Source organism: Microcaecilia unicolor, chromosome 3, assembly GCF_901765095.1.
Source record: "Microcaecilia unicolor chromosome 3, aMicUni1.1, whole genome shotgun sequence".
In the NCBI taxonomy this organism is placed as follows: Eukaryota; Metazoa; Chordata; class Amphibia; order Gymnophiona; family Siphonopidae; genus Microcaecilia; species Microcaecilia unicolor.
The window spans coordinates 223,930,249-224,002,337 of record NC_044033.1 but is presented as its reverse complement, the minus strand read 5'-3'; the positions used below and the strand labels follow the sequence as shown (position 1 = coordinate 224,002,337).

General features: G+C 45.1%; 1 protein-coding gene across 1 annotated transcript; it reads right to left on the bottom strand.

Moving 5' to 3' along the window:
• Nucleotides 1-32,131: 32,131 nt before the first annotated feature.
• LOC115464411 (vomeronasal type-2 receptor 26-like) lies at nt 32,132-67,500 on the bottom strand. The gene is made up of 4 exons (XM_030194792.1): nt 67,459-67,500; nt 59,844-60,071; nt 55,913-56,039; nt 32,132-33,030 (listed from the first exon to the last, which is right to left on the bottom strand). The coding sequence occupies exons 1-4, from the start codon at nt 67,498-67,500 to the stop codon at nt 32,132-32,134; spliced, it is 1,296 nt and encodes a 431-aa protein (XP_030050652.1).
• Between the last annotated feature and the right edge of the window lie 4,589 nt (nt 67,501-72,089).

Sequence of the window (72,089 nt, the reverse complement as noted above, 5' to 3'; positions counted from 1 at the left end):
CCTCATTCTTCTTGATCTTTCCACTGCTTTTGACACTGTCGATCACAGCATACTTCTCGATACCCTGTCCTCACTTGGATTCCAGGGCTCTGTCCTTTCCTGGTTCTCTTCCTACCTCTCCCTCCGCACCTTTAGTGTTCACTCTGGTGGATCCTCTTCTACTTCTATCCCTCTGCCTGTCGTTGTACCTCAGGGTTCTGTTCTTGGTCCCCTCCTCTTTTCTATCTACACTTCTTCCCTTGGTTCATTAATCTCATCCCATGGCTTTTCCTACCATCTCTATGCTGATGACTCCCAAATCTACCTTTCTACCCCTGATATCTCACCTTGCATCCAAACCAAAGTTTCAGCGTGCTTGTCTGACATTGCTGTCTGGATGTCTCAACGCCACCTGAAATTAAATATGACCAAAACCGAGCTTCTCATTTTCCCCCCAAACCCACCTCCCCGCTCCCCCCGTTTTCTATTTCTGTTGATGGCTCTCTCATTCTCCCTGTCTCCTCAGCTTGAAACCTTGGGGTCATCTTTGACTCTTCTCTCTCCTTTTCTGCTCATATCCAGCAGATCGCCAAGACCTGTCGTTTCTTTCTTTACAACATCCGTAAAATCCACCCCTTTTCTTTCCGAGCACTCTTAGTCACCTCTCCCCTTTCCAGTCGGTTCAAAACTCTGCTGCCTGTCTCATCTTCCGCCAGGGTCGCTTTACTCATACTACCCCTCTCCTCAAGACCCTTCACTGGCTCCCTATCCGTTTTTGCATCCTGTTCAAACTTCTTCTACTAACCTATAAATGTACTCACTCTGCTGCTCCCCAGTATCTCTCCACACTCGTCCTTCCCTACACCCCTTCCCGTGCACTCCGTTCCCTGGATAAATCCTTCTTATCTGTTCCCTTCTCCACTACTGCCAACTCCAGACTTCGCGCCTTCTGTCTCGCTGCACCCTACGCCTGGAATAAACTTCCTGAGCACTTACGTCTTGCCCCATCCTTGGCCACCTTTAAATCTAGACTGAAAGCCCACCTCTTTAACATTGCTTTTGACTCGTAACCACTTGTAACGACTCGCCTCCACCTACCCTCCTCTCTTCCTTCCCGTTCACATTAATTGATTTGATTTGCTTACTTTATTTATTTTTTGTCTATTAGATTGTAAGCTCTTTGAGCAGGGACTGTCTTTCTTCTATGTTTGTGCATCGCTGCGTACGCCTTGTAGCGCTATAGAAATGCTAAATAATAGTAGTAGTAGTGATGATCACTATTACATAGGTGGGCACCGACCTGGATATTGAAAACACTTCCTCCATTCGTGAGCACTAGATCCAGCATCGACCCTTCCCTCATGGGTTCCGTCAAAGTTGTTAAATTGTGAGAGGATTGTGAAAAATTACGAGACCGGGCATCTAAATGGCAGATGATGTTTAAAGTGCAAAGTGATGCATGTGGGAAATTATAGCTACTTAATGCAAGGTTCCATGTTAGGAGTCACCGCCTAGAAAAGGGATCTAGGCGTCGTTGTCGATGATGTTGAAAATCGCTTCTCAGTGTGCAGTGGCAGCTAAGAAAGCAAATAGAATGTTAGGTATTATTAGAAAAGGAATGGAAATAAAAATGAGTACATTATAATGCCTTTGTATCGCTCTATCGTGCAACCGCACCTCAAATATTGTGTTTAATTCTGGTCGCCGCATCTCAAAATAGATATAGTGGAATTAGAAAAGGTACAGAGAAGGGCGACAAAAATGATAAAGGGGATGGGAAGATTTCCCTAAGAGGAAAGTCTGAAGCGGCTAGGGCTCTTAAGCTTGGAGAAAAGAGGCTGAGGGGAGATATGATAAAGGTCTATAAAATGATGAGTGGAATGGAACGGGTAGATGTGAATCGCTTGTTTATGTTTTCCAAGAATACTAGGACTAGGGGGCATGTGCTGAAGCTACAAAGTAGTAAATTTAAAACGAATTGGAGAAAATGTTTCTTCATTCAACATGTACTTAAACTCTGGTATTTGTTACCAGCGATTGTAGTAAAATCAGTTAGTGGGGTTTAAAAAAGGTTTGGTTGGCTTCCTAAAAGAAAAGTCCATAAAGCATTATTAAAATGGACTTGGGGAAAATCTACTGCTTATTTTTAGGGTAAGCAGCATAAAGTTTATTGTACTTTTTTGGGATTTTGCCAGGTACTTGTAACCTGGATTGGCCATTGTTAGAATAAAGTGGTTATCTATTACTTATCATTACAGTGCCAGGTCACAGTATCATAGTAACATAGTAAATGGCGGCAGATAAAGACCGGTATGGTCCATCCAGTGTGCCCAAGAAGATAAACTCATTTTTACATAGTATGTGATACTTTATATGTTAACCTGAGTTTGATTTGTCCTTGCCATTCTCAGGGCACAGACTGTAGAAGTTTGCCCAGTACTGCTCTTGTACTAAGTTCTGAAGCCAACATCGAAGCCCCTTAAAATATACACTCCAGCATAGGAGCCAACTTTTGGGGGTGCTGAGCCCAATGGAAATAACCCATTTCTGGACACATAAAAGGAATTTTCTCAATATTGGGGGTGCTTAATCACCCACAGCACCCACAAAATCGGCTCCTATGCACTCCAGTCCATCCCTATCTATTCAGTCACAATCAAGGCATAGAATGTAGAAGTCTGCCCAGCTCCTATTTTGTTTCTCAATTATCGGCGTCACCACCCAATCTCCGCTAAGATTCCGCGGAACCATTCCTTCTAAACAGGATTCCTTTGTGTTTATCGTACGCATGTTTGAATTCCATTACCGATTTCATCTGCACCACCTCCAGCGGGGGGGCATTCCACATATCCATCACCCTCTCAGTGAAAAAATACTTCCTGACATTAGTCCTGATTCTGTCCCCCTTCAACCTCAATTCATGTCCTCTAGTTCTACCGCCTTCCCGTCTCCAGAAAAGGTTCATTTGCGGATTAATACCTTTCAAATATTTGAACGTCTATTACGTCACTCTTGTTTCTCCTTTCCTCCAAGATACACATGTTCAGGTCAGCAAGTCTCTCCTCGTACGGTTTGAAACGCAAATCCCATACCATTTTTGTAGCTTTTCTTTGTTGATTAGTAAATTAAGCACTGTTCTGCAAATCTCCCTATGTTTGTGTATGATCACACCTTTGTACTCTTATGTAGGATATGGGTATTTAATAAGCTATACACATGTTAATCAAAATATCTTTATAAGGAGTATATATTAAGATAAAATTTGTGTATGCATACATGTATATAGTGCCTGGGATAATATTGGATATAAAAATAGCTAGTATTTCCTTTGGAAAAGTTAAATTGAGCTATATTGTATGTACATACATTTTTTAAGGAGGCGGAACACGTGGAGGGGCATAATCGAACGCAAATGCCTATCTCCATGGGCCCGTGAACGGGCCCGTGAAGGGGCGGGCCGAACCGTATTTTCGAAAAAATGGACGTTTTTGAGCTGGGCGTTTGTTTTTTTTAGCGATAATGGAAACTAAAAACGCCCAGCTCAAAAACGTCCTAATCCGAGCCATTTGGTTGTGGGAGGGGCCAGGATTCATAGTACACTGGTCCCCCTGATATGCCAGGACACCAACTGGGCACCCTAGGTCAGTGCGGTGGACTTCAGAAAAAGCTCCCACATGCATAGTTCCCTTACCATGGGTGCTGAGCTCCCAACCCTCCTCCCCCAAAACCCACTACCCACAAATGTACAACACTACCATAGCTCCTAGGGGTGAAGGGGCACCTACATGTGGGTACAGTGGGTTTTGGAGGCCTCCCATTTACCAGCACAAGTGTTACAGGTGGGGGGGGATGGACCTGGGGCCACCTGGCTGAAGTGCACTGCGGTACCCACTAAAAGTGCTCCAGGGACCTGCATACACGCAGGCCTCTAGGACTTGTTGCTGCTGTATAACATTGGCACACCAGTTGACACCTGAAGACTAATCTCTCCGAAAACGTCCTTTATTGGAATAACTGCGTTACCTCACAGTTAATTGCAGATCAGAGGTTGTGCCCCACTGGCAACGAGTCTCCCTGGTACTGAGATTAGCAGTAGGTCAGAGCTGGCAGAATGCTGTACAATGCCCTCTTTCAGCCACATTCAAGGGAAGAACTAAGTTCTCTAATGTGGCTAACACAGGAAAGGGAACTAAAACTGGCTTACAAAAATGGCCACTACCGCATGGACTACAACAGGAAACACAACAGGGCACACTCTGACCCAGTAGGCAGGGGGAAAAGCACCATGGGAGAAGAGCCTACCAACTACCAACATCGTGAGAATTTGCCACAAGCTAGTGGAATTGCGGAGCCCAATATCCTACACCCACCACAATGCATTGCTGATGTGATTCTGCAGTGCGCATAACAGAAAAGGTATCAAACTCACCCGAGAGCCACATCAGAACCAGGGAAAGGCTGTCAGAGGGTAGAGCACATTCTGCTGTCATGGAGGTGGGTAAGGCATTTGAGGCTGGCATAGAGGCTGGAAAAAAGTTTTTAAATTGGGGTTTTTTTGGTGGGAGGGGGTTAGTGACCACTGGGGGAGTAATGATAGTGATTGGAGTTTATCATTTCTGGTAAAGCAATGCTGCAATTGCAACTATTTAAAACTCTGATTAGAGGATAATAAGTATTTGCTTTGCAACAGTGAAAAGGAATGTAATACACCATTACATATTAGATAATCCATATAGTAAATTCCATTTTTATACCAATCACACTAGAAATTTGATTTCTTGTTTATTGATCTTAACATAAAGATTGTCCCAAATCATAGATTGTAATGAGGCATCACAATGGATGTGCATAAGTTTGTCCAGTTCAGGGGCCTTTTTACTAAAGTGCACTGAAAAATGGGCTGCGCTGGTGTAGATGCATGTATTGGATGCGAGCAGGTCCATTTTTCAGCACACCTGCAAAAAAGGCCTTTTTGTGCCGAAAATAGATATGTGGCAAAATAAAAATCAGCACGTGTCCATTTAGGACCTTTGAAGTGCATTGTACGTGATTAGGCGCCTACACATCTTAGTAAAAGAACCCCTTAATAAGACACTTATGAGAAGATGTAATGAGAGAATGTGTGTGCAGGTGTTTCTGTAAATTTAAATGGATATGTTGTGAGTGTAAATATAGAGACCATAATTCTTGCTCAGGAGCTCAAGTGGAGGAGTAGCCTAGTGGTTAGGGCAGTGGACTTTGGTCCTGGGGAACTGAGTTCGGTTTCCACTGCAGCTCCTTGTGACTCTGGGCAAGTCACTTAACCCTCCGTTGCTCCTGGTAGAAGTAAGTATCTGAATATACCATATAAACCACTTTGAATGTAGTTGCAAAAACCACAGAAAGGCAGTATATGAAGTCCCATTTCCCTTTCCCTTTTACTAGGGTATGTAGGTGACTACGTGTGTCCAACACGCGTCAAATTGGAACTACTACCCGGCTACTGTGTGCCCCAAGCGGTAATTCCCTTTTTGATGCACGACCAAAAGACGCGTTAGAAATTTTCTACCATGTGGTTGTTACATGGTGGTAAGTGCCAGTGTATGCGCGATGATGATTGCCACCCAGTTAACGCCAGTTAAAACCAGTGTGCATCCATTTTCGGACTGAGACCTTACCACTAAGTCAATTGGTGGCGGTCAGGTCTCAGGCCAAAAATGGAGGCACACTGGTTTTACTTTTGCTGCATATCCATTTTCGGCAACAGAAAAGGTCTTGTTTGTAGGCGCGCTAAAAAATGGACCTCTGTGTGTCCAAAACAGGTACCTACACCAGTGCAAGCCATTTTTCGGCACACCTTAGAAAAGGGCCCCTCAATTTTGAACCAGATAGGTACATAATTTGGTTGTGATTTGATCCATTAGCAGCCTTGGTGAGTAATAAAAGCTTTGTGATATGTCCAAAAATCTGGAACTACAACACCAGCAAGTTTTTTAGGGTTTTTAAACCTATTTTGGGGGGGGGGTGGGGGGTTGAGGCCTTCAAAAATTGTGATAACAATTTATCTGTTCATATACAGTGGTAGGAAAAAGAACTGGAAACATACTTAAGATAAAGTTAACTTTTGGCATAATAACCATTTTTATGGATTCCAGTCTTTCCAGCGCTGCGTATGCCTTGTAGCGCTATAGAAATGATAAGTAGTAGTAGTTTCCTACCATGAAAGGTGCAACGGGTTCTATAAGAGAAGCATGTCTTTAATTATCAAAATAATTTTCTTGGAATTGGTCATAATAGAGTCAAGATCTGGTCAACGTTACTGTCCTAGATATCTAAAACCTGTTGACAACCATATAAAATCAAAGGTAGAGCTGATGTCTGAAGTATGCATGTAAATGTAGGGGAATAACTTCTGTTTGGGTCATTTACTAAAATCAGTTCTAAACTATGCAGTACAACATTTAGTATGATTCATCTCCCTTCTGTGTCTTTTAGTTATTGCTTTAGACTTATTATCAACATTTTGTTAAATGTAATAGCAACTCCTCCTTTTTTGCCATTGGATGGGGACTGATAACAGTTACCCAACCAATTACCATTACCTGTAATGCGGGATTATTACTTTTCACCAATCATGCTGTTTGCTCTTTTGCTGACAAGGGAAGGGACCAACTAGATCAAAGGTAAAACAGTTTTATTAGAAGAGCAGGGTGTGGAATTCCAAGGAGGTTTAATAAACGGGAGTGAAAGTGAGCCTATTTAGTCCACTGTAAGCAAGGAAGACAATTAGAATAGTCTGTTTCCCCTTCCCATCGCAGCCATCATCCTCGTTCACTCAAAACAAAGCAAGCCAAATGTTATGAGCTTCTGCATCCACATAGTCGTTTTATTTTGTTGTTGATCTATCTGTAACAAGTCTAAAGCTGTTTCAGTTGGATAGGCAGTGCCTTAAAAGGTGGAGGACAAATGTTTTTGTTTTTTTGTTTACTTAATGGGCTACTTTGTAATTTAATTGAAAGCTTCACATATGTAGATATAAATATCATGAAATAACAATTGAATATCACTAAAACAGCTTAAAAATTATTATAGCTGGTAGAAACATCAATTTTAAACTCTGTATTTTATACTCATTTTTCTACACAAAAAACTAAATAAATATACTGTATACAATACAGATGAACAAATTTCAATGAGGATATCCTGTTTCCTGCTGGGTTCATCTTAAATGTTGTTGTAATCTGCCTTGGGAAGCCTGGTGTTATAAAGATGATGGAATATATTGAAATTAAATGAAAGTAGAATTAAACTCTCCTTTCATTTGGGCACATGGAACCACATCTTCATCTGGTTTGTAGAAGTTTACCTTTTAGATACACAAACGGATTATTCTGTTGTTTGTGGTGGTAAATGTGAGCCCTTCAAAACCCACCCGAAATCCACTGTACCCACATCTAGGTGCCCCCCCCATTCACCCATAAGAGCCATGGTAGTGGTGTACAGTTGTGGGGATTGGGTTTTGGGGGGCTTAATACACAAGGTAAGGGTGCTATGCATCTGGGAGCAATTTCTGAAGTCCACCGCAGTGCCCCCTAGGGTGCCCGGTTGGTGCCTTGGCATGTCAGGGGGACCAGTGCACTACGAATGCTGGCTCCTCCCACGGCCAAATGGCTTGGATTTGGTCGTTTCTGAGATGGGCGTCCTTGGTTTCCATTATGGCTGAAAATCAGGGATGACCATCTCTAAGGTCGACCTAAATTTCGTAATTTGGGGGTCCCCGACCGTATTATTGAAACCAAAGATGGACGCCCATTTTGTTCCGATAATATGGGTTTCCCCGCCCCTTCGTCGGGACGTTCTGCGAGGACGTCCTCAGGAAAACTTGGGCGTCCCTTTTGATTATGCCCCTCTTTGACTTGCACGCCACTGATCGAGTTAGTCTCTTCCCTTGTCAGCATAAGAGCAGACAGCGTGATTGGTGCAAAGTAGTAATCCTGCCTCACAGGGCCTTCAGTGGATACACTAAGGCCCAGATGCACAAAACCTAACGAGCCCACAACTTGCGTTTTAAACTGGTTCCAGCCAGTTTAACACGCAAATATTTCACCTCGGGCATGCACTAAGGGCATTTTCCCTGCCACGGTAGCAGGCAACGAAAACGGAATGCAAATGATTGAAAAGCTATTATAATGAGCTGCACTACTGTTGCAGCCCATTATAATGAGATGCACTACCGTTTTTCCGATTCCCTTACCGTAGGAACCCTAACGAGATGCCTGACCTCTTTTTAGGGCTCCTGTGAGGGAATCGGAAAGGAAAAGGGCCTCCAAAAAAGGTAAAAAAGAAAAAAAAAAAGCAGGGAGCGCATGTGAGGGGCGTCCTTTAAGGACGTACTCTCCCTGCGCTTCTGAGAGACGTCTTTTTTTCGCATTTTTTTTTTAGCTCTGCTGGTGCTGGTGTTTTATCCCCCTTTCTATTTTGTCTTCGCCGCCCCTCCACAGCAAAACTTTTATGTTTTCCTGGTTGCAGGAGAATCGGGACGTCCCTTTAGATTAGGCTCCTCTTCCTGGTCTCTTCAGCCAATCAGAGCGCGTTTCGCTGACAACAGCCAGCTAAGCCCGCTTTGATTGGCTGAAGAGACCAGGAAGAGGAGCCTAATCTAAAGGGACGTCCCGATTCTCCGACTCAGGCACCGAAGGACTAGAGAATGCAAGTGAGCTACAACGAGTAGCTCATTTGCATTCCCTATCGTTGATGCATTCCCGTTCCCTACTGGTTCGCTATGGAATCGGTAGGGAACGGGAATTACCAATGTCTTTAATGCATCTGGGCCTAAATGTCCAAAAATTTAGAGGGGTCCTGTCAGATGTGCTCAGGATTCAGGAGGCTAGGACTGCCACCTGTCTGGATTTTTTGAGGACTCTTGAGTAGAGAGATGTGGTAGCCGTGTTAGTCCACTTCCAAAGGTAATCAACAGAAATAGAATAAAATAAAACATAGAAAAGAAAATAAGATGATACTTTTTTTTATTTGACTAACAATACATTTTTTGATTAGCTTTCGAAGGTAGCCCTTCTTCATCAGATCAGAAATAAGTAAATGTCAATAGATGACAGTATGTAAAAGTGAAACATCAAAGCATAACTATAATGTTATCATACCCACAGCTAGGCTGTGTACTTTTTGCTGCTACTTCTGGAGAGGTGAAATAATGGTGGGGGATTTAGCCGGGGGGGGGGGGGGGGGGGGGGCGCAGGGGGAGCAGTTGCTCCATACAGAAAATCAAACAGAGCAACTTCAGTAAATGCTAAAAATATAGTGCAGTAAACTGATACTCAAAGAAACAGTTCTAGCAAATCAATTATTCCATATCATCAAGCTGATCAATCCATAGACTGGTGGGTTGTGTCCATCTACCAGCAGGTGGAGATAGAGAGCAAACTTTTGCCTCCCTATATGTGGTCATGTGCTGCCGGAAACTCCTCAGTATGTTCTCTATCTCAGCAGGTGGTGGTCACACACAGCAGCAGCTCTGGCTAGGCCTCCAAGCCTAATCCTTAGGTTTTGTTGAGGCCTGGGGTTGAGGGCTCTTTTGAGCAAGTGCAAACCTGGTGGTGCCAGGTCCCTCCTTTTCTCCCCCCTCCCGCTGGCTCCGTTAAAAAAAAAAAAAAAAAAAAATTTTAAACGTCTTTAAAGGCGTTTATTTCGACGTTTATTTAAACGTTCATTGCAGCTACTCACTGGGACACCAGTTCGTTACAGCTCGGAGCGGCAAGCAGGTAATTTTACCTTTTTATAGCGGGCAGGGGGTTCCCCGATTCTTCTCCTCGTGGCATATGGCGTCGGAGGGCGAGGGCGCAAAGGGTCGCTCCCCGGATCGCTGGAGCGCTTCTAGAGGGGATGCGGGGGTATTAAAGCCTGATTCGCCCTTGTTGGGTGACAGTTTCGTTACCGATGAATGTCCCGGTCCTTCCTCCGGCGTGGCGGTTTTTCCCGCCATAAACGCCCATCTCCCGCTCCTCGCCTCCGCCATCTTGGCCGGCCACGCGGCTCGGACGGCTTCTTCGTGGGCCGCCCTTGAGGTTGGAGACATTAATGCCATGAACGCCCTTAATTTGGGCGACGGCACAAGAGCGGCTAAAGTTAAGCGCCGTTCTTCCCGCGCGGATCCTTTGCGGAGTGTCGCGCCGGACGCCATTTTGGATGCGCAGCATGTCTCTCCCCCGCTCTTGCGAGCGCCGGTTGAGGGTGCGTCTAGGGCTGTGGCCCAGGCTGCGGAAGTGCACAGTCTGGGAGGTTTCTCCCCCGAGTTTGTTTTGCTGCTGCATCAGGCCTTCCTCATGCAAACGCTGCCCCTGCTCCCTCGTCTGGTAAAGAGGTTGAGGTTCCCAGAGGTAAATGCCCTCGGGTTGATTCCCAGGCCTTGGAGGACTTTATCTCCTCCGATGTAGATGAGGGCAGCGTGTCTGAGGTCTCCCAACGGTCCTTTGCGGATTCCTTGGAGGAGACGGATCCCCGCTCGGATGGAGCGGATGACCCCTCTGCAGCGCGGCTTTTTAGCCCAGAGGATTTGCCCAACCTGTTGATACAGGCCATGGACACTTTGAAGATTTCCTCTCCGGAGGACGTCTCTCCCTCAGCCCCTGTTGGCTCTGCCATTATGCTGGGGACGAAGCGCCTGCCTAGAACCTTCCACGTGCATGATGCCATGCACACCTTAATTTCGGCTCAATGGGATGTCCCGGAAGCGAGCCTTAAAGTGGCTAGGGCTATGTCCCGCCTCTATCCTTTGCCTGAAAGTGAACGTGAGGCCTATCTGTGGCCTACCGTGGATTCTTTAATCACTGCGGTGACTAAGAAAACGGCTTTGCCGGTGGAAGGTGGCACGGCCCTAAAGGACGCCCAAGACAGAAGATTGGAGGCGGCCTTAAGGTCGTCCTGTGAGGCGACTGCCTTAAGTTTGCAGGACTCGGTTTGCGGTTCCTATGTGGCCAGGGCGTGCCTGACTATGGTGCAGCGGGCTTCCCCCTCGGATCTTTCCTTGAGGGCTGATTGGCCGGCCCTGGAATCGGGCTTAGCCTATTTGGCAGACTTGCTGTATGATGTCTTGAGAGCCTCAGCTAAAGGCATGGCTCAGACAGTCTCTGCGCGGCGGTGGCTTTGGCTTAAACATTGGTCTGCTGACCACGCCTCTAAATCCCGCCTGGCTAGATTGCCTTTTAAAGGCAAGCTGCTCTTTGGGGTCGAGCTGGACAAAATCGTGACCGATCTCGGCACGTCTAAGGGCAAGAAGTTACCAGAGGTCAGGGCTCGGGCTAGTACTCGTTCCAGTACCTCCAGAGGACGGTTTCAGGTAGCCCGTCGGTACCGCCCGGGCAGGTCGGGCTCCTCTGCCCCCTCTTCCTTCAAGAGGAATTTCTCCCCCAAGCAGCATTCCTTTCGCAGAGACCGCCGTCCCGGAGGTGCTCCCTTCGGTCCTCCCCCAGGGTATCGTACCCAATGACGGGGCCTTGGTCCACGCCCCAGTGCAGATTGGAGGACGGCTGTCCTCGTTTCTGGGCGAGTGGACCACAATAACTTCAGACGCTTGGGTGCTGGAAGTCATCAGAGACGGCTACAAGCTAGAGTTCTGCCGACCCTTAAGAGACGGGTTTGTACTCTCTCCCTGCAAGTCTCCGGTCAAAGCTGTGGCAGTGCAGCAGACCTTGGACAACCTGATCCGCCGGGGTGCGGTCGTTCCGGTGCCAGAAAATCAGATTGGCAAGGGACGTTACTCCATTTACTTTGTGGTACCAAAGAAAGGAGGTTTTGTACGGCCTATCCTCGACCTCAAAGGGGTCAATCGGGCCTTGAAAGTGCGGCACTTTCGCATGGAGACTCTCCGCTCTGTTATAGCGGCAGTGAAGGCAGGAGAGTTCTTGGCTTCCTTGGACATCAAGGAAGCGTACCTGCATATTCCCATCTGGCCTCATCCTGCGTTTTGCAGTCCTGGGACGACACTTCCAGTTCAGAGCCCTCCCTTTTGGGTTGGCTACTGCTCCGCGGACCTTTTCCAAAGTAATGGTGGTCATAGCGGCCTTCCTGCGAAAGGCAGGAGTACAAGTCCATCCTTATCTGGACGACTGTTTGATCCGAGCCCCCTCTTATGCAGAGTGCGGCAAAGCTGTGGACCAGGTAGTTGCTCTTTTGAGCTCCCTGGGATGGATCATCAACTGGAAGAAGAGCCAGCTGCGCCCGACTCAGTCCCTGGAGTATCTGGGAGTTCGATTCGACACCCAAGTGGGCAGAGTGTTCCTGCCAGACAATCAGGCTCAAGTGGACTAGTTCCTAGTAGCCTCTCCTCTTCGGGCTTGGGACTATGTGCAGCTGTTGGGCTCTATGCCGGCCACGATGGAAGTAGTGCCCTGGGCCAGGGCTCATATGAGACCACTATACTCTCTCTGCTGCAGCGCTGGACTCCGTTGTCGGAGGATTATGCTGTGCGCCTTCCCTTGGACCCAGCAGTGCGCAAGGCGCTGAGCTGGTGGCTGCAGACAGTCAAGTTGTCTGCAGGAATGCCTCTGGTGACCCCAGAGTGGATTGTCGTCACGACGGACGCCTCTTTGTCGGGCTGGGGAGCCCACTGTTTGGGAAGGACAGCACAGGGGCTCTGGTCTCCTGCAGAGGCAAGTGGTCTATCAACCTCCTGGAACTCAGAGCCATTCGGTTGGCGCTTTTGGAGTTCATCCCGGTACTGGCCTTGAAGCCAGTACGGGTCCTGTCGGACAATGCCACGGCTGTGGCCTATGTCTACCGCCAGGGAGGTACCAAGAGCGCCCCTCTAGCCAAGGAGGCCATGAATCTATGCCAGTGGGCGGAAGCGAACCTGGAGCAGCTTTCAGCGGCCCACATTGCCGGGGTCACGAATGTCAAGGCGGTCTTTCTCAGTCGCCATACCTTGGAGCCCGGAGAGTGGCAACTATCTGCTCAGGCGTTCTTGGACATCACGAAGCGCTGGGGCCAGCCGAGCCTAGATCTGATGGCGTCATCGGCCAATTACCAAGTGCCGCGCTTTTTCAGCAGAGGACGGGACCCTCGATCCCTGGGAGTAGATGCTCTTCTCCAACAGTGGCCGACACAAGAGCTCCTCTATGTGTTCCCGCCCTGGCCCATGTTGGGCAGGGTGCTAGACCGGGTGGCAAAGCATCCCGGCAGGGTAATCCTGGTGGGTACGGATTGGCCCAGACGTCCCTGGTATGCGGACTTGATCAGGCTCTCAGTCGACAATCCTCTGCGGCTGTCAGTGGAGCAGGGCCTGTTACATCAGGGTCCCGTGGTGATGGAGGATCCCTCCCCCTTTGGTCTTATGGCCTGGCTATTGAGCGGCAGCGTCTGAGGAAGAAGGGCTTCTCAGACAAGGTCATCGCCACTATGCTAAGAGCGAGGAAGCGCTCTACTTCTACTGCTTACGCCAGGGTTTGGCGTATCTTTGCAGCGTGGTGTGAAGCAGGCTCACTTACTCCCTTCACTGCTCCAATTTCTTCAGTGTTGGCGTTCCTGCAAGAAGGTCTGGAGAAAGGCCTGTCGCTCAGTTCCCTTAAAGTCCAGGTAGCGGCTCTGGCTTGCTTCAGGGGCCGCCTGAAGGGTGCTTCCCTGGCTTCGCAGCCAGATGTGGTGCGCTTTCTCAAGGGAGTTAATCACCTGCGCCCTCTGCACTCAGTGGTGCCTGCGTGGAATCTCAACCTGGTGCTAAGAGCATTGCAGAAGCCGCCTTTTGAACCCTTGTCAAGGGTATCTCTGAAAGACCTGACGTGGAAAGCAGTCTTTTTGGTGGCTCTCACTTCAGCCAGAAGAGTTTCCGAGCTCCAGGCGCTCTCATGTCGAGAGCCTTTTCTGCAGTTCACTGAGGCAGGAGTGACTATTCGCACAGTGCCTCCCTTTCTGCCCAAGATTGTTTCTCGCTTCCATGTGAATCAGCAGCTCTGTCTCCCTTCCTTTCGTAGGGAGGACTACCCAGAGGAGTACTCTGCTCTTAAATATCTGGATGTGAGGCGAGTCATCATCAGATACTTGGAAGTGACCAATGATTTCCGGAAATCGGATCATCTGCTTGTCCTGTTTGCAGGTCCTTGTAAGGGTCTGCAGGCTGCTAAGCCTACAGTGGCAAGATGGGTCAAGGAAGCCATTGCAGCGGCTTATGTGGCCGCAAGGAAGGTGCCGCCTATCCAGCTGAAGGCTCACTCCACGAGAGTTCAGGCGGCCTCGATGGCAGAGGCCGGATCCGTCTCCTTGGAAGAGATATGCAAGGCGGCAACTTGGGCTTCGGCTCATACATTCTCCAAGCATTACCGTTTGACGGTGGCTGCACGGGCGGAGGCCCGGTTTGGAGCTTCAGTGTTGAGGTCAGGGATTTCAATGTCCCGCCCTGGGTGAGTACTGCTTCGGTACATCCCACCAGTCTATGGATTGATCAGCTTGATGATATGGAAGGTAAAATTATGTATAATCATACCTGATAATTTTCTTTCCATTAATCATAGCTGATCAATCCATAGCCCCTCCCAGATATCTGTACTGTTTTTATTCTGGTTGCATTTCAGGTTCAAGTTTAGTCTTCAGTTACTTCAGAAAGACTTCGTGTTCAAGTTTTTTCACTTGGATTCTTCAAGAGTTGAGACGAGTTTGTGTTACAGTGAGCTGCTGCATTCCTCTCCCCCCCCGTTTTACGGGGCTGGATTGAGACATAAATTCTGCCGGCACTCCCTCCCGCTTCGTGCGGCTGTAGGGCAGCTTTGTACCCCTCCCGCTTCGGCGGTGTTAGGGTCAGTCAGCTCCTCCCGCGGTTGCGGTTGCAGGATAAGCCAGATCCCCCCGCATCGGCGGGTGTGGTGTCCCTCCCCCGCTCCGCGGGGATGAGCTGGACGGATTCCCCTCCCCCACTTGTGTGGGGATGAGCTGGGTTAATTCCCCTCCCCCGTTTCGGCGGTGGTGAGCTGGGCAGAGTGTCCCTTCGTGGGTGTAATTCTCTAAGTGCTGAGTCCTGCGGATGGAGCTTTGATATCGACATACTGAGGAGTTTCCGGCAGCACATGACCACATATAGGGAGGCAAAAGTTTGCTCTCTATCTCCACCTGCTGGTAGATGGACACAACCCACCAGTCTATGGATTGATCAGCTATGATTAATGGAAAGAAAATTATCAGGTATGATTATACATAATTTTACCTTCACAAGTGTGATAAGGTACTTCTCTGGAGAAAAAGCCCTCAGAAACCATTAGTAAACTTGCCAATGGTTTTAAGCACTATTACATTGTAAAAACTTTTAAGCGTAAAGAGTGCTAGATTTCTATCATTGGGCAAAAAACTCCAAAGGGAATTACTACTATGTTATATCTTTTATAATGTTTACAATTACTTCTTTGTCAAAGTTGTCAAAATAATCCTCTCAGCAGCACAGCTTTTAGGAATGAAAGGTAACACTTAACTTGTAGCAGATTTCCCTGGGCTTGAATTTTTATACAGCACTATCTTTTAACCGTTCGACGGGGGCCACCATTTCACCACGGTAACAGGCTTCCTCAGGAACTAAGTGCTGATTATAGTGAAATGCTGAGGGTCTAAAAGACACAAATGTTAAGCTGGACAATCTGAAGTAATAAATTCACACAACACACATCAGCCCAAAGGTACACTTACTTGCAGGGAGGACGTTTTGATTATTACAAAATGGCGTCTCAGTGTCATACTTAGGGCACCTGATTTATATATATTCATCAATTAAGTGCATTGCTCATGCTGGCCATTATATTAAAGTGTGTTAATTTGTCAATAAAAGACATAGCAATCTATAGAGCTGTTCAAGCCACTGTGCTTCCCTTCTTTGTAACAGTAATTTCCAGTTACCGCCTCTATTCAGTTTGTCAATTTTATCTATTGCAAAACACTCAAGATCTTCAAATTTATGATTGTTCTTTATGCAATGTTCTACATTAGGTTCTTTGCATGCCATTCTCCTTAAATTAGATCTATGTTCTAAATTCCTTATTTTTAATGGTCTGGTTGTCATTCCTATGTACATTTTTTTGCATGGACAGCTGATCTGATATACAACGTGGTCAGACAGACAATTGGTGAAATGAAACAAATCATATTTTTTATTGGTATGTGGGTTGAAAAATTCCTTAGTTTGTCTGGTGATTTTACAAATTCGACACGTTCCACATTTATGATGACCGCGGATCCAACACTAAAAAAACAATTTCAATTGTAATTTCCTTATGAATTTTTTAAAATCAATTGTGAATTGAAACTCGTTAAATTGAACAGAGGGTACAAACGAAAGACCCTTTGATAGTGTTGATTCCTCTATAATGGTCAAAATCCTACCAGAAAGATTGATCACCACTGATTGTCTTTCTGGGATCGTGTCCATTATCTGTTCCTCTGTCCCAACCGCCCACTTCTGTTTCCTCTCCCTTGTCTGGAAAATCTCGCTCTTAAAAAAGACTGGTTTCTCGCAGTGCTTGTTGAGTCATAGCTGCTGATGGAAGATGAGGAGTCATAAAATCTCAGTTGTTTATTACTGGTGTCCTTCCTGCAGTTTCCTCCTTGCTCCCCCAGCCCTGGAGTTTTGAACAGGCAGGGCTGGCACATTTTTTTTTTTAATTTCCGCTTTCTCCCCTCCCTTCCCATACCACCCCACCGTTCCACGACAAGCCTCCCTCCCCAAGCCCAACTTGTTTCTGTTCTCCTTATTCCCCCTCCCCCGACAGTCTAGCCTACTTTGTTTAGCAGCCCCTGCAGCAATAACAAGCTGCCTGATTGAGCCAGGCATCAGATTCTTCCCTCTGCTTGTGTCAGGAGTCCCACCCTTGAACAAACAGGAAGTGTCTTATCTAGAGGAGCAGGATGCAGTAGAGGGAAGGATCTGACACAGGCTCTGGCAACCTGCTATCGCAGGGGAAAGCCAGAGAGAGATAGGGAGAGAAAAAGGGGACATGGAAGAGAGCAGGGGAAAGGCAGGGCCATGGAAAAGAGCAGGGGAGAGCCAGAGAGAAGATGCTGGATGGAAGAGGGGTACAGAGAGAGAGAGAGAGAGATTAGTGGAAAGATGGGGGGAGAAAGAGGGGACATGGGCAGGAGAGAGAAGCTGCTGGGGAGAAACTGGGGGAGACCCTAGCTGTCAGACGGAGAAATGCTGAATGAAAGGAGGGAGAAAGAGGGAAAAGCTGGAAGGAGGGGGCAGAAAGAGGGAAGACAATGGACCTATGGGTAGGGAGGGAAAGAGGAAAGACACTGGAAGGATGGGGATAGTAACATAGTAGATGACGGCAGAAAAAGACCTGCATGGTCCATCTAGTCTGCCCAACAAGATAAACTCATATGTGTATACCTTACCTTGATTTGTACCTGCCTTTTTCAGGGCACAGACCATTCAAGTCTGCCCAGCATAGGGTTACCATTTTGTGTCCTCTGAAAAAGAGGACACATGTCACGCCCCCTACCCCGCCCCCTTCAGGTCCGGGCCCCGCCCCCTTCAGGTCCGGGTTCCGCCCCTATTTCCCCCCCCCCCATCACATACCCCCCCCTCACTTACTGTCTAGCCCTGGTGGTCTAGTAGCGTCTTCTCTTCGGGGCAGGAAAGAGCCCCCTCTTTCCTGCCCGGAGCGCTGCCTGCCCTTGCCTGCTGCATCCTCCTCGGTATGGCTGGGGATTCAAAATGGCCACCGAGAGTTGAAGCGGCCTCGCGAGAGTTCAACTCTCGGCGGCCATTTTGAATCCCCAGCCAGACCGAGAAGGATGATAGACAGGGGAGGCAGCGCTCCGGGCAGGAAGGAGGGGGCTCTTTCCTGCCCCGAAGACGTCACTAGACCACCAGGGAACATGGTAAGGGAGGGGAGGGGACGGGAGACCACGCGCCGATCGCCCGCCCACACGCCCACCGCACGCACGCGCCTGCCCGCACCCGCGCCCACGTTTGTCCAGAAATCCGGACAAACGTGGGCGGGGGCAAAATCCGCCGGACGCCCCGGACATGCCCTCAAAAAGAGGACATGTCCGGGGAAATCCGGACGTATGGTAACCCTAGCCCAGCAGTATTTCCCGCCTCCCAACCACCAGTTCCGCCTCCCACCTCCGGCTCTGGCACAGACTGTATAAGTCTGCCCTCCACTATCCTCGCCTCCCAACTACCAACCTCTCTTCCCCCACCTGCTCCGCCACCCAATTTCAGCTAAGCTTCTGAGGATCCATTCCTACTGCACAGGATTCCTTTATGCACATCCCACGCATGTTTGAATTCCGTTACCGTTTTCATCTCCACCACCTCCCGCGGGAAGGCATTCCAAGCATCCACCACCCTCTCCGTGAAAAAATACTTCCTGACATCTTTTTTGAGTCTGTCCCCCTTCAATCTCATTTCATGTCCTCTCGTTCTACCACCTTCCCATCTCCGGAAATGATTTTTTTGCGGATTAATACCTTTCAAGTATTTGAACGTCTGTATCATATCACTCCTGTTCCTCCTTTCCTCCAGGGTATACATGTTCAGGTCAGCAAGTCTCTGCTCATACATCTTGGAACGCAAATCCCATACCATTCTCGTAGCTTTTCTTTGCACCGCTTCCATTTTTTTAACATCCTTCGCAAGGTACAGCCTCCAAAACTGAACACAATACTCCAGGTGGGGCCTCACCAACGACTTGTACAGGGGCATCAACACTTCCTTTCTTCTGCTGATCACACCTCTCTCTATACAGCCTAGCAACCTTCTCGCTACGGCCACCGCCTTGTCATACTGTTTCGTCGCCTTCAAATCCTCGGATACTATCACCCCAAGATCCCTCTCCCCCTCAGTACCTATCAGACTCTCCCCGCCTAACACATAAGTCTCTCGTGGGTTTCTACTCCCTAAATGCATCACTTTGCATTTCTTCGCATTGAATTTTAATTGCCAAACCTTAGACCATTCTTCTAGCTTCCTCAGATCCCTTTTCATGCTTTCCACTCCCTCCCAGGTTTCCACTCTGTTGCAAATCTTAGTATCATCCGCAAATAGGCAAACTTTACCTTCTAACCCTTCGGCAATGTCACTCACAAATATATTGAACAGAATCGGCCCCAGCACCGATCCCTGAGGCACTCCACTACTCACCTCCTAGCGAACTCCATTCACCACCACCCTCTGTCGTCTGTCCGTCAACCAGTTCCTAATCCAGTTCACCACTTCGGGACCTATCTTCAGCCCATCTAGTTTATTTAAGAGCCTCCTGTGGGGAACCGTGTCAAAAGCTTTGCTAAAATCTAAGTAGATTACGTCTATAGCACGTTGATGATTCAGTTCTTCAGTTACCCAATCAAAGAATTCAATGAGATTCGTTTGGCACGATTTCCCTCTGGTAAAACCATGTTGTCTCGGATCTTGCAACTTATTGGCTTCTAGGAAATTCACTATCCTTTCCTTCAGCATGGCTTCCATTACTTTTCCAATAACCGAAGTGAGGCTTACCGGCCTGTAGTTTCCAGCTTCTTCCCTATCACCACTTTTGTGAAGAGGGACCACCTCCGCCGTTCTCCAGTCCCTCGAAACCTCTCCCGTCTCCAAGGATTTATTAAACAAATCTTTAAGAGGACCCGCCAGAACCTCTCTGAGCTCCCTCAATATTTTGGGGTGGATCCCGTCCGGTCCCATGGCTTTGTCCACCTTTAGCTTTCCAAGCTGTTGATACACACTCTCTTCCATGAACGGCGCTCTATCCATTCCATTCTCAGGTGTACTTTTGCCAGTCCCTCATGGTCCTTCTCCAGGATTTTCTTCAGTGAAAACCGAACAAAAGTATCTATTTAGCAAATTGACTTTTTCTTCATCATTATCTACATAGCGGTTCACTGTATCTTTTAGTCTCACAATTCCCTTTTTTAGTCCTTCTTCTTTCACTAATATATCTGAAGAAATTTTTGTCGCCCCTCCTTACATTTCTAGCCATTTGTTCTTCCGCTTGCGCCTTCGCCAGACGTACCTCTCTCTTGGCTTCTTTCAGTTTCATCCGGTATTCCTCCCCGTGTTCCTGTTCTTGAGATTTTCTATATTTCTGGAACGCTAACTCTTTAGCCTTTATTTTCTCAGCCACTTGCTTGGAGAACCATATCGGTTTCCTTTTTCTCTTGCTTTTATTTACTCTCCTTACATAAAGGTCTGTGGCCCTATTTATTACTTCTTTCAGCCTGGACCACTGCCCTTAGAGAGGACATGCTGAATGGAAAAGGGTCAAGAGAGAGAACTGTTTAGAAGAAAGGAGATATAGAGGGAGACAATGGATGGAAGGAGAGGGAGACAATAGACAGAAGGATTGGGAGAGGGTAATGGGTAGAAGGATGGAGAGAGAAAGAGGGATGACACTGGATGGAAGGGTAGGAGAGAAAGAGGGAAGGTGCTGGACATGGATGGATGGAGGGGAGGGAAGAGAGGAGAAATCTGGACATGGATGGAGTGAAGGGCAGGGAACAGAGGAGAAATGTTGGACAAGGATGGAGGGTAGGAAAAACAAAGGAAGTACATGCACATGGATGGAGGGGAGGGGAGAAATGCTGGATATGGATGGAGGGGAAATTGCTGAATTTAAGGGCTGGATCGGAACACTTTGAAGGCAGATGCTGAAACTGGAGAAAGGATAGGGACAGGGCTACAGATGGTAGACAGGATGCATAAAGACACACAAGGACGCAAAAGGACACAGGAGGATGGTGGACATGGTGAGAGAAAAAATATCAAATGGAAAGAAGACACTGGGACCAAAGTGAATAGAAAAACTAAATGATCAAACAACAAAGGATTTATTAACTGGAATATTTCAGCTTTTGGAAATGTGCATCTGTGATATTTTGCATGTAAGTTTCAATTTTTCTAGTATTGCTGCATGCTGAGTCTGACTTCTTGAGGTAACTTTCCAGTTTTGCCTTCATATCTGTTGTGTCGTGTGTTTCTCATGTGTAATCAAGGTGCAGTATTCTACTAGTGTGTAGTATTTACAGCCCTTTTTGGGTTTTTTTTGTTTCACTAGGTTTTAGAGCCCGGTGTAATTACAGTGCTGCCTTTCCACGCATAAGGTTGTAGCTCGTCCTGTCCTTGGAATTAGTGCTGTTATGGTTTGCTAAGGTTATGAGTATGTTTTTGCACAAGTTTGTGTATAGTGTTTTGCAGAAAGGGTTTTAGAGCCTAAATCACGACACACTACCTCTTGAAGGATCTACATATAGTCGTTAATAAAAGGAGTTCATTGTGAACACTATCCACCCTAAAAGGGTGTTTTGTGGCTCTACATGAGCATTGTGATATTATGATCCCTTGTTTCATATTGTTGACGGTCTGCATTTTCCATATGGGTGGTATATTGGTGTATTAGGGTCTGCCTAGTGTTATGGTACAGTAAGGTTCTGAGTGTGTTTTTGCACAAATTTGTGCATAGTGTTTTACAGTTGAGCGATTGTGGTTAGTATATGCTTTGAGCAACCACTTTATTCTTTGACATATGATACATATCTAATATCTAAATTTAATAAAAGGTATTAATTGTGACTTTTATTTTTATTTATTTATTTTTTCTGTGTGTTATCAGACAATTATGGATTTAAGCTCCACCCTCTAACCACGCCCCCTTTAGCCTCGCCAAAGAATTGGGCCACCGACCGCCTATGCTGGTGTTATAAAGATGGAAAACAGGACAAGCAGAGGAAGATGGTGTTGAAGGAGGAGAGAATGTGAGTAAGAGAAGGGTAGAAATGCTGAACCCACAGATGCAGCTACACAAACCCTGGTGGCTTGCTTCTTCCCGGATTGTGTATGCAGTAAACCACACTTAGCAGGCTTTCACGTCTGGTGTGCAGTTTGCTGCCTATACAAACTGGAAGGCTCACAGCATTAGGGATTTATGTAGCTGTGTCTCCTGGCACAATAAGGAGGAAAGAGGGGACAGGGAATTGCTGGACCATAGGGGTGGAGGAGAGAGAGGGGTTGGGTGACATTGAGATGCTAGGCTAGAAGCAGAGCATGTTTACTTTTAATATATAAGAACTGATGTGGTGCAGCAGCTCAGAAAGAATGTTAGGTAGTAGATCCACTCAGGGCCTCCGCTCTAGGTGCCCAGCGCTCCCACCAGGTGCTGTGGAGGACTTGCAGCCCTTCTGCATTTCCTCACAGCTGTATCCGGGGTGACTCCAGTTCCACCCCGATCTTCCCAGGGCCTTCGCTCCAAGTGCACAGAGTTTCCAGGTGCTTTTGGCTAGGATCAGGCGACCCTCAGGGGGAGGAATGCTGGCTTCGGCCTAACCCCTGGTAAGCCTTTCCTCAGCTGAGAGGTGTCCAGCTCTACCACCGGCTGCCTTTCAGGTGCTGTGGAGGACTTGCAGCTCATCTGCATATCCTTACAGCCTTCTCCGGGGTAACACCCAGGTCCACTCCGATCCACTCAGGGCCTCCGCTCTAGGTGCCCAGCGCGCCCACCAGGTGCTGTGGAGGACTTGCAGCCCTTCTGCATTTCCTCACAGCTGTATCCGTATGCATATCAGTTCAGTTGGAAGTAGCAGATAAATGGAACTAGATTTTTGGAACTACTAGTGTGTATGATATATTTACATACACTTTTGATAGTTTGTACCCCTGACGCAGCCTGAGGGCGAAACGTGGCCACGTCGGGTATTGTTCCAATAAATGCATTTGATTCCACTGCTTTGTTGTTTTTTATCTACTGTTTTGTAAGCTGTTGTGTGCCTTTTTTTTTTTTTGTCAAATTAACAAATAGAAATAAAACAAATATAGAAAATAAAATAATACCATTTTATTGGACTAATACATTTAGCTTCCTGAGGCCAAAACCTTCTTCCTCAGGTCAATACAGTATAGTGCTGTTACAGTATCCTATCCTGACCTGAGGAAGGGGGTTTTGTTCTCCGAAAGTTAGTCAACATTTATTAAAATTAGTCCAATAAAAAGATTACCTTACTTACATGTTCTATTATAAACACTTATTAACACAGCTACAATACTACTTTATCCTAAAGCAAAAAAAATAAAAAATATATATTTTATTTACAGTTTGTTGTCTCTGGTTTCTGCTTTCCTCATCTTCTTTTCACTGTCTTCCTTCCATCCAGCATCTGTCTTCGTTCTTTCTCTGCCATCCAGTGTCTGCCCTCTCTGCTGTCCCCTCCATCCAATGTCTGCTCTCTCTCCCTGCCCCTTCCATTCCCTGTCTGCCCTCACACTCTCCCCGTTCCATTCACTGTCTGCCCTCCCTCTTCCCCCCCATCCATCCATCCAGGGTCTGCCCTCGCTCGCCCCCTCCATCCATCCAGGTTCTGCCCTCCCTCTCCCCCTCCATCCATCCATCCATCCATCCATCCATCCATCATCTGTCCCCTCTCTCTCTGCCCCTTTTTTCAGCCCCCAGTTCCAGCTCTCTAATCCCACCTGCCCTTAGTTCTAGCCCCAGCCCACATCCCTTCACTTGCCCCCCCTTTTCAGCCCCCCTATCCCACCAGTCCGCAGTTTCAGCCCCAGCCCTTTTCTCTCACCAGTCCCGAGCTTCAGCCCCAGCCACTTCTCCCTGTCCCCTTTTCCCCCAGTTTCAGCCCCTGCCCCTTTTCAGCTCCCAGTTCCAGTACTAGCCCCCTTATCCCACCTACCCTCCTTTTCAGCCCCCAGTTCCAGCCCCGTCATCAACATGCCTTGCATTAGAGACCCCTTTTCAGCCCCAGACCCATTTTCCCACCAGCCCCAGGCATGGCTCCCATTTTCTCTCATGGCCCCTTCCCCACCCCTTCTCCCCTCTTCTCCCATCTGAGACCCCCCTCCCCACCCCAGTCCCCTTCTCCCCTCTGAGACCCCCTCCCCACCCCAGTCCCCTTCATCCATCTGAGACCCCCATCCCCATGTCCTCTTCTCCCAACTGAGACCCACACCCCCCTTCTCCCCTGTTCTCCCATCTGAGACCCCCCTCCCCACCCCAGTCTCCCTCTCCCATCTAAGCCCCCCTTACCCGATCCACCTACCACCTTCGTTGAGAGACGACAGCCCTCGTCTCCTGTGTCCATCCTGTGCCTTTAAAGAAAAATCTGAAAAGCGGCATGGCAGGCAGCACTTTCTGCACTGCTTGTAAAAGAAAGCAGCAAATCTCCTCTTCGACGTCGCATCAGGTCTTCCCTCACTGGCTCCCGCCCTCGCGAAAATAGGAAGGCGGGAGCCAGTGAGGGAAGACCCAATGCAACGTCAAACAGGAGATTTGCTGCTTTCTTTTACAAGCAGTGCAGAAAGCGCTGCCTGCCATACCGCTTTTCAGATTTTTCTTTAAAGGCACAGGATGGACACAGGAGACGAGGGCAGACGGGAAGCGCCAACGGAGCACCCCCCCACCCGCTGACACCCGGGGCGGACCGCCCCCACCGCCCCCCCCTTGGTATGCTACTGGTCTGTCCCAGTGTGGCAATACTTAAGTACTTATGTAAGGGTTTAAGAAGAGAGAGGGAGAGGAGATATTGGCATGGTGGAACAATGTGGGAAGAGGCCATGGCATTCTGAAGGAGAGATCAGTGAGAGGAGGACAGTAAGTACAGAGGGTAGAATTGTATAAAGGGGAGTGGATGAAAGAAAAGGGAATGCGAGGCCAGGGAAGGAGTGAGACAGGAGAGGTAGGGGTGAGAGGAGAAGATGGAAAGTTGATAGGTACTGATAAGTGAAATATAGGTATAGGACTGAAGAGTGAGAAGAAGAAATCTGAGGAGGAGAGAGAAAACAGAGAAAGAGGAAATGTATCAAAGACAGATATAGTGAGGGAATAGAAGAGAAGGGAAAAGTGGAGAAAGGACAAATGGACTGCATCCACTGGAAAGACAGCAGAAGACAGACAGGAAAACAAAAGAAACTGGGACCAACATGCTTGAAAAAATAAAATACCCAGGCAACAAAGTGCCCTGTTTACTAAAGTGCGTTAGTGTTTTTAGCATGCCTACACTTAGCGCGTGCGCTAACCATGTAGGCACCTATAAGGATATTGTAGGCATGTACATGGTTAATGCGCTTAAATGGTTAACGAGCGTTAAAAATGTTAACGTGCCTATAACGCTGCTTAGTAAACAGGGCCCAAAGGTAGAAAAAAGTGTTTTATTTTGAATTTATTTATCACAGCTTTTTAGCTTTAAGGACTGAGATGTGCCTGCTTTGTAAAATGTACATTTTTTCTGTTTTATTTTGCAAAGTAGAGGGGACAATACATTTCTATATCTCTTTTACTAATATTGCTGGTTATAGTCTGGATTTCTTGAGGGGGGGGGGGGTCCCCATTTCAGTTTTTGTCTGCATGTTTCTTATTGTCCTCTATTTTGTATCAAGTGAGGGTCTGTCCATATTCTACATGTGCAGCTAAGGTGAAGGATTCTCCTAGTGTGTGGTGTCTGTGTAAGAATCTGTAACAGTCCAACTTGTTCCATTTTCACAGTAGCTGGTGCTCTTGGGCCAGTGTATTATTTATAGTACTAGCTTTTCATAGGTGGATTAGGACTTATATATTGTGGTAAATTTTCTGGCTCTAGTTGAAAGTAGTCTCTGGGGCAAGGGCTGCCTATGGTGGCTCTTGTCACCAGAAATAAAAATGCTCAGGACTAATGGACTCCACATCGTATAGAGTCACCATATAAACAAAAGCCCATCTGATTTAAACAGAGTTTCTACAGGTAGAAAGAGTGTTCCTGAGGTGATGGTCAAAATTTTAATAATTTTACTTACAGTTAAGAAGACAGCTTGCCCTGGCCGGTCCTGGGACCTCTAATACCTCCCACCTCCTGATGTAACTTCCAGTTTCCTTGCAGATGGGATGCAGCAGAGGCAGCCTGTATTAATCATTGCCGGCCACAGTCTCTTCACCTGAGCAACAATACCGGCACTGCCGCCTGTCCGACACCGACCAGTGCTTAATTTACAAAGGTTTGTTCCCCTGACATCAAAACCTAGCTACACCTCTGGGGATGGGGTCCTGGTAGGGGGGCCCACAAATATATCTTTGGCTAGGGAGCCAAACCAAGAAACATGCAGAGTTTGTGAGACTATCAGGCTCATTTTCGAAAGAGATGGACATCCAAAAAGTGACTTAAATTGGCTTTTGGACGTCCATCTCACAGAAACATTGAAATTGATATAACAGTGCTTTTTTTGTGCCGGCACGCACCGGTACAGCATATCGGCACCTTTTTTGTGAGGTCCAGTGTTGTGCTGGAGCCGGCTCGCAAGAGCCAGTTGTTCTTCAGGGCGAGCCGGCTCTCCTCCCTCCCTCCCCCGAGCTACAGGGTCCGAGTCGTACCTGAAAAAGGAAGCCACCCAGGTTGTCCAGTGGATTCTTCAGGGCAGGCAGGCAAGATCCCAAGTCTTGCCTACCCGCTGCCGGCGCTGACCCTCCCCCGCTGCCGGATCACTCTTTAAAAATGGCCGCCAAGTTCCAGCGGTGGCCTCACTACACTTCTGCTGAAGTCATGGAGGCCGCCCTTGTAAGTCTCGATGGCCATTTTGAAGAACGATGCAGTAGCGCCATGGGAGAGTAAGCGCTGGCAGCAGGCAGGAAAGACTGGGGATCTTTCCTGCCTGCCCCGAAGAATCCACTGGACAACCTGGGTAGCTGGAGGAGGGGGGGCAGGGGAGCGATGAGAATCGCTGGGTAGGGGGGGCTGGAGGGGGCAGGGCAGCGAGGAGAATCGCTGGATAGGGGAGGCTGGAGGGGGGCAGGGGAGAGAGGAGAATCGCTGGAGGGGGCAGGGAAGAAAGGAGAGTCACTGGACATGGGTGGCTGGAGAGGGTGGCAGGGGAGAGAAGAGAGTCGGTGGACATGGGTGGATGGAGGGGAGGGCAGGGCAGGGGGAGAGGAGGGTTGCTGGACATGGGTGGATGGAAACATAGGAGCCAACTTTTCAAAATTATTGGGGGTGCTAAGCCCAATGGAAATAATCCCTCCCTGGACACATACAAGGAATTTTTCCAATATTGGGGGTGCTCAAGCACCCACAGCACCCACAGAGTCGGCTCCAATGGATGGAAGGGAGGGCAGGGGGAGAGGAGGGCTGCTGGACATGGGTGGATGGAGGGGAGGGCAGGGGGAGAGGAGGGTTGCTGACATGGGTGGATGGAGGGGAGGGCAGGGGGGAGAGGAGAAGTTGCTGGACATGGGTGTATGGAGGAGAGGGAAGGGAGAGAGAAGAAATGCTTTACATGGGTGGAGGGAGGGTAGGCAGGGGAGGAGGGCTGCTGGACATGAGTGGATGGAGGAGAGGGAAGCGAGAAAGAAGAAATGCTGGAGATGGGTGGATGGAGAGGAGGGCAGGGGGAAGAGGAGGGGTTGCTGGACATGGGTGGATGGAGGGGGGCAGGGGGAGGAGGGCTGCTGGACATGGATGGAGGGAAGAGTGGGGAAGGAGATGAGATGAGGGAAAAGGAAGAGAGGAGAAAAACTGCACATGAATGAAGAAAGTAGGCAGAAGCTGGATTCACTGGACAGTCAAGTCTGCGGAGGACCCAGTTTTTACTTATGGATGTATGGCAAGAAATGAAGAAGAAGGGAGGAAAGTAAAGAAAGCCCTGGAAATGGAGTTAAGAGGACAGATAGCAGCAGAATCAGATACTGGGCAGCATGATCAGAAAAACAAAGTCACCAGACAATAAAGGTAGAAAAAGTCATTTTATTTTCATTTTTAGTGTCTGGAATATGTCCAATTTGAGAATTTACATCTGCTGTCTTATTTTGCACTGGGTATACTGGAGCTGTAACAGCTTACAGAAATTATTTATAATGAAAAAAAATCACGTTATTTTTTTTCTCCTATACTAGTGTAATATTTTCAACGATGTCTGTTTATATGCGCCATGGCTGGTAAAAGGGGTGTGGCTAATGTGGGTGTGGTTATAATAGGGGTTGGGGTCATATGTGGTGACCCCACCCACAATGAGTACCGGCACATTTTTTTCTACACAAAAAGCACTGGGTATAATCGAAACCCGATTTAGGACATCTTTTTCCAAAGTCCTTCAGAAGGACATCCAAATCTCAAGGGGGCGCATCAGGGGCATGTTCGAGGTGGGACTTATGCGTTCCTAAGACCTTCTCCCCACTTCAGAATTTGGACGTCTTTGTAAAACATCCAAATTCACACTTAGACGTTTCTTTTGAAAATGCCCCTTCACATGTCCTTTTCCCCCCTCCCTCCAAATTATCAATTGTCTCTTGCCACCAGTTCCTGCTGCTGCTGTACTACTTCTTTAGACGCATATAGCCCAGTGCCCCCACCATTTTTACCTGCTGTGAGATATAATGGGGGAATAATATTTTTAATTTTTGTGAGGAATGGGAACAGTGCTACTCTTTATTCACCCTCACTTTAATCTCTGACCATAACCCCTTTCATTATCAGAGCTGCCAAGAGAAAGTAAGTTTTAAAAGGGAAATTTTCAATTCATGTTATTCCATGCTTCCACAACCTCCTCCCCTTTTCTCATCCTTCTAATGAAATACCATATTTACCCCAGTGACTGCAAGTTTGGAACAAAAGAACAGATGCCAGCAGCTACCCAAAACCGACCCAGCTCAATTTGCAATATTATACATTCCCACCCAGTGATTCTTCGATTGTTCAATTGTGGGGCGTGGTTAATACATTCAAACCATAAGCACAAAAATCTGAAAATGATCCTTTCTTTGTTCTTGGTTTTCTCTTCCTAGTCTCACCTTTCTGCCACTTCATCCCTCTTCTCACCACTTAGTACCATTGACTGAAAGCTTGTTAACTGGTTCTGTTTCAATTGTTAAGGGCATTTTCATGGATGTTGCAGGCAGCTGTACTTCAGTTTGGCCCACATCAACAATGACCTTGCATTTTCTACTGTCACTCCCTATTTGAGTATGGCCTGAAGGAATGGGTAATAAGGAAAATAATTATTTTATTTTGTTTTATTAAACTGTTCGTGAGCCCTTGTGCCCAGTCTGAGGCATAGGAAGGAGCTTGGCCAAGGTCCAAAGTGGACCAAACAGGTGCTAAGCAAACCCCAGCCACAAAGCCCCGCACACTCAAGACAAACTAGCACCACCAGAAAAGGGAGATAGACCACTCAGGCGGGCCTCACAGCTGAATGGGGACCCACTTGTGCAGAGTCCAAGCGTGCAGGACTCACACCCGAACTGGAACCGAGTCACATACTGGGGAAGGGAAAATAAACAAGTCTCTTTCTGCAGTCCTGCTCCCTTCCCTTCAGCTTTGAATACAAACCACAAGTATTTGTTAAGTAATTCCACCCTATCTTTATCAGCTTCTAATATTTTCTCTCTTTCACCTTTGAGTCTCACAATGCCACTTTTGTACTTCCTCCTATCATTAACATATCTTTATAAATGTCTTGTTCCCCATTTTACTGTATTAGCTTTTTTTCCTTCAATTGTTTTGCTGACTACTTTACCAGCTTCTCTTAGCTTTTTCACATATTGTCATCTGTCTTCTTCTTTTCCGGTCTCTTGTAGTCAGCATAGGAGCCAACTTTTCAAAATTATTGGGGGTGCTAAGCCCAATGGAAATAACTCCTCCCTGGACACATACAAGGAATTCTCTCAATATTGGGGGTGCTCAAGCACCCACAGCACCCACAGAGTCGGCTCCTATGGTAGTCAGTGGTGTGCTGGTAAATTTTTATCAACAGGCTCTTTCCCTGGTCCACCTCTGCGCCGCCCCCTTCCCCAAATTGCAGAGCTGGCTATACATGGGGAGAGAGCTTGGGGGGGGGGGGGGGGACAATGCATTACTCTTTCCGGGAAAAACATTTTTTAAATGCTCCCAGGTTCCAATCTAATTCATGTTTAATCTATATTAATAATGCTCACCTCCAATTCTGAAGCTCACAGTGTGGCAGGGAAACACTGAAGCCCTGTACTGTTGTTGCCTGTCAGCATCACTCACTCTCACTGTCACTCATACACACGCCCTCAGCCACGCCCCAACCACGCCCCCCAACCACGCCCCTTCCAGACATAATTCTCTACCTGAACGTTCCATTGAGGCCACAAGCTCCTGCCATTTCCGTGAAGGGTTTGTAACTTCATGGTGGTGAAGCCTCTGTCTGTCTGTCACGCCCTCGCGTACAACGTTGTTACGTCGGGGGCGGACCCATTGCGCCAAAAGCTTGACGTCGCGACCAGAGCCAGAGGAACAACAGGAAGGCAGGTGGAGCCATTTCTTGTTACATCGGGGGCGGACCCATTTCACGAAAACCGTGACATCGCGACCACAGCCAGAGGAACAACAGGAAGGCAGGTGGAGCCATTTCGCTGAACGTGCGACGTCGCGGACGCAATCCCCTGCCTCACAATGACCTCCCAGTGCGCCAGCGATACACAAATGGCGCCCACCACGACCTTCGAAAACGCGATGAAACGAAACCTGCTCATCCTGTTTCCCGAGGTATGTTAGGTGCGTCGTCGGGACACGAGGGGGGAACAGCGGTATTCACGACCTGCATCGGGGTGGAAAGGGGGTACAGTCGGTGTGGACACTCGAAACCTTTCCCTCAAATCCCCTTGCTAGCGCCCGTTTCATTTCGCCCAGAAACGGGCCTCTTTTACTAGTGTGGGATAAAGTACCATAAATAAGTAAATAAATAGATAGGAACTCTGAACGCTGAGCACCTGATTCCCATAAAATGATGTCTGTTCTAGAAGCCCTTTACCAGGAGAAAAAAAAATCTCTGCACCAGTAACAGGGTTAGGTGTCCCTTTATCCAGTCCCTCCAAATGACACACTGATTGCGATTTATAACAAATTTCTACTCTACCTGTGAAAAGTTATTCCCTTATTATACTTCCTCTGTGTACATCCCTATGCACAAGCCAGCGACAGTTTAAAAAAATGTTTCTTTTTTTTTTACAGTATCCTCCTCACCTACCTATTACAGACCTTCTCCCCGCTTCCCCGAGCTGAAGGGTCCCTCCCACTCCCAGCGCATACTTGAAGGCAGCATCCCTGGTGGTCTAGTGGAGTCTTCAAGGCAGGAAGGATACCCTGTCTTTTCTGTCCACTGCCGGTGTTGACCCTCCTGCAGCCGCATCTTTTTTAAAATGGTCACTGAGACTTAAAGGCAGCCTCGCAAGACTTCAGTGAAAGTCTCATGAGGCTGCCCCTGGAAGTCTCGGCAGCCATTTTTAAAGAGTGATGCGGCTGCAGGAGAGTCACTGCCATCAATGGGCAAGGAAGGATACCCTGTCTTTTCTGTCCACTGCCGGTGTTGACCCTCCTGCAGCCGCATCTTTTTTAAAATGGTCACTGAGACTTAAAGGCAGCCTCGCAAGACTTCAGTGAAAGTCTCATGAGGCTGCCCCTGGAAGTCTCGGCAGCCATTTTTAAAGAGTGATGCGGCTGCAGGAGAGTCACTGCCATCAATGGGCGGGAAAGACTGGGGATCTTTCCTGCCCTGAAGAATCCAGGTATACGCTGGGAGTCTGTGACCCTTCAGCTCGGGGGGGGGGGGGGGGGGGGTTAGGAGAAGCAAGCTGGCTCGCAATCCCAGAACTACCGACTTGCAAGATGCCAAAAAATTTAACAACCGGCTCTTGTGAGCTGGTGAGAGTCGGATCCAGCACACCACGGCTTGTACTTTATTATGGCTAATCTCTTTTTTTCTTTCCTTTTCACCTACTACTATCATTGATACCTTCATAAGAGATTTACTCTCTTGATTTAAATGGAAAATGGGAACTGAGAATAAGAATTTCCTTTCTTTGTTTGAAGACATTTTCCCCTTGATATCTTGCCGTGGACAGCATTTTTAAAGTGCTAACCGTAGTGGGGAAGGCTGCTGGGGCTTATGCGGGTTCCGGCCAATATTAATCCAGAGCCTGCATAAAACAGTTGCGCAGACTCTGACTGGATATTGACCAGGACCCACATAACTTTTAATGTGCTTTTAATACCACCATCCCCCTCCTGGCACCCATCTTCCTCCCCACCCTCCCTTCCTCCAGCCCAAGAAATGTATAAGCCAAATCACCCGGAAAGACACCAGAACCTAATTCTTAATCCCCCACCCCCAAATTAAATTAATGATCCAAATCAAAGATAATTCCACAAATTTGAATTAGCATAGCTTTAACTTGCACAGAATTAAAAAAAACAAATATTCAGTTTAGTTGTTTTTTGTTACAGATTTCCTGCTATTCATATCAGGCCTTAATAGGATAATGCGACATTTGGACATAAAGATACATCCCAGCAGTCCAGCACTGGAAGCTTGTATGGCAAATATCTCCACTGCTACCATGTATTTTCCTCTTGTGCTCAGATATGTTGGGATAAAAGTTATCCAAACACTGCAGAACACCAGCATGCTGAAAGTAATGTACTTGGCCTCATTGAAACTATCCGGTAGATTTCTTGATAAGAATGCAGTGATGAAGCTGATAGAAGCCAGAAATCCTAGGAAACCCAGAACACAGTAAAATGCAATCGTTGACCCTTCATTACATTCAATTAGTATTGCCCCAATCTCTGATTGCATATTATGATATGGGAATGGGGGAGCAGTAAACAACCAGATGAGACAGAGAGTAAATTGAAAAAGAGAGCAGGAAAGTATTATAGTATATGAGATCCTGGAACCCATCCATTTCCGGAGCTTACTTCCAGGCTTGGTTGCATGAAAGGCCATAACCACAGTGATAGTTTTTGCCAAAATAGATGAGAGAGAGATTGAGAAAGTCATCCCGAAGGTAGTATAACGGAGAATGCAGGTCACGGGCTCAGGACAGCCAATGAACATCAAAGAGCATAGAAAGCAGATCATAAGGGAGATGAGGAGGATATAGCTGATGTCCCGGTTGTTGGCTCTCACAATAGGTGTGTCTCTGTAATGAATGAAGATTCCCAGAATGATTGCACTGATAAGAGAGAAGAAAATGCTGCTGGTAGTCAAAGCCATCCCAAGAGCCTCTTCATAGGACAGGAACATTATCAGTTTTGGTATACAAGTATCTCTCTTATGATTGGGCCAGTAGTCCTCTCGACATTTCACACAGTTGTCCATATCTGAGGAAGGATGAACATTGTCTCAATATCTCATAAACAGCATTGATTTTGGGATAGTGCATGATCCTTTCATTAATTCTCTATACCTCAGACTTCAGCAGGTAATGTTGCTCTATAATATCCTGAAGTTTAGAATGGTGAAGTAGTTTTGATGCACATCAACCAGCTACAAATCAGAATCAGTATGAACAGTATACAGACACTTTGCGAAGAATAATTTCAACTCATCTCACTAAATGAAAAAAAAAGCACATGGCTTCTATTGTTTCCTATATACCTCATCCCTTTTCTTTCTTTTGTTTTTCATCTATTTGCTAGAAAGTGAGCAACATTAACACTGTAATATCAATGTTCAAAATGATTTACCAACCACAAATGGCTTCTGGCTTAATTCATTTTTGCAGGGCTATCTTCTGATATTCAGTGTTAGTGACTTGTTAGTGGGCCCCAAAAGGGGGGCTCGGCCATGGGAGGGTCATGGGAGGTTTGGGAGCGTTCCTTTTATATATGTGCATTGTTATTCAATAAAGGGGATCCATGCCTAGTTTCGGACACTGAGATTTATAACAAAGTTTTGTTGGTGTAAATGGTCATGCCTAAATGTAGCTGCAGTTCCTGGTACGGAGCCTGTTATACAAAACTTTAAGCGTTGGACCTGATTCTATATATGGTGTGTTATACCTAGCTTTGTCTGATGGACCCACCTAAATGTATTCTCTAAGCCACAACTAAATTCAGGCACAGTTGTTAGAATATGCTTATGCTGGTTAGATGCGCCTAGAATTTGGCGCAGCCATTTGCACCAGTGAAAAGCTAATGTAAATGCCTTTGCCTTTGTCTACACGTTTAGGCCTGAATTCTATAATATGCATGCATTTGATTAATGGCACTGACACACCCACGCTCCTCCCATGACCACAACCCCATTTTGGGTGCGCAAGTTGGAATTTACGTTTGCCTTTTTATAGAATATGCATAAAAAGAAGCACAGGTATTTACTGCCATTTTGAAGGAATTTACTCAAGGCATTGTGCTGTAAGAATACATCAAACATGAGCAATAGACGATTACAGCAGTATTCAAATGCCAATACAAAGTATGGCATAGTATACTACTTAGAATGTCAAGAAAATGTGTAATAGAACATTTTAATTGACAGTGTAGGGTATAAGCAAAGATGCAACATATAGATAGGTAAGAGAGTAAGAGGAGTTAGAAAGTAAGGTGACTAATTTAAAGAAAGGTGCACATCAGGTCCGACAGATGGTTCAATATGATCACAGCTAGAGTAGGAGTAGATAAACATTTCCTTTGTAGTATGTGAAGCCCCTTGTGTGTGTGTGAGACTAACAAGTTAGTTATGTAGCTAATGAAGTTTTTATAAAAATGATGTGGTGTAATCATGTCACTTGCAACCTTCTTTTTTTTTTTGAGATTAAAAGATTCTATAAGTTTATTTACATTTATTGTAAAAAGAAGAACATTGAACAAAATAAAAGGCTGTCTATATCAGGAGAGCCATGACTGGTTTGAGGGCTGATGCAGAAAGTTAGAGCTCTGTGCTAAAACTTAGCACAGGGCTTCCTAATGCCTGTGTAAAAAAGAGTTTGCACCCAGTGCAGTAATCAAATGGTATGCAAATGAATGTGCGCAGATAAATACAAGCTAACATGGCAGAGCACGCCCAATCTATGTTCATATGTGGCTGTGCTAGAACCAGCTAATTCCTTAGTTTATGCATCAGATGAATCCAAGAACCGGCGGGCCGCGCCCACCCACCAGCAGGCGGAGACAGAGACCACAAAGCCGAAGGCAGCGACACCAGATGGCCAGCCTCCCCCCCCACCCCAGCACACCTCCATCTCCAGCAGGTGGTGGTCTTCATTGCAGGCATCTGTTCCTCAGCGATTGAGTTCTTTCTGTAGGATGGGTTGCAGAAGGGCCTGACCTTGCATTTGGAGGTGGTGCATTTCTTTCAGAGTGCTTTGCTCCTCCACTGCTATGACCTTTTTCACCCTGAAACCTTGTTCGTATTCTCCTAGTCTAGCTTGGGGCTCCATGTCTACTGAGCATTGCTTCAGATTCCTTTTGTTCCTTTGTAGAATGCTTCACTTAGGAACTTACAAGCAGTGTTCTTGGTCGCCAATTCTTCGGCACGCAGAGTGTCTGAAGTTTTAGCGCAGCCATGCCAAGCTGTGTTTTCTGCAATTTGGTGAGTCTGGAGTGACCCTACTTTTGGTTCCTTCTTTTCTTTCCGGCTGTGGTTTAGCTTGTCTTTTTCAGCCTCTCTTTCTTCCCTCCTTTCGGGAGGGGGATTTTCACGTGGAGTACACGGCTCTTCGTCTTCTGGATGTTCAGAGGGTTCTCCGGTATTCGCAGATGTTGCATGTTTTTCAGCGTTCAGATCTTCTCTTTCTCTTTGTTGATGGTTCTTGCCCTGGGACGGCAGCCTCTGGTCTGATCTGATTTTTTTCTCGTTGGATTGCAGGTACTTTGTGGATTTTTTGGAAAGGTTGCGTCCTGCTGGTGGCATTGCAGGCTCGTTTCACGAGATTACTATCGACCTCTTGGGCGGAACGGGTGTGCTTTCACTATTCAGATGCTGCCTTTGCAGCGGTGATTCTGTCTTGGGGAGCGGCGACTTCCCACCCTACTTAGGGATTGCTTTGGTACATCCCACCAGTTCTTGGATTAATTTGCTGCATACGCTAAGGAAGGTAAAATTATGATAATTTTCTTTCCTTTAGTAGCAGCAGATGAATCCAGGATCCCGTCCTTTGTCAGCCGTGCTTGTTTTGCCTATCTGTTCTTGTCCTGGTCTTTAGTTTCCAAAAAAAAAGAAAAAGGAGAAGAAGAAAGAGAACAGAAACCACTGAAGAGGACTCCATCGCAGTCGTGGTTTCTGTTAAGTCAGACTGACAAGTTTCTGTTTTGTATGCTTGGTGAGGAAGGCTTCCTGGTTTCTTGTGATGAGACATGCACTGAGGCGAAGGAGGAGCTGGCCATCCGGCACCACCGCCCCCAGCCCCGCAATCCCCACCCCCACCCGCCGGCAGACGGACACAGCCCACCAGCCCCCGGACCCATCCGCTGCTACCAAAGGAAAGAAAATTATCAGCAGGTAAGGCATAATTTTACCATTTTGTGCATTAAAAATTGTATCGGCACTCAGAGTTGCATGTGCTTATACACCCATGCAAGAGTACTATTCTGTGCATGCAGTTTTATGTTTAAATCATTTTTATTGATGGTAACAGATTACACATTTCACCAAACAGAACAATTTCTCAGCTGATCAACATCTAAGCATGTGTCTTCTTTCTATTTTTCATTTTCTCCCCACCCCCCAACCCCCAGGTCACAAGCATGCCATAAGCACAGCACAGCAAGTTTCTGTATTACATTCCTGTAATGGTAAAACCTAGTCTAATGAAATGTGTTGCGTAATGTCCGGCAGGACACCTTCCACTGTGCCCCCACCTAATCGCTGCATATAACTAAATACCTTCTAATGTCATCAACTGCACAGGGCCCTGGCTCTTGTGACCCTGTGTCTTAGTCTCACAAAAATGTATTGTATCAAATTAACAAGCATACTGTCCTGCACTACATACCGTTTATCATATATGCTTATGGCACTCGTTCCTGCCCGGCCCCCCCTCCCCCATCCCCTCCCATATCCCACCCTCTTTGGCAGTAGAATTAACAGGTAACCATACATCTGTATTCCATCATGAGTGTGAGTACCAGTGCCCCCTTACATGTCCCTGACATCCCAGCACACTGTAATCAGGAAATGTGGCATCAGCATAGTATGGCTCCAACTGGGGCTCTCTCAATGTTCCCATGGCCTCCCTCCACTCTACTTGCCATAGCCCCTAGTTGCCAACTAGAAATTTAACAAGAGGCTTCTCCCTTTTGCTGTAAGGGTTACCCTGCTATACTGTCCTAATCAGCGACTCCACATCTGTCCACTCGCATCTGCGTTAACAATTGTGATCGCCACACCTGCAAAGGGGGCTCTTCAGGGAGTCTCCAGAATTGTAGGATAGCATTGATTCCAAAATATATCGCTACTCTTATAAATGCTAGGAATCCCGCTGGGGGATCCGCTGTATATTTAAAGATGTAAAATAAAAACAGGGGATCCCAAATTAAAGTACAATTCCACATTTGATCTACTGCCTCCACCACTCTCCGCCAGAAGCGTCCAATATATTTACAGTGCCAGAACATATGCCCCAATGTGGCTGGTCTTTGTCTGCATTTCGGGCAGGCCCTGCTCGTGGCAAGTCCCGCCCGACACGCTCTATAGGGGGATATGTGTGTTCTCAGTATCCATCTATATAGTCTCTCCCTCTGTGGTATAGACAGCCTCTGTCAATGTATGGTTTTCAAAAACTGCTTACAATCATCCGCCGAGACCTCGCTGTCTAGATCTCTGGCCCACTCCGCGGCCAAACTGGAGAAGTCCAGCTCAGCGGTGGTGTCTTTCAGTTGTTGATGGTGAAATTTCAAAGGGACTGAGAGCTGCGCTCCCAGAGTGAAGCCCTCCGATAGGACCTCCACAGCATCATCTGTTAAATCCGTCGACTCTAGGGAGGCAACATAGTGCTGCAATTGATAATACGCAAAAAAATTTGTTGAGGGGATCCTGTATTTTTGTTGGAGCTCTGAGAAGGGGTGCAGTCGACCCTCCTCTGTTATGATATGAGCCAAATATACTATTCCCACCTCCTTGTCCTGGTGGGAAGGCTGGATTATTACATATGGACAACCACGGAGTTACACGGGCTGAGAGCTGATGTCGTCTGCACATCCATCTCCATGTCTTTCTAAGCGCCCGTAGCAATGGGTGAATCCTATAAGCATCTTTAGGAAGGGCATCCCCAGTATGAAGCAGGTGACTAAAATGGATTCCCGGGAACATAACTGTTTCCACTTCTGTGTAAGAAAAATCTGAGGTCCCTCTATACCAGTCGTTGATATGTCGCATGGAGCAAGCTACAGTTAGGGACTTAATATTTAAGAGGCCCATGCCCCCTCCATCTCGTGGGGCCACTATCTGCTGATATGGGATCCTAGGCTTTTTCCCCTGCCATAAATAATCTTGTATCAGTCTGTGCAGCTTCCGCTCCTCCCTGCACTTCAAGAAAAGGGGTAATTGCTGAAATATGTAAAGCCACCGCGGGGCAATCATCATATTAAATAGAGCCACGCGGCCCCATATGGTAAGGGGGAGCTCTCTCCACATTGATAATTTACATTTTGTCATATCTAAAAGTGGATCTACATTATCCCTATATAAAGAAGACTGTTTAATTGGGATAACTACCCTCAAGTATTTCATTTTTGAATCTATCCATTTAAGGGGGAACTCCCCCTTCCATTTCGCTCGAATGGTGGCCTCCAGGGGCAGGGCGCACGACTTACTGAGATTTAGGGTGAACCCTGACACTAATCCATACTCTTGAATCACTTTTAGGGCTGCCTCTAGCGATTATTGGGGTTTGTCAGGACCAGGAGAATATCGTCCGCATATGCTAGGGTCCGCACTTCATGTTCCTCCATCTGCACGCCGCTAATCTCCTGGGTAGAGTTCAGAAACCGAAGCAGTGGTTCTAACGTTAAATCAAAAAGCAGGGGGGAGAGGGGGCAACCCTGCCTCGTGCCACGGCCCATCCCAAACCCCCGTGATAGCCCTCCATTTGCCGTGACATGCGCCTGCATGTTGGCATACAAGGCATGCACTGCTCTTCTCAACCCTTCTGGGAGCCCCACCCATTCCAGCATGTAGAATAGGAAATCCCAGCCAACCCGGTCAAAAAGCTTTGGCCGCGTCCAGGCTTACCAGTATTCCCGGTTTTTCCTGATATTGACAATGAGCCATAGCTAACAGAGCTTTCCTTACATGCATCACTGAGTGCCTCTTAGGGATAAATCCTACCTGCGTTGGTCCTATGATGCTAGGCAGACACTTCGCTAGCCTCGTTGCCAGGATCTTCGCTAGTAACTTAATGTCAACATTAATTAAGGAAATGGGCCGATATGACTCTGGCTCCTCCGAGGCTTTCCCTGGTTTCAATAATAATGAGATGCATGCAGTGTTTTCATGTAAAGGGAATTGCCCTTCCTGAATTACGGCTTGGTGATATGCAAACAGGGGGCCGACCAGGGAAGGCTGCATCATTTTGTAAAATTCTCCTGGGAAGCCGTCCACCCCAGGTGCAGAAAAGGGCTTTAATCCCTTTATCTCTATCTGCAACTCTTTTGGCTGTATAGGGGAGTCTAGATAACCTATCTCTGACTCTCTAGCTTTGGCATTTGTGCCCTAGACAAGAAGTGCCTCATCGCTTCTACTCCCACCGGCTGGTCCTGGGTATATAACTTCTTAAAATGATCTTGCAGAATGTTAAGTATCCTGTCTGGGCTATTGGTGATAATCCCTGACTTGTCTTTCAATGTGGGAATTGTTCTGTTCCCCCCTTTCCTTTGCACCAGCCTTGCTACGAGTCCTCCCACTTTGTTGCCAAACCTCTGGAACCTATATTTTTGGAAAGTCTGATTTCTCAGCATTTTTTCATGCAGCAAAGAATTAATGGCAGCCTGTATAGCTAGGTAGTTATCTCTATTCACGTCTGAGTTCACTGCCACACAGCATCTCCTAGCTTTTTGCAGTTGCCTGTTTAAACGCATGAGATTAACCGCGTTCTTTTTACGCCTGGCAACCACATATGCAATTAGGTCTCCCCGTAACACCGCCTTGCCAGTACACCAGAACAGTTGAGGGTTGGTCACATGTTCTCTATTATGCGCTACGAATTCCTCTCACTTTGTAACTAAGTATTTTTGGAAAGATTTATCTTTTGCTAGATAGCTAGGGAATCTCCAGCGTCTGCCTGGTCGGAAGCTTCCTGGAGCCTCCAGCTCGAACCAGACCGGCCCGTGATCAGAAATCAGTATTTCCTCTATATTTGAATCTTTAGTCCTTTGGAAAAGGTTGTCCGAAATCAGTATATAATCCAGCCTCCCCCATGTCCCATGAGCTCTAGATCTAAGCGTATACTCCCGGTCATCCAGATGCAAGGCCCTCCATACATCTACCACAGAGAGAGAGTTTCTAAATTCCTGCAATGCTCTACCCGCCCTGCACCCCTCCCCACCCTTCCCCCTTGCTCCCGTGCAGTCTATCGTGGGATCCATTAACATATTCATATCTCCTGTGATAACCAAATTTTTACCCTGGTAGGGGAGCATCTGCTTCAACAGTCGGGGAAAAAAGGTTCGTTCTGGTGGCGTAGGGGCATAGATGTTGAGCAAATGTAATTCCCTGCCTTGTAGCCACAGTTTAACAAGGAGAAACCGCCCAGCGGGGTCCTGTATGACCTTTTCCGCTGTATACGCCAGCCGTTTATGAAAACACACTGCCACACCACCTTTCCGGTCGCCAGTAGAGGCATAGATCACCTGCCCAACCCATCCTTGCTTAAGTTTTTCATGCTCTAAATCTGTTAGTCTTGTTTCTTGTAGGCACACTATGTCAGCCTTTAAGTGTTTTAAGTGTGCTAGGATCTTTTTTCTTTTAATCGGGGAGATAATACCCCCCACGTTCCACATGATTATCCTACAGTGTGTCGCTAACAGGGAGGTCATGGGTTGTCAGTGTTACCATAAACTCTTCAGCCCCTGGTTCCCAGCCCTTACCCAGGGGGCTCTCTGCTTTTCTCAGTATTTCGGCACTGCCACTCATTCTTACCAATCTATCTCTGCCTTTAACGCCTGTGTTTCCCCTCTCGCCTGAGCCTCCCACCCCAGAAGGAAGGCCCCCCCCCCCATGCATGTTCTCCCTTTGGTTCCTGTTCTATCTGCCCCTTCCCCCATGCTCTCCCCTCCACCCTCCCTCCCGCCACTCCCTTCTTCCCTTTGAAAACCCTTCTTGTCCATGGACTTCTATCACCCTCCCGGAACCCCCCCCCCCGAGCCCCCCCCCCCCCCCCCCCCCCCCCCCCCCCGATGCTGGCCTCCATCCCCAGGTCCCTTAATGTGTATTGGAATGTTATTATAGTCAACCGGCCCCACTACATATGCATCACAAAGTTAGGTAAACATCTTAACCCTCTGAACATTTTAACCAACCTGCTTAGCATTTTAACATAACCTTAAAACATAACATATAAACCTGGCCCTTTGGCACACAGCTTCCAGTCCTCTGGCATTGAGCAGGCCTCCCCCGCCTTTTCTTCCAGAATGGCAATTGGCTCATCCCAATCCCAGCGCTCAGGTCTCTAGCCCTTTCATCTCCGCGTCGACAAACTGCTGTGCGGCTTGCACCGTCTGGAAGGAGCACCACTGACTTCCTTGTTGGATCTTCAGCACTGCTGGGTACATCAACATAAATCGTATTTTCTTGGTCACCAGCGCTGAGCATAATGGATGGAACCGTCGTCTCTGCTCCTGGACGCCTGCAGAGTAGTCTTGGAATATCTTTATCGGTGCACCATCGTATGCTAAGGAGTCTCTTTTCGCTCGGAAGCCTCGCATAATTTCCTCCTTGTGGAGATAATTGTGAACTTTTATAATAACAGTCCTGGGCCTTTGCTGCCCCTGCTGCCAGCGCCCGAGTCTATGGGCCCTTTCGATGCAAAGCTCCCCATTGTTGTCGGACAGGGCCAGTTCCTTTTTCAGCCATTGCTCTAATAGGTGTCCCAGTGATTTCTCTGGTATTTTTTTCTGGGAGGCCAACAATTCTTAAATTGCATCTCCGTGCCCGGTTTTCCATATCTTCGAGGTTGTCCTGTTGCGATTTAAGCTGTTCTAACAGTCGGGAGATCTCCTGTGCTCTGTGCGCCCCCGAGTCCTCCACCGCGGCAGTTCGGCCTTTGGCCTCTCCCAGCCTCTTCACAGTGTCAACCATGGCTGATTCCAGGTTGTTGAGCTTGCCCGTTAGTAGGTCAAATCGGGGACTTAGAGCTATGCTCACTGCCTTTGTAATCTGGGCTAGCTGCTTCTCTGTAAACTCACCCGCTCCCTCGTGTTTCGCCTCTGCCATCTTAGGGCCAGCTTTCGGCAGGGACAGTTTTTCCTTGTCAAATTTAGTTCCTCTACGAGTGATTCCAGAGGCTGGAGGTCTCAAGTATTGCTCCATACAATGGATGCTGCAGGCCACGTGCTATAATATGATGCCAGGCAGTGGCTGTATGGATCTTCCCTGGCGTGTATCGTGGGTGTGAGGATACCCAGTGGGGAGCTGGGCTGTGATTTAGAGTTATTTCCCTCCACGCGATGTACGCTGCCACTTCACCACGTTGTTTCCCTGGCCTGCACTCCTCGACACTGGCTGTGTTGCATTTTTTTTTCCACCCTTATTGGGCCGATTAACTATTGATCACCGCAGGGCCCAAGGGAAGACCAGCACGCTGCTCTGCCCTCCCTCCGTTATCTCTTTGCCTCACCCGTTGCTCCGATCAGCGATGTTCTCAGCCCTCCTGTTTGCCGGACCAGGCGATTTTGTCTATTGCCGCGCCTCCTCTTACGGCGCCATCTTGCGTGGCTCCTGGTCGTATCGCTGGACTTCCCGCAGTTACTGGATCGCTTGGGGGACAGCCGTTCACGTCCCCTTGCTCCCGCTGCTCGCGCCAACAGTCCCGTGTTTCTGGGAAGGCTCCGGAGGGGCTCGGTTCGGGGGCTCTGTTCGGTGCGCAGCGGAGCTCACAATTCAGCAGCCATCTTGCTGCCCGGCTCCACCGGAAGTATGCCAATTGCAACCTTCTTTTAGTCTTGCTGCAGCATACTGAATCAATTAGAGCTGGTGCAGGCCCTTTGTAGTCAAACCTTTGTAGAGTGCATTACAGTAATCCAGTCTTGATGTTATCATGGTATGCACTATTGGGTTATAAGATATACCTTCTCGATGTAAGGAGAGAGGGAACGTAGCTGTCACAAATAGTAGAAGCAGCTCTTGAATGTTGCTTGGGTTTGGAGAATCAAAGTGTTGAATCTAACTGTATTCCAGTTAAGTCCAATTACTGATAAGTGGTCATTATTGGTCACTTATGACTAAATAGCTCATTAAACAATTTAGTGGCCTCTCATTTTGATAATCTGACTTTGTTCCCCAAAGAGATGCTGCATGATGTGGAGGTACAACTCAGATCTTCTTTGTATTTCAGATGACTTTGGAAGCCTAGGATTGATATAGCACCCCTGTCTTTTTCTTTTTTTTAATGTTCTCAATACACAAATGTAAACAATTTGTTCCACAAAAACAAACCTTCAAAATACAACCTGAACATACAAAATTTGCAGCTACCTTCAAAACAGAGCTAATACATTCTGTACTGAGTTTTATCATACCCCTTCCCTCCCATCCTCTCACTCGCACAGCCTCCCACATATAACACACCAGTGCTCAACTCTCACACTCCATCCAACCCACACATCCCCTCTCCACCCCAACCCTCCCACCATCAATCCCTCCCTCCCCCTCCCCTCTCCAACCTCTTTAGGTAACCTCATTAAATAAGTATACCTATACACGATTCCCACAACTGAGCATAGTGTCGGCTATTGAACTTAGGATAGTTAGAATAAGTCCGAATTTCATATTTATCCACTTCCCTCATTTTTGCCCGCCACACCTCCCCCGATACCATATCAGAAGAAACTCATGAATGCAGTATAGCCTTCCGAACCTAGAGCAAGGAGACAAAGTGGAATCGTCTGCATGGTAAGGTCAGTCCCTGGGTCAGCAGCAGGGACTGATCCCCCAACAGGAGAGTAGCGTAATCCCATTCCAGGGCCCTCTTTAGGACAACCGTAAACACTTGAAAAGCTTCATTCCACAACATCAGGGCCGGACATTCCAGAAAGGAATGCAAGAACGTACACCTCTGAGTCTTACATTTATTACATTGATCATCTGCCCATAATCCCATACGGGCCCTTCTAGCCTTGGAGATGTATGCTCTGTGCAATATCTTGTATTATGTTTCTTGTAAATCAGCTGACTTCACCATCCTAAACAATGTATCAAACAAAGCCCCTATCATTTTCCCCGTATACCGAGTTCCTCATTCCACCAACCTGCCAATGTCTCCATGTCACCCAAGGGTTTATTCTTAGGAGTTTATACCAAGTAGATAGGCTATTTAGCTGGTTGGGAATACTAAGAAGGACCTGATCGAGAAGACCCCAGGACCACTTATCTCCATATCTCGTTCTTAAAGAAGACCAATAATGCCTGACCTGTAAGTATTGCAATAAATTGGTATTTGGGATATCCCAGCGATCCTTCACCTCGCTAAAGGTAAAAAAGGAGTCCTGCCCCTCGTTACACAGTTGCCCCAAAATCCTACAGCCCTTGTCCTCCCACCTAGAAAAGACAGAATGTCCCATACCCGCCTGGAACGCTTCATTCCCCACCATACTCAAATACGGAGAGGCATCCGGGGTTCGCATTTGGAGCCCTCTTCTCCAAACCCATGCCTTCCTCAAAGGCTTTAAGAAACCCAATTTACTAGCGATATGAGGATTGCTACTGGAACTCATATGCAACAAATTCAAAAAAGACCATGGGGCACACCACTCTGCCAACCCCGTCCTGGGCAGAAAGCGACAACAGCCTCTCACCCCTTCATATACAAAGCGCATCAGCGCTGCCACATTATACAAACGGAGGTCCGGGAGGCCCAATCCCCCTGTCCTTTTATTAGAGGATAATTTGTGCTATCCAATCCTCGCCCCCTTCCCACGCCATATAAAGGTACGCATAATAGAACGAAAAAGCCGCTCTTCCCTCCTTAACACCCATATAGGAGCTGCCTGTAGGGGATACAAAATCTTGGGCAACGTGGAGGGGCATAATCGAACGTGAATGCCCTTCTCCATGGGCGTCTATGTCTGAGAACGGGTATATGAAGGGGCAGGAGAGACCGTATTTTCGAAACAAATGGGCGTCCATCTTTCATTTCGAATATACGGTTTGTACGGACCAAATACCATGGATTTAGTCGTTTCTGAGCTGGGCGTTTGTTTGTTTTTTAGTGATAATGGAAACTAAAAACGCCCAGTTCAGACATGTCCTAATCCAAGCCATTTGGTCGTGGGAGGGACCAGGATTCGTAGTACACTGGCCCCCCCTGACATGCCAGGACACCAACTGGGCACCCTAGAGGTCAGTGCGGTGGACGTCAGAAAAAGCTCCCACATGCATAGCTCCCTTACCACAGGTGCTGAGCACCCACCCCCTCCCCCAAAACCCACTGCCCACAAAAGTACAACACTACCTTAGCTCTTAGGGGTGAAGGGGGCACCTACAGTGGGTTTTGAAGGCCTCCCATTTACCAGCACAAGTGTTACAGGTGGGAGGGGGATGGGCCTGGGTCTGCCTGCCTGAAGTGCACTGCGGTACCCACTAAAAGTGCTCCAGGGACCTGCATACATGCAGGCCTCTAGGACTTGTTGCTGCTGTATAACCTTGGCACACCAGTTGACACCTGAAGATTAATCTCTCCGAAAACATCCTTTATTGGAATAGCCACGTTTACTCACAGTTAACTGCAGATCAGAAGTTGTGCCCCACTGGCAAAGAGTCTCCCTGGTACTGAGATTAGCAGTAGGTCAAAGCTGGCAGAATGCTGTACAATGCCCTCTTTCAGCAAAATTCAAGGTAAGAACTAAGTTCTCTAACATGGCTAACACATGAAAGGGAACTAAAACTGTCTTACAAAAATGGCCACTATCTCATGGACTACTGGAAACAAAACAGGGCACACTCTGACCCAGTAAGCAGGGGAAAAAGCACCATGGGAATACAGCCTACCAACTACCAACATCGTGAGCTTTTAACACAAGCTAGTGGAATCACGAAGCCCAATACCCTACACCCACCACAATGCATTGCTGATGTGACTCTGCAGTGTGCATAACAGAAAAGGTGTCACACTCACCCGAGAGCCACATCAGAACCAGGGAAAGGCTGTCACAGGATAGAACACATTCTGCTGTCATGGAGGTGGGTACGGCATTTGAGGCTGGCATAGAGGTTGGAAAAAAAGTTTTTAAAGTGGTTTTTTTTTGTGGGAGGGGGTTAGTGACCACTGGAGGAATCAGGGGAGGTGATCCCCGATTACCTCCAGTGGTCATCTGGCCAGTTGGGGCACTTTTTTGGAACTTGGACCTGAAAAAAAAGGGTCCAAATAAAGCGGACCAAATTCTCATCAAAAACGCCCTTCTTGTTTCGATTATCAGCTAAAGATGCCCATCTCTCCTTGGCCAATAACCACACCCCAGTCCCACCTTCACCACGCCTCCGACACGCCCCCACCATCTTTATTCGTCTCTGCGACGGAGTGCAGTTGAAGACGACGAAAATCAGCTTTCGATTATTGGTCGCTCACGGGAGAAAGATGCCCATCTCCCAATTTGGGTCGAAATATAGGCGTCTTTCACTTTCGATTATGAGGCAGATAGTCATTTTTACCAAAGCTATCCTACCCATGAGGGACAGCGGCAGATCTTTCCACCTATCACAGAGCCTTTTAACTCTGTCCAGAGGATCAATCACGTTTTGTTTATAAAATTTAGAATTACTAGTACTGAGGAAAATTCCCCAATATTTCATCACTCCCTTGGCCAGCTGCAGAGGGAACCCCACAAGCTGCGGATCTCCCACTACGCCTGACAGGGGCAGGATTTCCGATTTAGAGTAGTTGACTTTAGATAGTGCCGTTTCTGTCGAGTGTAGGGGGCGAAAGCCGGATTGAAGCGGATCGAGGATGGCATGAGAGGAGAGAAAATCAAGGCAACGGCTGTGAACGGCGCGTTCAAGTATCTTGGAGAGGAAGGGTAAGAGGGAAATGGGGCGGTAGTTGGAGGGACGAGTAGGGTCAAGTGATGGTTTTTTGAGGAGTGGTGTGACAACAGCATGCTTGAAGGTGTCAGGGACAGTTGCAGTGGAGAGAGGTTGAGGATATGACAGATGGGGGGGGGGGGTGACAGTAGGAGAGATGGTGTTAAGTAAGTTGGTGGGGATGGGGTCAGAGGAACAGGTGGTGCATTTCGAGGAGGAAAGAAGATGGGCGGTTTCCTCTTCGGTGATATCAGGAAAGGAGGAGAAGGAGGCCTGGGTTGGTTGATTGAGGGAGTGGGTTATAGGGTGAAGAGGAGGAGAAGGTTTGGTGGTGAATTCTAGGTTGATCTTCTGCACCTTGTCGCGGAAGTAGTCAGCCAGTGATTGAGGAGAGAGTGAGGGGGGTGGGGGGGTGGGAGCGGCGGGCACTTTGAGGAGTGAGTTAAGGGTGGCGAAGAGACGACGAGGGTTAGAGCTGAGGGAATTAGTCAATTGGGTTTAATAGTCCTGTTTGGCGAGAAATAGGGAGGACTGGAAGAAGGATAGCATGAATTTGTAATGAATGAAATCAGTATGGGTGCGAGATTTCCTCCAGAGGCGTTCAGCCGATCGGGTGCAGGATTGAAGGTATCGGGTGCAAGGGGTCAGCCAGCGCTGGGGATTAGTACGCCTTGTGGGACGGGAGATAGATGGTGCAAGGCTGTCCAGAGCAGAGGAGAGAGTGGCATTGTAAGTGGAGACAGCTTTGTTGACAGACTCGGAGGACATGATGGAAGGGAGGAGATTAGAGATACTAGAGGATAAGGTGGGAGGGTCGACAGCCTGGAGATTCCTGGAAGTTGTGGTTAGTGTTGGGCGGGACTGAGGGGGAGGGTGATGAAGTGTGACGGTGATCAGGTGATGGTCAGAGAGGGGAAGAGCTGAGGCGCAGAAATTGGAGGGTGAGCAGGTAGAGGAGAGGATGAGGTCAAGACAGTGGCCAGATTGGTGAGTTGAGGTGGTGGAGCTTAGTTGGAGGTTGAAGGAGGAGGTTAGAGTGAGGAACTGAGAAGCGTATGAGTCGGATGGGTTATCAGTGTGTATGTTAACTATAGGAATAGGACGATAGGAACCCATTTGGGCCTGATCCTTACCCGGCTTAAGTATAAGTACAATGTGAGCCATATTGTTCTGCAGGCTTAGGCCTTCCCTCACTAACCCATTAAACCACGCTCCCAATGGTGGCACCACCAAGTCAGCCAAGATACTGTAGTATTCCGGCCCATACCCATCGGGCCCTGGTGCCTTAGTTAATTTTAGTGCCTTAATGCCCGCGTTGATCTCACTATCCGCAATAGGGGCATTAACAAAGCCAACTGCTCTCTCGTAAGCCTGGAAAGCTGTGTATGGCACAAAAAATCGTCACATTTAGTGGCATCAAAAGCCCTAGCCTCATATAGAGAGCTATAGAATTGTACAAATTGCTGTTCAATGTGAGATGCTGCAGTATACATCCTTCCCCTATCATCCTTGATACTAGAGATAATCTGCGTTTTGCGTACAGGTCGCACCAAATTGGCCAACAGCTTACCTGCCTTACTGCCCCTTTTAAACAAACAAAACCTATGGAAGTAGATATCTCATTCTGCCCACTGAGTTTAGGAGTTCATCTATCTGCATTCTAAGCTGCAGCATAACAGACTTGTGTGCCTCAGTCATGTGGGTACTTCTCGCCTGATGGTATTCCCTTGATAGACGTAAGAGCTCATCCTCCCTCCGCTTCTTTCTCCCTGCAGTATACGCTTTGATATAGCCCCTCATAACTGCCTTAGATGCCTCCCAATACGTACCAGCATTTATATCCGGCGTCTGATTGTGGTTTTGATATTCTAACCACCTAGCACACAGGAATTTAAGAAAATCCCTGTTATTATACAATGCAGGGGAGAATCTCCACGTCTTCTCCCCAGACCCATCACCCCAGGCCACTGTCATCGCAACTGCTTGGTGATCACTCAAAACCTGGTCTACTATGTGCACCCTTGAGATTTTCGAGATCGGTGGAACGTCCACTAACAAGTGGTCCAGTCTAGAGTAAACTCCATATGGGTGGGAATAAAATGTGAACTCCTTATTGTGCGGGTGCAGAAGCCTCCACATATCCACTAACCCCAATTGAGAGGATACAAAGTTAACCCCCCTAGTCTCCCAAGCTCCCCCCCCCCCCCTGGGCTTTGCCGGCTTACAATCAGTAGATGGGTCTGCTACAAGATTAAAATCCACCCCCCATAATAAGTTAATACTCAGAGTAAGGAACCACTGTAGCCACCAACTCCGAGAAGAACTTATGAGAATATACATTAGGCCCATAGACATTACACAATAGGAGCTTCTTTCCCCATAATTATCCAATAACCAAGACATACCTGCCCTCTTTATCCTGAACCACTTTGTGAATATGAAAAGGCAATCGCTTATGTAATAATATGGCTACCCCCCTTTGCCTAGCGTTATAGGATGAATATCCTACCTCCCCCACCCAGCCCTTCTTTAACTTCAAGTGTTCCAAAGCAGGTAAATGCGTCTCCTGAAGATAGGCAATGTCTGCCTTTTCCTTTTTTAACCAGGAAAGTACCTTAGTTCTCTTGATAGGGGAGTGGATACCAGCGACATTAAGGGTAATTATCTTTAGACTAGCCATACTGTAACTCTTTGCCATCAATAGCATGATTCAATTGGGTAAACCAGCACAAATGCAAATCCTCCTAACCAGTTTATCTCCCCCAGTCCAAACTTTATCCCGTCCCCTCCTCATACATCCACATGCATCCCCCATTCACTCCCCAAGTCCCAGCCCCCTGCACCCTCCCCCCCTCATCCTCTGTCTTCCCATCCTTCACCTACCCGAGATCAGCTGTAGTTCCGCCCCCCATCCCCCCACATTATCAAAGTAAACAACATTTCAAGACTTGTTTTCCCCCTTTTATGATCATCATTCAAAAACCAAAGAACACATCACAGTGTAGGTCCTCTTCCCTCCCAGCGTAACACCCTGCAGATGTACTCCTTACTTTTTTTTCAAGACCTCCCACTGGTGAACCATGCAGTCTGTTCAAATGGAGCTCTGAGCACGTCTCCTTACAGGACATCAGCAGAGAGCTGCACAGCTCTTCTCTGCTCCCCCTTTATATTCTGCGCACGTTGAATTCCCTTGTGTTGTAACCGCCAAAGAAAAATAAAATGCAAGAAGGGAAACAGGATGGGAGAATTCCCCTCCTCAGTCATTCATGTTCATCAGTTCCACAAGGTCCCAAAGACAAACAGAAAATTATAACAGTAGAACAGGGCAATAAATTCAATACAGATCCCCTGACACAATATCCTCATAAGAACTCTTCTCAACCGCTGTGACCCATTCCGTCTCTTCTTTCTCTCTAGGTCTCATTCAGCCCGGATCTCCAGGCTGTTGGTATCGCTCCCAGTTGAACTTCTCTGCAATCTCTTTCGCTGCCGCCACTTCAGTGAACATAGCTGATTTCCCCTCATGCCATATGCGCAGTGTTGCCGGATATACCAGAGCAACCCGTATTCCCTTCTCATGGAGTGTCAAGCACACGGGCGCCATTGCTCTTCTCAAAAGCGCTACTCTGGCTGAGTAGTCGTTGAATAGCAACAGGCGCTGCCCTTCATATTCCAACATCTTCTGTAGCCAGAACGCCTTCAAAATCTGCTCCTTCTCTCTCCAATTCAAAAAGTGGGCAATCGCCGTTCTGGGCCTGTTATTATTGACCCCACGTGCTCCTATGCGGTGCACCTGATCACAGCAAAAAGAGGTACCCGAGCCACCGATACCCAGATGCTCCGGTAGCCATTTGCAAAAGAACTCATACAGGTTAGATTCTGGTAGTCCAACTACTCTCAGATTATTCCTTCTGGTGCGGTTATCTTGTTCCTCCACGCGATCTCTCAAGTTGTCCACCTCTTTTTGCATTGCCGCAACCTGCGCTGCGGCCCTCTGTGCCTCGTCCTCTCATGCCGAAAGCCGTTGCTCCACCTCAGTGAGCCGCACCACATGGGAATCAAACTTTTCGTATATTTCATCAACTATGGACTGCAGTTTATTAAACTTATCCTCCAGCGCTGTGGTCACAGATCGCGAAATTTCTTGTGCCCAGTCCATTGATAGGACCGGAGTGGCAGACTGCATAGACGAGCTCTCCGCCATATTGTTTGGTGCCTGCTTCGCAATGGTTGCTGTTTTTTTGTGTGACTTTGCGGGCATACCTCTCACAAACTCCCACTGTTGTGCCCCAGACCTAGCCAAGGGGTCTTTTCACCAATCTTGGAGCGTTTGGGGATCTTTTAGTCTTGTGCTTTAGCCGTTTTTAGTGGGTACGATACGGAGCCTCTCCTTCTTGCTGCCTCTCAGGTAGCAGGCATCACATGACCCCCACCCTGTCTTTTTCTATTTAGAAAGAATCATCTACAGTTTTCACGTGTCAAGTACCAGGAGGCTGAATTACTGTAATTCTTTATACCAAGTATTACCATTGAACACCCTATGTCAATTGCAGCTGTTGCAGAATTCAACTCAAAAATGTTGGTGGGCAAGAAGGCTAGGGATCATGTGCTTCCTACTTAGAAGGATTTGAATCGGCTTCAAATAAAATGAAGGAAACAGTTCAAACTTTCAATTTTGGTTGGTAGTAGTCAATGTGATGGTATCTGCAGTCCTCAAAGCAGGTTATTCTAGCTGAACCATCCTTCCTGGTGATTCGGCTGGAATATAAAGGGCCTTCAGTTGTGTGGTGGCTGTGCTATTATAAACCATTCCCCTGGAGCTTTCTCAAGAACAAAACCATTTGTTTTTCCAGAAGACTTACAGGGGCATTTTCGAAAGAGAAGGGCGCCCATCTTCCGACACAAATCGGGATATGGGCGTCCTTCTCTCAGGGTCGCCCAAATCGGCATAATCAAAAGCCGATTTTTGGCGTCCTCAACTGCAGTCCATCGCGGGGACGACCAAAGTTCACGGGGGCGTGTTGGAAGCGTAGCGAAGGCGGGACTGATGCGTGCTGAAGAGATGGGCATCCTCGGCTGATAATGGAAAAAAGAAGGGCGTCCCTGACAAGCATTTGGCCGACTTTACTTGGTCCTTTTTTTTCACAACCAAGCCGCAAAAAGGTGCCCAAACTGGCCAGATGACCACCCCTTAGTCCCCCAGTGGTCACCAACCCCCTCCCACCCAAAAAAAAAAAATTTAAACATTTTTTGCCAGCCTCTATGCCAGCCTCAAATGTCATACCCAGCTCCATGACAGCAGTATGCAGGTCCCTGGAGCAGTTTTAGTGGGTACTGCAGTGCACTTCAGGCAGACCCAGGCCCACCCCCCCTACCTGTTACACTTGTGCTGGTAAATATGAGCCCTTCAAAACCCACCCGAAATCCACTGTTCCCACATGTAGGTGCCCCCATTCACCACTTAGGGCTATGGTAGTGGTATACAGTTGTGGGGCGTGGGTTTAAGGGGGGCTCAGCACACAAGGTAAGGGAGTTATGCACCTGGGAGCTTTTTCTGAAGTCCACTGCAGTGCACCCTAGGGTGCCCGGTTGGTGTCCTGGCATCGCAGTGGCACCAGTGCACTACGAATGCTGGCTCCTTCCACGACCAAATGCCTTGGATTTGGTTGTTTTTGAGATGGGCGTCCTCAGTTTCCATTATCGCCGAAAACCGGGGACGACCATCTCTAAGGACGACCTAAGAACGACCATCTCTAATGTTGACCTAAATGTTAAGATTTGGGCGTCCCCGACCATATTATTGAAATGAAAGATGGACGCTCATCTTGTTTCGATAATAGCAGTTTGCCAGCCCCTTTGCCGGGACGTTCCTAGAGAGGGTCATCCCCGTTCAATTATGCCCCTCATTGTGATCCTGGTATGAATTCAGCTGAGATGAGAGTTATTGAAGATTTTGGAGTAAGAGGCCTTTTTTTCTGAATTCTGGTAGTTTTGGAGTTTATTAGATATAGTTGTGATAAATGTGAAGGGGTGTTGGTAGTAGAATGATTTAAATTGATGCTTGATTGTTTTTGACTGTAAACTGCTGTGACATTTCCCTGGAACTGAGGTATATCTACTTTTGTAAACAGATAAATTAAAAATAAATAAAACAGAGTACTGCAGTTGACTTTAAACAGCACTGTTCAATATTATTGTTTGAGTTCTCTGGCATTAGGAGCTTCTATGGCTAAACAGTGTTCGATTCAAAAGACAGTGACTTTCTCTTGCTATTGTTGACAGGATTTCAGATCTGTTAACATTTGTCTGCTATTTATCCTCTGAAGCAGATACTCATTCTCATCTGCTTTGACTTGTTATAGACTCGAGTCCAGTTCGGACATATCTCTGTGCATATCTTATGCTTCTTGAATATCCATTTATTCAATGGCTGCTGCATGCTTTCAAAATTATTTCCATTAAAATGATTTTCTTGTGTTATTTCCATTTTTACCCCACTGGATCTTCATGTTATGATCCTCAAATGTAATTTCCAATGAAAAGTTAATAAACAGAAATAAAACAAAGCATAGAAAAGAAAATAAGATGACAGTTTTTGTCTTGAACTAACAATACATTTTTTTGATTAGCTTTCATAGGTAACCATCCTCCTTTAGATCAGAAACAAGCAAATTTATAGTAAGCTAGAAAACCCATCTTGTTGACTTCAAAGGTCTTACGTTCCCTGATGCAGTGTTCTGGTTTTCTAAAGGTCTTTCTCAAAAACGTGACATCCTGGTTGGCACTTTCATGTTTCATATGATGTCTACATAAATTAAGTCTCGTCTTTAGCATCTGTCTTGTTTCTCCAATATAGCACCCTTCTTCACACTTTTTGCATTGAATGATATATACCACATTTATAGATGAGCATGTGAAGGATCCCCTTATGCTGAATGTTTTTCCCATGTGAATAACTGAGATCCTGTGCTGGTATACTGCAGGGATGCGTGCCATGCTCTTCTTTTTGAGCTTGTTTTGGGAGCTTGCTTTTCACTAATTTGGGGTTTTTATTGGGTGAATGTTGGAAGTTGAGCAGTGCTGGGGCTGGGAATATCTCTTTCAGTAGTTCATACTCCTGGAATAGTGGCTGTAGATCTTTTATGGTTCTTCTCAATTTTTTTCTAGCCCTGTATTCTATCAGTGGCTTTCTTTTCCTTGTACTGCAATAGATTATTCCTAGGTATTTTAAAGAAAGAATATTCTTGCTAATTATTTTATGGCGATAGCCTTTTTGTTTGAAGGATTCAGTTGGGATTTTGAGGTGTTTATCCTTGTTTTATTTAAATGTGTGTGTGTGTGTGTGTTTGTACACATATGTACAGAAGGAATTTCTATGTTCCAGAGAACTCCCATATTTGCACTGAAATTAAACTGGAAATTGAACCTGGGTCTCGTGGAGGGGCATAATTGAACAAAAACGTCTATCTCCATGGGCGTTTATCTCCGAGAACGGGTCCGTGAAGGGGCGGACCGAACCGTATTTTCGAAAAAAATAGACGTCCATGTTTTATTCGACAATTTGTGAGCTGGGCGTTTTTGCTTTTCAGTGATAATGGAAAATGAAAGCGCCCAGCTCAAAAACGAATAAATCCAAGGCATTTGTTCGTGGGAGGGGCCAGGAGTCGTAGTGCACTGGTCCCCCTCACATGCCAGGACACCAACCGGGCACCCTAGGGGGCACTTTTACAAAAACAAAAAAAAAAGGTAAAAGCTCCCAGGTGCATAGCACTCTTCCCTTGTGTGTTGAGCCCCCCAAATCCCTCTCAAAACCCACTGCCCACAAGTCTACACCATTACTATAGCCCTAAGGGGTGGAAGGGGGGCACCTACATGTGGGTACAGTGGGTTTGGGGGAGTTGGATGACTAAGCATTAAGCAGCACAATTGTAACAGGTAGGGTGGGGATGGGCCTGGGTCCACCTGCCTGAAGTCCATTGCACCCCCTAACAACTGCTCCAGGGACCTGCATACTGCTGCCAGGGAGGTGGGTATGACATTTGAGGGTGAAAATAAAAAGTTGTGAAACATCATTTTTTGTGGTGGGAGGGGGTTAGTGACCACTGGGGGAGTCAGGGGAGGTCATCCCCGATTCAATCTAGGGGTAATCTGGTCATTTAGGGCACTTTTTGGGGCCTTATTCGTGAAAAAACAGGGTCCAGGAAAAGTGCCCTAAATTCTAGCTACAAACGCATACTTTTTTTCCATTATCAGCGAAAGGCGCCCATCTCTGTTCGGATGATAACCACGCCCCAGTCCCGCCTTCACCACGCCTCCAACACGCCCCCGTCAACATTGTACGCTTCCGCGATGGAGTGCAGTTGAAAACGTCCAAGTTCGGCTTTCGATTATACCGCGTTATTCGTTTTTGGGAGATAAACGCCTATCTCCCGATTTAGGTCGCAATATAGGCGTTTTTGTCTTTCGATTATAAGCTGGATAGTTCACTGTCCACTGCACCGACCAGAAGGCTACTCAATGCACTTGTATGCTGTTGTGTTAGGAATGACCATAATATCTGGAGCTGTCATAGAGCCTGGTATCTGTTGTCACTGTTGCATCTTTGGATGATGGGAGTGGGTCAGTGACCACTGTGGGATTAAGGGGGAGTCATGCCTTCATCTGTCCACTGTTAGTTGATCTGTTAGGGTGCCTTTTTCAGACTTAGCCGTGACTAGAACAAGTGTAGATACAAGCATATTTCTTTTCTGCCCTGGACCATTTTTTCTGTTCCATTATAACAGAAAAAACATACAGATTTAAAGCCCTCCCAAGTGTCACCCAAAACACACCTCCCACATGGCCCCTTGCAATTTAGATGAAAAGAAGAATAAAACATCCCAATTCTGAGTTTTGAAAATTGTGATTTAGATGTTTTAGTGAGAAAAACATCCATCTGCCGTTTTGTGCTGCTTTTGAGACATTTTTTTCTCTCATGAAAATGAGCACCAAAGCAAATAACCCATAGTCATCATGCCATATGATATCACTCACCACTTTGGTTTGAGATCTCTCCCTGTGGACACGGAATACAGTCGAAGCAGCAGATAGGCTCACTTTCCCTTGTTAATTTTCTGAAGCCAGGAGGGCAGCTCTCACTGCATTTGGCTTGAGGAGGTGTCTAAATATTGAAAGAAAAATCTGGATAATTTGATATAACAATCACCCTGTTTTTTTTTTTTTTTTAATATTATTCACCTGTGATTGTTAAAATGCAGGTTTCCATTTCTGACCACCTATGGGACAACTCCTACTATCAAGCCTCTGGAATGTGAAATTCAGCTTGAAATGGAAATATCATGTGTACTGTTCTTATTTTACAGGTTACTTTTAAAATTAAGGCCCCTCCTTACTAAGCTGTTCATATTCACTCATGCTCTATCTTTCTTGCTTTCAATAATTCAGTACAGTCCCAAGTTACAGTTCTGAACCAGCAACCTTACTTAATTTTTCTCTCTTTCAGCAATAAAGGACAGTATTTATAACAGCAACACAAATTAGGCAGAGGCTAACAGCGACAGGTTATTTACATGATATTCTCCTCCTCCTCCTCCTCCCCTTCAACTGTCTTGGTTTAGTCAGAAATAGGGATGGACAGCTCAAAAAATGTCTGGTTTTTTTTGGTTACATTTGTACCCCACGCTTTCCCACTCATGGCAGGCTCAATGCGGCTTACATTGGGCAATGGAGGGTTAAGTGACTTGCCCAGAGTCACAAGTAGCTGCCTGTGCCTGAAGTGGGAATTCAATTCAGTTCCTCAGGACCAGGGTTGCCAGGTGGAAAATTTTTTTCTAGCCCAATCCAGCCCAAAAACCAGCCCAAAACCCGCCCAAACACAAACCCCGCCCCTGACACCCCCACCCCCGCGTCATCACCCCAGCCCCCGCCGTCACCGGCCCCGCCCCCGCCGTCACCGGCCCCGCCTCCCACGTCACCGGCCCCGCCTCCCACGTCACCGGCCCCGCCTCCCCCGTCATCGGCCCCGCCTCCCCGTCATCGGCCCCGCCTCCCCGTCATTGGCCCCGCCTCCTACGTCATCGGCCCCGCCTCCCACGTCATCGGCCCGCCCAAAACGTCACTAACCCCGCCCAAAAAACGTCACTAACCCCGCCCCCCTGCGGCCGAAAAAGGCAAAAAGCCGCCCAAAAAACCGCACAGAAACCCAAAAAGCCGCCCAAAAAACCGCAACCCGCCGCGGGCAAAAATTGCCCGCGGCGGGTCGCGGAAAACCGCCCAATTGGGCGGTAAAACCGCCCACCTGGCAACACTGCTCAGGACCAAAGTCCACCACCCTAACCACTAGGCCACTCCTCCATTTCCCATGTTGTTTATTATGTTTTGGTTTGTGTGATGTCATTAATAGTGTGCTTGTCAGTGCAGTTTGCTCTTCCCTTCACCATTCAGTCAGCCAGGCCTTTCTCCACAATTCAGCTAGCAGGCATTTACCTACAGTTCAGCTCGCTAGGCTTTTAAACACAGTTCAGCTAGCTAGGCTTTTCTACTCAGCCTAACCAGCCAGGCTTTTATTCACAGTTCAGCCAGCCAGGCTTTGAAATACAGTTCAGCTGACTAGGCTCTTAAACACAGTTCAGCTAGCCAGGCTTTCCTAACCAGTTCTGTTAGTACGGCCTCGGAAAATTAGCAAGGCCTCCCCCAAAACTCCCTTCAGCCAGCCCCGCTTTAAACACAGTTCCAGAAGTCAGGCTAAAACGATCCACCACCCACAACTGTCAACAACTTAACTCTCGACATCCACCCACCGGATCTTCCCTGACTGTTATGCTTTCCTTGTTACCTTGGGCTCCGCCAGCCACTTCCTCACCCACCTCCATCTCCTCTTCTACCCCTTCTCCCCCTACCTCCTCCAACCCCTCCCATTCCATCCTCTCATTCTCCACCCCCTCACTCAGATGTTCCACCCTCTTCTCAGCTGATTCCATTTCCCAATCAGCCACCTCTCTTTCCTTCTCCTGCCACTCCGGTTCTCGTTTGTCATGACCACCCTTATTCTTCCAGGCAGTCTGAAATCTGTGCTCTCTATGCTCCTGCCTCCTTCCCTCCCGCCGTGCATTCTGGGTTCTGTAGCTGTTCTGCACTTGTCCTTCCCTCCCCTACAATGCATTCTGGGATCTGTAGTTTTTCTGCTCCGGCTTTTCCCTCTCCCGCCATGCATTCTGGGATCTGTGGTTTCTGTGCTTCTCACAAGAGACTCCTTGGTTTGAGAGTTGTTGGGGGTGGAGATCTGAGGAGAGGTAGCGATATTGCAGGGGGGGAGAAGGATAGCTGAACAGGTAGAAATGGTCCAAAGCTGGGTGCCTGGATGTGCAATATCTCATTAGAGAGGAGATATTTTCAAGGTAAAAATCTAGGTTCGTTACAGGGAGTTTCAGCACGACAGAGCTGTCTGGCATAAGATGATGCATGCTCCATGTCTCTGGCTAGATGGTGGTGGAATGCCTCGTGACTGAAGGGACAAAGAGGTGTTGAGGCTTCACACAGGCTCAGGGAGGAGCAGATAAAGACCAATGGGGTCAGAGCCTGCCATCGGTTAGCAAGGGGTGGTCCAAGAGGACAGTTCTTGATTGGAGGGAGAGGTTATACGTGGCTGACCTCCCAGGACAGGGATAGTGAGAATGACCAGGGAATGATAGCAGGAAGACAAAAGAGCCAAGCTTGGCAGAGAGAGAGAGGAGGTCTGGGCAGCCTCACAACCAGTGCTAACAGTTCTTACACAGCCAAGCAAGTGTGGTTGCATTGCTTGTGAACTACATTACACACAATGCCTTGCTCACGTACCTTTGCAGAGTGAGAACTGCGGCAATGATAGTCCTTAGAACTGAGAATAACAGTAAAACATTACACACATTTTAGGATCACGTTATACACTAGTGCGAGTCTATCAGAGGACAGAACAGTGGCTCCAGTAAAAATCTAACATTTATAGGAATGCAGAACTATCATACATTATTCCATGCACCATCTGTATGCTCAGACATCTGCATGCATCTCATTCACTCCCCTGTTCTCTTTAAACATGTTTATTTCTAATAAAATTTCCCTGCATCTGATAAAGACAGCATTTAGTAATTTTCCATCTTATTTACTTTACTAACATTTAACCTCTAATATTCCTGTTTATGAATGGGGGGGCATTATTTACAAATATAACCTTAATATCACCCCTTCCCTCCAATCAGATACCTCTTATCACCCCACCATACATATCTCTGGTGTGGTGGTTGATTTCCCCCCTACCTCCCTTCCACCTCTCCCACACATTTCCTGGTAGTCTAGTAGTCCTCTTCCTTCTCACCAAGTCCCCTCCAAAATCTTTGGTTGTGGAAGGAGGGTTAGATTAGGTAAGGTTAGGTTGGGGCATTGTCAAGCTGTGGAGGGTGAGTGTTTAATAGGGTTGGGATTGGTATACGAAGTACTCCAGGGCATAGTGGTCAGGTTGTAGAAGGAGACTTAGGTATATCTAGCGAAGGGGGTCTTTTACTAAGGTGTGCTAACATTTTTAGCTGGTGCTAGATGCTGAGATGCCATTATATTCCTAGGGGTATCTCAGCGTTTAGCAGCAGCTGATTTGTTGCATGAGCTACAAAAACTAGTGCCCCTTAGTAAAAGACCCTGTAAGCCTTTACTTAGACAGCTAAATCAGTTTGAAAATTGGCCACCTTCTTTCTTATGAAATCGCTTTTTGCCCATGTCTAATATCCTATTCTAGAATAGTTCTCAGCTTTCTCTAAACATATACATTCATGCTTTTATCAATTAAAATGTATTTGCAAGGTCTACTACTCTGTTATTTTTGCATCGTGTAAAATTGTGATAATACAGTTTCACAGAGGAATTAAAAAAAAAAATTCATGATTCAACATGGTCCAGTGCGTTCCCTCATTAACTAATATTTTTTAAATCTGACCTGGGTGAATGTACTCTCCCATACAATCGCCTTCTCATTGATGATGAAATTCTGCCCTTGGGAAGCATAAAGATTATAACTTCCAACAATTTCACGATGCAGTACTCCATTGGGTAAATAGACGAGATTGATAATATTGTAGTCAGTATTCAGGTCTCTGTTCTCATTAAAAAAGATCTCTTCATCCAGATTGTTCTTAAAGTGGACGTTCTTCAGATAATGATGAAGCTAAAAATTAGAATTTCAATAGTAAACTTATCTGTCAAGTTAACTGCCAAATTCAAACATATTTCTGCTCAACTTTATTATTATTATTATTATGTAATTCTATACACAGTCTACTAGATTTTAGAGAGTGGATGTTGATATCTAGGTATCGGTTCAAAGAAGAGCAACCAACATGATAAAGAGAAGAGAACTCCTCTCATATCAGGAAAGGCTACAGAGGATAGGACAGAAAAGAGATGGCTGAGGGGAGATATGATTGAGTAATACAAAATCCTGAATAGTGTAGAACAAGTAGAAGTGAATCGATTTTTTTTTACCCTTAAAAGAACAAAGAGTAGAGGACACTCAGTGAAGTTACATGGAAATACATTTAAAACAAATATGAGGAAATATTTTTTCCCTCAAAGAATAGTTCTGGAACTCGCTGCCGGAGTATGTGGTCATAGTGGTTAGGGTATCTGGTATTAAAAAGGTTTAGAAAAGTTCCTGGAGGAAAGGTTCATGGAGGGGCATAATCGAACAGAAACGCCTATCTCCATGGGCGTTTATCTCCGAGAACGGGTCCGTGAAGGGGCGGACCCAAGCGTATTTTCGAAAAAATTAGACGTCCATGTTTTATTCGCCAAGTTGTGAGCTGGGCGTTTTTGCTTTTCAGCGATAATGGACAATGAAATCGCCCAGCTCAAAAACGAATAAATCCAAGGCATTTGTTCGTGGGAGGGGCCAGGAGTCGTAGTGCACTGGTCCCCCTAACATGCCAGGACACCAACCAGGCACCCTAGGGGGCACTTTTACAAAAACAGAACAAAAGGTAAAAGAGCTCCCAGGTGCATAGCACCCTTCCCTTGTGTGTAGAGTCCCCCAAATCCCCCTCAAAACCACTGCCCACAAGTCTACACCATTACTATAGCCCTAAGGAGTGAAGGGGGGCACCTACATGTGGGTACAGTGGGTTTGGGGGGGTTGGACGACTAATAAGCATTAAGCAGCACAATTGTAACAGGTAGGGGGGATGGGCCTGGGTCCACCTGCCTGAAGTCCACTGCACCCCCTAACAACTCCTCCAGTGACCTGCATACTGCTGCCAGGGAGGTGGGTATGACATTTGAGGGTGAAAATAAAAAGTTGTGAAACATCATTTTTTGTGGTGGGAGGGGGTTAGTGACCACTGGGGGAGTCAGGGGAGGTCATCCCCGATTCCCTCCAGTGGTCATCTGGTCATTTAGGGCACTTTTTGGGGCCTTATTCGTGAAAAAACAGGGTCCAGGAAAAGTGCCCTAAATTCTAGCTAAAAACGCATACTTTTGTCCCATTATCTGTGAAATGCGCCCATCTCTGTTCGGCAGATAACCACGCCCCAGTTCCGCCTTCGCCACACCTCTGACACGCCCCCATCAACTTTGTCCGCATCCGCGACGGAGTGCAGTTGAAAACGTCCAAAATCGGCTTTCGATTATACCGCTTTATTCGTTTTTGTGAGATAAACGCCCATCTCCCGATTTAGGTCGGAACTTGGGCGTTTTTCTCGTTCGATTATAAGCTGGATAGTCTACTATTGAGACAGAAATGGGAAAGCCTCTGGATGCTCTAAGAATGGTTGCTTGGACTATTGCTACTATTTAGGTTTCTGCCAAGTACTTGTGACCTGGATTAGCCACAGGATACTGGGCTACATGGAACATTGATCTGACCCAGTATGGCTATTCTTATGTTTTTAGGTATCACCATAGGATATGGTTTGTACCAAGTAGTGCTGCTTTTTGAAGTTGACAGCTCAAAATTGTATCAATACCTAACACAAAGGAGGACAACCACATTCCTCAAGGTCCACAACCCAGTTGGGTTCTCAAGATCTCCACAATGAATATGGATGAGACTGATTTGCATGTAGTGGTTCCATTGTGTGCAAATAGATATTATGCATATTTGTTGTAGAGAACTTGAAAATATGACCTGGGTGTGGTCCTCGAGGAACATGGTTGAGAGCTCCTCTGAACAGAGACCATTTTGCTAGAAAATTGCTGGATTTGGTATTCTTGTGAGTTATGCTAACAAAGCTACCTCTATGTAGATCCAGAAAAACTACAAAAGTATATAGACAAACATAAGATGAAATGTGCTAGACATCTATATTGCAATGCTTTTTCTACTTTTTCTGTGACAAATCAAAAGAAAAAAAGCAGATCAAAAAAGACAAAAAAATAGAACAGGAGGGTAACAGAAGAAGTGGTTTATTACAAGTTACCCGACGTGGCCACGTTTCGCCCTCAGGCTGCGTCAGGGGTAAAAAAACTACAAAATAAAAATACATAATGAGTAAAACATAAACTTCACCATTGTATATTTGATAATAAAACATATCTAAAAACACTATCACATCATATAAAATAAAAACAGATCAAATCTAAAAACATAATACAATAAAATATAATATCAAATCAATATCAGTTAAAAACATTCAGATTAAATATGCATGCAATAAAATAATAATTTTAATACAAGACATGATATCAACACAAAATATAATAATATCAACACTAAATGTATATCAATAGAACTGCATCGGACAAATAGGTGGAGATATACAACACTAAAATAACTAAATGACCATACATACTAAATATCACCTACCTAATAGGGGTAAAAAGCAAAGTGAACCCCTAAAAGTAGTCCTACAACCACCTAAAAATACAAAATGAAATAAATAAATAAAATCTCACAATGCTTAGTTCTCTTAAGAATATATTCAAATTGGAGAGGTGGAGATGTGAACAAATTGCTATTGCAAGCTGAACAACGTTTGATTTATAGATTTAAGACTGTTAAACCTTTTGGGTTGAATCAAGAAACTGATCTCTCAGTGTTTTTATAGTACTACCAGCAGATTGCCATTATGTACTGCTCAATCCAATGTTTGACCAAATCAGCCACCTGGTGGTCAGTATATGTTACTACATGTCTCCAATGCTTGTTCCATATCCTTTGCCTGGAAATGTCACATGACAGATTTTTTAAAAATAATTATCTCTGTTTCTTAAAGTTTTAAAGTTTTTTTTGTTTTTTCCATTTTTACTTTTACTTATCTGTTTTTGAGATGTCCATAGTATTTTATATACACTTTTATTTGGATTAGTGGGTTCTTGTTCTAGAATTTTCTTTGACCTTTGAACTCTCAAAGGGGATATTTAAAGGACTAATCAGAGTGTTTGTTATAATGCTGCCAGTCAACATAGCATTGTGAAGTTTGCTGAGTAAGCTTGGGAAGTACTTATGTAAGGTAAGATATAAGATACTCCATATGGAATTTAGATGGTGGTGTTTATTGTTTAAACAGTTTGGCTTGCTTTAAATATGTTTTGTCAGTGCAAATTCTAAGTCAGTTATTTTTTCTAAGCCAGTTGCTTGTTGCTCCATGTCTGTTTTATTGAAGTTTGTGTAATCTGATCAGCTTAGTGCTGTTAGTTTCAATACTTAGAGGGGGTTTAGGATGTTGCCACAGTTATGATTGAAACAGATGATTGTATATCTACCTATTCAAGTGTCAGTAAAGAACACTGCATTACATGCCAGTTGTGCTGAGTGGGATTGCTAAATTCTTTTTAATGATAAAATCATTAGGGTTTATGTATGGATATCCACCCATTTAAATAGCAACATAAGGCACTGGATTGCCTGTGAGTTTGGCTGAGCGCCTCTGAATCAGTATTGCTACATCCATTACAAAGTTTTTTCTAATGGCAGCAGCACAATTTCAATTGATGTTTGTACATTCAAACAACAGCAATGAGTGCTGGATTGCCTGTGAGTTGTAATCAGTTTTTTGTTTTTTTCATGGCCACTGTGGAGTTCTTTTGAATGATATCATCATCAGGATACATGTGATTGTCATAGAACAGTATGATGTTTTTAGGTACTTTGTATCAATTTCTATTGATTTGAGTTGCTATCTATTAGAACATGGAAACCCACTGATTCTCACTTTTTAACAAAGTGAATATTAATTTCAATATTTTTAGATCATTGAATGTGCTTAAAAGACGGCAATTGAGGCCAAGCATTGTGAGATTTTATTTATTTATTTCATTTTGTATTTTTAGGTGGTTGTAGGACTACTTTTAGGGGTTCACTTTGCTTTTTACCCCTATTAGGTAGGTGATATTTAGTATGTATGGTCATTTAGTTATTTTAGTGTTGTATATCTCCACCTATTTGTCCGATGCAGTTCTATTGATATACATTTAGTGTTGATATTATTATATTTTGTGTTGATATCATGTCTTGTATTAAAATTATTATTTTATTGCATGCATATTTAATCTGAATGTTTTTAACTGATATTGATTTGATATTATATTTTATTGTATTATGTTTTTAGATTTGATCTGTTTTTATTTTATATGATGTGATAGTGTTTTTAGATATGTTTTATTATCAAATATACAATGGTGAAGTTTATGTTTTACTCATTATGTATTTTTATTTTGTAGTTTTTTTACCCCTGACGCAGCCTGAGGGCGAAACGTGGCCACGTCGGGTAACTTGTAATAAACCACTTCTTCTGTTACCCTCCTGTTCTATTTTTTTGTCTTTTTTGATCTGCTTTTTTTCTTTTGATTTGCCATTTCTGTGGCAGATCTTTGCCTTTTTTTTTGTTTCTGTCTGCTTTCTGTGAGGCAAGATGTCTTTTTCACCTTGGCGTAATATTCTCAGTTTTACTGATACGCATTTAGAAGATCTTCTACCAAAAGATTGTTTTTTTGAGAAAAGTTCTAATGCTTTTGACCAGATGGACCATTGGGAGGAGGCCATTAAACTCAACAAACGTTTAGTCCGTACTGAATTACATTCTCTCACATTGTTGGAATATTGTCGTAACAAAATGATCCCAAGAGGACTAAGAATTAATAAGGAACCGAAGATGTATAATGAAGATTCGGACTTTTTACTTAAATGGGAAGCAATCCTTAATAAGTGTTCTCTGGACTTAATGATTTTGATCATACAAACAGCGAACAAGAAAACAGAAAAATTAAAAGAAGATCTTGATAAAGAATTGGTCTCCTTAAGAGATAATGACTTATGCTTTAAAGATCTGTTTGAAGATTTTAATTTGCAATTAGAGCGATTCAAAAAAGATGTGAAAAGCATGAAATATGATAAATATAAGAGAGATGAAACAGATTACAAGTATAATAATGTGTACCCATGGCATCGGAGAGATAATAGGAATAGACAATTTATGAATAGAAACATAAATTATGCAGATAAATTTGATAAACAGAATAATACTTTGCAGAAGAGTCCTATCATTGAACGTAAATCCAAAAGAATAAGAAGCGATAATGAAGTATTTGATCCATCAGCACCCTTATACACCTCACCTCCTAGATCTAACCTTTCAGAGCAGGTTTTTCAGCTAGGGAAAATTTGGAAAAAGGGTTCAACAACAGATTCATCAGTACCACCGAAAGAACAAAGAGGAAGGTTACCTTATTATACGGGAAGGGGACGAGGGAGAGGTGGAAGGAGAGGTCGAGGCAATTCAGTGAACAGACAATTTGCAAACAGACAAACTATGAATCAACAAATGAGACAAATAGAAGATTATTGGAAATAAAAAATGTTAGGCACACAGCTTCATTACATGACAATATTATCAATTTATCTAAAAGGAAATTAAATCAACATGAGCGTTCAATTCTCAATAAAGGGCTATCTTTTGTTCCAACAGCACAATATAATGCATTCAACACACGTATCGATTTATTTAAATTAACTAGGAAATTAAGAATTATGGATTTTTTTTCAGATAAACATGTATAAGAAAAGAATGAATCTGTAATTATGAAAAATAGTGTTTGGATGCCCCCCGCCCAAATCAATCCCATGATACAAGCTTTTGAACAAATGGTTATTAGGGACATTGAGATTTTGGAAAATAAGAATAAACATCCATTCTTTAACATCTCTAAAAATGAGAAGAAAGCAATTGAGACATTGAAGAAAGATAACAGTATTGTGATTAAACAGGCAGATAAAGGGGGTGCAGTTGTGCTATTAGATAAAGATCAATACATTGAAGAAATTAAGAGACAATTAAAAGACAAAAATTTTTATTTACCTTTATCTAAAGATCCAACCAGTAATTTAAAACATAAGATTGATTCTCTCATTGATATTGGGCTTGAAGCTGGTTTTCTGACAACCAAAGAAGGTATTTTTCTTAGAGTAGAACACCCACGCATCCCAACCATGTATATACTCCCAAAAATTCACAAATCCTTGATTAACCCTCCAGGGAGACCTATTGTGTCAGGCATAGGTTCTCTTTTGGAACCACTTTCCAAATTTACTGATGTATTTTTAAGACCTCTTGTTCCATCCATCCCCTCATATATTAGAGACTCAGCACACATCATTAACATATTAGAACATCTACAAATTAAAAATAAAGATATCATTCTTGTTACATTTGATGTGGAGTCTCTCTACACTAATATCCCCCAGGATGAAGCTCTAGATGTGATTAGGAAAGCATTATCAAATAGGTGTGTGTTTAGAAGGATACCCACTGAGTTTATCATGGAACTTATCACTATAGCATTGAAAGAAAACTATTTCTTTTTTGAAGGTACTTTTTACAAACAAATAAAAGGTACCGCCATGGGTGCAATGGTAGCACCTTCATTAGCTAATCTGTTTATGGCATGTTTTGAAGAGAAATTCTTGCAGAATAATAATTTCACAGAGAATGTTATGCTTTGGCGAAGATACATTGATGATATTTTTGTGGTCTGGGCTGGTAGTGAATCACAGTTGATGGATTTTTTCAAATGGCTTAATACAAGAGATAGCAATTTGAAATTTCAGATTAATTTCAGTAGCGAGGAAATTTCATTTTTAGATATTAAAATTCAGTTGGAATCCGGTAGATTCATTACCTCACTATATAGAAAACCTACTGATAAGAACAAATTCCTACATTTTGATAGCTGTCATAGTCATGCCTTAAAGTGTAATCTTCCTTACAGCCAATTTTTAAGAGTAAAAAAATTATGTTCAGAGGATCGTGATTGTAAAGGGCAAATAGGAGAAATGGCTTATAGATTCACGCAAAGAGGCTATCCTGTAAAATATATTGAAAAGGGTATAGCAAGAGCAAAACAGGTCCATAGAAAAGACCTTTTGCAGAATAAGGAAAAGAAACATAATGACCAAAAGGTTATTTGCACTTTATATTATGATTATCTATCCTCTGATATCATTAAAATATTAAGATCTCATTGGCCATTGATCCAGAACATTCCATCTTTTGCAAATAAAGAATTGATGATTGCATACAAAAGATATAAGAATTTGAAGGATTTTTTGTCACCATCAGCATTACCAGTCCCACTTCATAAGGATAGAGTAAGGGGTCATTACCCATGCTTAAATTGTTCCGTTTGTCCAGTCAATTTGAAAACAAAATGTTTTGAACACCCTGTTACAGGAGAAATATATCAGTTGAAACATTACTCAAATTGTAAGACTTCACAAGTAATATATGCAGCAATTTGCCCATGCGGGCTTATTTACATTGGTAAAACTATAAGAGCATTTAATAAGCGCATCTTAGAACATAAAAGCGCAATAAAGAGAGAGGTATTAGATAAACCTTTAGTGGCACACATGTGTGAATTTAAACATGATTTTAACCAGTTAAGATTTTTAGTTCTCTTAAGAATATATTCAAATTGGAGAGGTGGAGATGTGAACAAATTGCTATTGCAAGCTGAACAACGTTTGATTTATAGATTTAAGACTGTTAAACCTTTTGGGTTGAATCAAGAAACTGATCTCTCAGTGTTTTTATAGTACTACCAGCAGATTGCCATTATGTACTGCTCAATCCAATGTTTGACCAAATCAGCCACCTGGTGGTCAGTATATGTTACTACATGTCTCCAATGCTTGTTCCATATCCTTTGCCTGGAAATGTCACATGACAGTTTTTTTAAAAATAATTATCTCTGTTTCTTAAAGTTTTAAAGTTTTTTTTGTTTTTTCCATTTTTACTTTTACTTATCTGTTTTTGAGATGTCCATAGTATTTTATATACACTTTTATTTGGATTAGTGGGTTCTTGTTCTAGAATTTTCTTTGACCTTTGAACTCTCAAAGGGGATATTTAAAGGACTAATCAGAGTGTTTGTTATAATGCTGCCAGTCAACATAGCATTGTGAAGTTTGCTGAGTAAGCTTGGGAAGTACTTATGTAAGGTAAGATATAAGATACTCCATATGGAATTTAGATGGTGGTGTTTATTGTTTAAACAGTTTGGCTTGCTTTAAATATGTTTTGTCAGTGCAAATTCTAAGTCAGTTATTTTTTCTAAGCCAGTTGCTTGTTGCTCCATGTCTGTTTTATTGAAGTTTGTGTAATCTGATCAGCTTAGTGCTGTTAGTTTCAATACTTAGAGGGGGTTTAGGATGTTGCCACAGTTATGATTGAAACAGATGATTGTATATCTACCTATTCAAGTGTCAGTAAAGAACACTGCATTACATGCCAGTTGTGCTGAGTGGGATTGCTAAATTCTTTTTAATGATAAAATCATTAGGGTTTATGTATGGATATCCACCCATTTAAATAGCAACATAAGGCACTGGATTGCCTGTGAGTTTGGCTGAGCGCCTCTGAATCAGTATTGCTACATCCATTACAAAGTTTTTTCTAATGGCAGCAGCACAATTTCAATTGATGTTTGTACATTCAAACAACAGCAATGAGTGCTGGATTGCCTGTGAGTTGTAATCAGTTTTTTGTTTTTTTCATGGCCACTGTGGAGTTCTTTTGAATGATATCATCATCAGGATACATGTGATTGTCATAGAACAGTATGATGTTTTTAGGTACTTTGTATCAATTTCTATTGATTTGAGTTGCTATCTATTAGAACATGGAAACCCACTGATTCTCACTTTTTAACAAAGTGAATATTAATTTCAATATTTTTAGATCATTGAATGTGCTTAAAAGACGGCAATTGAGGCCAAGCATTGTGAGATTTTATTTATTTATTTCATTTTGTATTTTTAGGTGGTTGTAGGACTACTTTTAGGGGTTCACTTTGCTTTTTACCCCTATTAGGTAGGTGATATTTAGTATGTATGGTCATTTAGTTATTTTAGTGTTGTATATCTCCACCTATTTGTCCGATGCAGTTCTATTGATATACATTTAGTGTTGATATTATTATATTTTGTGTTGATATCATGTCTTGTATTAAAATTATTATTTTATTGCATGCATATTTAATCTGAATGTTTTTAACTGATATTGATTTGATATTATATTTTATTGTATTATGTTTTTAGATTTGATCTGTTTTTATTTTATATGATGTGATAGTGTTTTTAGATATGTTTTATTATCAAATATACAATGGTGAAGTTTATGTTTTACTCATTATGTATTTTTATTTTGTAGTTTTTTTACCCCTGACGCAGCCTGAGGGCGAAACGTGGCCACGTCGGGTAACTTGTAATAAACCACTTCTTCTGTTACCCTCCTGTTCTATTTTTTTGTCTTTTTTGATCTGCTTTTTTTCTTTTGATTTGCCATTTCTGTGGCAGATCTTTGCCTTTTTTTTGTTTCTGTCTACTTTTTCTGTGGCAATTTCTTCATTTGGGTCAGTTTTTTGCATACCATGACAAGAATAAACCTCATTCCTAAGCCAGGGCGTGTGGAGTATGATCTCAGTCTCTCAAATTTACTGCTAACGGTCGCATAGTATTTGTCTTGTGCCAAAGAAACTTCTTTCTGGAGTTCATAAGATTTAACACATAGGCAACTTCTCCAGGTGCATTTGGAAGTTCTTTTTGATCAAGCATGTGGCTCCCAAACCGATGAGAAATATTTCTGTATTTTTCTGCTGCATTTTCTTAATTTCAGACTGCATTTTTTGGTACTTGAGGATCTTCCCTCTCTCCATGTGATTCACTGAGTAATCGCTTGGAACTGGCACCTCTATAATCAATGCCATTCTGATGTTTTTCACTTTTACTACTATATCCGGTTTTCTGGCAACCATTTCACTGCCATTAAGATGCAACAACATGCATTATCGGTATGATGACAACTATCTCAGGAGAGAAAGATGAATCATTTCTAGCAGTCTAAGAAGAGCACTCATACTCAACATGTGGTCTGTGTTTATTATCTAGACCATATTTTAGACCCACAACTTTTAATATACATTCTGGTGGTAGATTTTAATGATTATCTGTTTTGAATAGCTGGACTTTATTTTTCATTGATATATGATCCTATATACCAATAACACAAACTAGAGGTCTCTGTGAATCTTTAAGAGGATTATCTATCTTGCTTTGGAACTGACTGATGTAAAATACTGTTAACCTATTGCAACACTGAAATGTACATTATTATTTTTTTTTTTTTATGTAATCAAAATGTTTTTATTAAGAAAACTTGTATAACATTCATAAGGCACAACATATTCCTTCTTAACAACCAAAATATTATCTCCCTTCTTTTCCTTTTTTCTGATGTAAACAGCATTGTTGTTTCACACCAAAGAATTTCTGAACATCGATGCTGTTTACATAAGAAGAGGGAAGAGAGACTGTTGTGATAGGGATAGAGGCAAATGCATGTTGTGCCTGGAAGAAAAGTGAATATTTACAGTAGGTTACAATGCATGAAGCCCAAAGGGCTAAGAGGGTAATTTTTATAATAGGGTATTTAGGATAAGAAGGTAAGAAGGTGCCAACTTAAATGTTATTCAGGTGTAAATGTCAGTTAAATGCATTTTTTGTGACTGGGGTAGAGACACCCACCAATGTAAACACTGAGCTTAAAGAGCTGATTCTCAACATAGAAGGTATGCTTTTTTGGGAATGGGAAACAATTTTCACTAATATGTAAATTGCATGAAGTCGTGTACTGATGATGTGTTTTGGGATTGGATCCTTTTGGAATGGTTGGAATTATTTAGTGCTGAGTGCACCATGTTGATTGAAGGTTAGATGAAAAGTAGCCTTCTGAGAAGTTGGTGACGTGATGATTTTTGAAAAGAATTTTCTTTTTTTTTTTTCTCCAAATATTTTATTAATTTCCAAGAATACAAATAACAGGAAAACAATGATGGAAAAACATAGGAAGCAAGAAACACAATAGGTGGGAAAGAAAAAAAAAAAGAGAAAGGAAAGAAGAGAAAAAAGGAGGGGAAAGCATCCAGGTGTTTAACAAATAAGTCCTTTGTACTGGTTTAGGGTGTGGCCTGAATAGTTTGGAGGTAGTTGTCCAAAATAGACCAAATGTTTTTCTTAGATACTATCATCCGACTTTTCGCAGCCATGGCGAGCTCAAACTTCTGATGCTGCAGGACTGTATTCCACCAGAAATGAATATTCAGCAACTGTGCGTTTTTCCAGTTTTGCAAAATATGCCGTTGAGCAATAGTGAGGAGAATGTCCAATAGTTTTGATTGCGGGGAGGTCAAATCAAAAGTTGCATGAACAGACTTAAAAATTACAATTGAATAAGTCAGGTCATCAGTTATGGGCAAAAGTTTTTGTATAATATTCCAAACAGCCTTCCAGAATTGAAAGATTGGAGGACACTCATATAGCATATGAGAGAAAGTACCCACTTGCAGCGAACAGTGCCAACATTTGTCTGATGAGCTCAGGCCAGCAGTAGCAAGTTTTCGAGGAGTCCAATTGGTTTTATGATATAAAAAAACATAGACTGCAAAACCGCTGCAGAGGAAAGAGGTTTCATAACTTTAGACCAGAAACAGAACCGCATATTTTCATCTACCACAGACTCTGTATCAAGCTGCCAATTATGTTGAAGGGCAGTATTGAAGTTGTGTGTTGCGTTAATAAAAATTTTATAAATAGATGAAGCTGTGTGCCCAGCTAATACTAGTGTCTGGGCGTTGGCAAATAAAGAAGGCAGCCGAGATGACAATGATGCCAGCTCAACAGATGCCTTCACACTATGAG

What these genes read in the sequence shown, in the direction of transcription:
- LOC115464411 (XM_030194792.1), bottom strand. Translation starts at nt 67,500, where the DNA reads ATGGGTAATGACCCCTTACTCTATCCTTATGAAGTGGGACTG. An exon ending in GGGAGAGTACATTCACCCAG is followed by an intron (nt 56,040 to 59,843) that starts GTCAGATTTAAA and finishes TTCAATATTTAG; the next exon opens with ACACCTCCTCAAGCCAAATG. An exon ending in AGAGATCTCAAACCAAAGTG is followed by an intron (nt 33,031 to 55,912) that starts GTGAGTGATATC and finishes ATCCTTCCTCAG; the next exon opens with ATATGGACAACTGTGTGAAA.